Here is a 72,089-nt window from a genome sequence, read left to right as displayed (position 1 = left end):
AGGAAGCATTTATAGGTGGGTTGAAGACTCGAGAGTTTCAAGATCCCTCTCCTATCTCAATCTTCCACTGGGGGTGTGACTAAGAAGGTGGCTGGGTCACTGGCTAATGTAGACAGGTGCTTACAACTTTTTGATAATACTTTGGGTGGTATTACGGCTGAATTGTGTCCTCCCTAGATTCCTGTTTTGAAGCCCTAATCCCCAGCGTGAGTGTATTTAGAGGCAGGGTCTCTAAAGTTAAAGGGGATCGTAAGGATGAAGCCCTAATTCAATATGATGGGTGTCCTTATGATAACAAGAGGAAGAGACAGCAGGGACGTGCATGCAGAGGAAAGACCTTGTGAGGAAATGGACAGACGGCCGCTGCCTCCAAGTCCAATGCTACCAGAACCTTGGCCTTGGGCTTCAGCCTCCAGAACCATGAGAAAATCAATTTCTGTTGTTGAAGCCACTCAGTCTGTGGTATTTTTTATGGCAGCCCTCAAAACCTAATAAAGGTGGCAAAAGAAAAAAATGCAGGTGACTGTGCTCTCATAAAGAAGCGTTTTTAAATAATAAAATTACTGAAACCTGGAAAATAACAGGGTATAAAAACATTCACCTACCCCTCAGATTTTCACAAATGTGGACATCTTGTCTTATTCGCTTTAGATTTTTTTTTTAACTGTAAGAAATATGTTTCTTTTTTTGTTTTGTTTTTTGTTTGAGATGGAGTCTCACTGTGTTGCCCTGGCTGGAGTGCAGGCTGTGATCCTGGCTCACTCCCCTCTCCACCTACCAGTTCAAAAGATTCTCCTGTCTCAGCCTCCTGAGTAGCTGCGATTACAGGCGTGTGCCACTACACCTGGCTAATTTTTGCGTTTTTAGTAGGAATGGGGCTTTACCATGTTGGCCAGGCAGGAATTTTTCTTTTTCTTTTCTGAGAAGGGGTCTTGCTGTGTCACCCAGGCTGGAGTACAGTGGCACAGTTACAGCTCACTGAAACCTCTGCCGCTGCCTCCCAGGCTCAGGTGATCCTCCCATATCAACCTCCTGAGTAGCTCAGACCACAGGTGCATGCCACCATGCCCAGATACTTTTTGTATTTTTGTTAGAAATGGGGTTTCACCATGTTGCCCAAGCTGGTCTCGAACTCCTGGGCTCAAGCAATCTGCTCACCTCCCTACCAAAGCGCTGGGGTTACAGCCCAGAAATAAATTTTATACTTTTATACATAAAACTTAACATTTTGGTACCCTTTGGGTCTGCCTCCATACTGTCCTAGCCCAGAGGAAGCCCCAATTCTGAAGAAGGAGACCATTCCTGTCCACATATTCATAGGCTTACATATATGCACGTGAAAAAGCAACATACGGCGCTGCTTTGTAGCTTGCATTTACATAAGTGATACGGTTAAATACTTGCGTAACTTTCTTCCATCAACATCGTTTTGAGGTTTATGCACACAATTTTTTTTTTTTTTTTTTTTTTGTCTGTTTTTGAGATGGAGTTTCACTCTTGTTGCCCAGGCTGGAGTGCAATGGTACAATGTCAGCTCACTGCAACCTCCACCTCCCAGGTTTAAGCAATTCTCCTGCTCCAGCCTCTTGAGTAGCTGGCATTACAGGCATGCGCCAACACGTCCAGCTAATTTTGTATTTTTTAGTAGAGACCTGGTTTCTCCATGTTAGTCAGGCTGGCCTCAAACTACCGATCTCTGGTGATCCACCTGCCTCAGCCTCTCAAAGTTCTGGGATTACACACGTGAGACACCACACCTGGCCATACACAGTTTGATACATGTAGCTATAGTCAATTTATTTTTGTTGTTCTATAGACTTCCATTGTACGAGCATGCCATCAGTTACTTGTCCCTTTTCCTGCTGGCAGATATTTAGGTCGTTTTCAATTTTTCAGTGTTATAAACACCACAGCATTGAACAGTCTTGTATATGTCTGCTTGTGTGCATTACTACCACAGGGTATTTGCTCCTTCAATTGCACCAGATATTGCTCTCCAGAGTGAGGCTGAGGTGGGTGGCTCACTTGAGTTCAAGAGTCTGAGAACAGCCTGGGCAACATGGTGAAACCCCGTCTCTAACAAAAATACAAAAAATTTAGCCAGGTGTGCTGGTGTGTGCCTTTAGTCCTAGCTACTCTGGGGGCTGAGGCAGGAGGATCACTTGAACCTTGGATGTCGAGGCTGCAGTGAGCCGAGATCGCACCACTGCACTCCAGCTTGGGTGACAAAGTGAGACCCTGCCTCAAGACAAAAACAAAAACAAAATGACTGTACCAATTGTCAGGGTTTAAATTTTTCCCAAATCGGATCCATTTGAAATGGTGAATCATTTTTTATTATTGATGGTCTTTCACAGATGTCTTCACTTGTGAAACCAGAACTATGATCGAGATAAAAAATATTTCCAGGGGCCAAGATTGCCGACTAAAAACAGCTGCAGTCAGAGGCTCCCACTGAGAAGAACAAAAATGGCAACTGAGGTATCCAGGTTCTCTCACTGGCACTGGCTAGGAGGTTGGTGCGACCCATGAAGAGTGAGTAAAAACAGGGTGGTGTGACAGCCCACCTGGGAGCCACACAGGGGTAAGAATGAATTTGCCCCATCTAAACCCAAAGAATGAACTTAGAGGCATGAGGAACATCAAAAGTGAGACTTGCAGTAACAGCCTTGCAAGACTGGGTGTCTGGTGAGCAGGCATATCCAGGGAAGTCGCAACAGGTAATTTAACTCCTAGCATGCAAGTCCCTCCCGGAATTCCTCGTTGGTCCAGTACTATGGGGTTACAATCTTCCCAGACATCGCCTAAGTTTCATTATCCCTCTCACAAGGTTACACCCGTCCCCTTCCCCGCTAAAGTTTTGATTTCTCAATAATGAAACTTTTTTCCCTCTTATGGGTTGACCCGTCCTCTACATTTTGTTTGCTTATTGTGACCTTCTAGGTTCAGGAGCCATGAGGTTTGTCACATTTGCAGACTGGCTGCCATATGTAGATTTATCATGCCTTGAAAATGGACCATTTAAAATATTTTCTCACAGAAAACCGCATTTTTTCCATGGATCTGTGCAACCTGCAGATCAAGAGGTCCCCCTTGTGAGCCCATGCCACCAGGGTCTTGGGTCGCAAGCACAGAGCTGTGAAGAGTTTCAGCAACCACTCCACTGGAGATTGCCAAGGCTATTGAGTGACTGAATTCCAGGCTGGGGGGAGGGAGGCAGCCACCATGACTGCTGCTGCCTTTTGCCTAAGACTGCTGAGCTTCCGGAGGGGAGGGGCGGCAGTCAGCCCTGCAGCTCTAGCCTGCAGTTTGGATTCAGGAGGAATTTTCCACAGTGCAGCACATTGGCTGTGGCAGATTGTGGCTAGGCTGCCTCTTTATGCCAGACCCCCTGACCCTTCCCTCCTCACTAGGCGGGGCCTCCCTGTGGGAATTTCAGCAACTCCAGCCAGGGGTTTGTGGACAAAACTCTGATCTCCCTGGGACGAAGCCCCTTTGGGTTCTCTGTGGATCCGCAGACTTAGTCTTTCTCCCTGCTGGCTCTGAGGAATCCAGGCAGTCCGGATGAGTGGGATTCCACACAGTCCCTGCTGAGGGGCAGCTGGAGTGCTTCGTTAAGCAGGTCGCTGATCCTGTGCCTCCTGATTTGGTGAGACCTCCCAACAGAGGTCACCAGACACCTTATACAAGAGTGTTCCCACTAGCATCAAGTTGGTGCCCCTCTGGGATGGAGCTCAGAGAAAGGAGCAGGCAGCCATCTTTGATGTTCTTCAGCCTCCACAGGTGACACCTCCAGGTACAGGAGGGACTCAGAAAAACAGGGTCTGGAGTGGATCCCCAGCAAACTGCAGCAGCCCTGCGGAAGAAGGGCCTGACTGTTAACAGAGAAACAAGCAAACAGAAAGCAACAGCAACAACAACAGCATCGACAAAAAAGTCTCCACAAAAACCCCATCCAAAGGCCAGCAGCCTCAAAGATCGAAGCTAGATAAGCACACAAACATGAGAAAGAATCAGTGAAAAACTGCTGAAAACTCAAAAAGCCAGAGTGCCTCTTCTCCAAATGATTGCAACACCTCTCCACCAAGGGCACAGACCTGGGCAGAGGCTGAGACGGATCAATTTGACATAAGGAGCCTTCAGAAGGTGGCTAATAACGAACTTTGCTGCGCTAAAGAAGGGTGTTCTAACTCAGGGCAAAGAAGCTAAGGACCATGATAAAACAATACAGGAGTTGTCACCAGAATAACCAGTTTAGAGAGGAACATAAATGACCTGATAGAGCTGAAAAACGTAACATGAGAACTTCACAGTGCAACCACAAATATCAATAACCAAATAGACCACGTGGAGGAAAGAATTTCAGAGCTTGAAGACTATCTTGCTAAAATAAGATAGGCTGACAAGATGAGAGAAAAAAGAATAAGAAGGAGCAAACAAAACCTCCAAGAACTATGGGATTATGTAAAAAGACCAGACCTACGGCTGATTTGGGGCACCTGAAAGAGACAGGGAGAATGGAACTAAGTTGGAAACCATGCTTCAGGATATCATCCAAGAGAATTTCCCCAACCCAGCAAGACAGGTGAACATTCAAATTCAGGAAATCCAGAGATTTCCTGTAATATACGCCATGAGAAGATTGAGACACATATTTATTTACCTTCAAGGTCAAAATAAAGGAAAAAGTGTTAAGGGCAGCCAGAGAGAAAGGCCAGTTCACCCACAAAAAGAAGGTGACCTGGCCTTTCAGCAGAAACCCCATGAGCCAGAAGAGATTGGGGGTCAATATTCCACATTCTTAAAGAAAAATTTTCCAACCCAGAATTTCATAGCTGCCCAAATTAAGCTTCTCAAGTGGAGGAGAAATAAAATCCTCTCGGACAGCCAAAGCCTGAGGCAATTTGTCACCTCCAGGCCTGCCTTGCAAGAGCTCTTGAAGGAAGCACTGAATATGGAAAGGAAAAACCATTACCAGCCACTATAAAAACACACTGAAGTACAAAAACCAATAACACCATGAAGCAACTACTTCAATAATTACGCAAAATAGCCAGGTAGCATCATGATGACAGGATCAAATTCACACATAACAATAGTCACCTTAAATGTAAATGGGCTAAATGCCCCAATTAAGACACAAAATAGCAAGCTGGATAGAGTCAAGACCCATCAGTGTGTTGTATTCGAGAGACCCATCTCACATGCAAAGACACATATAGGCTCAAAATAAAGGGATGAAGGAAAAATTACCAAGAAAATGGAAAGCAGAAAAAAGCAGGAATTGCAATCCTAGTTTAACAAAACGACTTTAAACCAACAAAAAGCAAAAAAGACAAAGAAGGGCATTACATATGGCAAAGAGTTCAATTCGACAAGACGAGCTAACAATCCTGAATATATATTCACCCAACACAGGAGCATCCAGATTCATAAAGCTAGTTCATAGAGAACTACAAAGAGACTTAGACTCCCACATAATAATAATGGGAAACTTTAATACCCCCGGGATCATTGAGACAGAAAATTAACTAAGATATTCAGGATTTGAATTCAGCTATAGATTAAGTGGACCTGATAGATATCTACAGAACTCTCTACCCAAAACAACAGAATACACATGCTTCTCAGTACCACATGGCACTTACTCTAAAATCAATCACATAATTGGGAAGCAAAACACTCAGCAAATGCGAAAGAATGGAAATCATAATGAACAGTCTCTTAGACCACAGCGCAATTAAATTAGAACTCAAGATTAAGAAACTCACCCCAAACCACACAACTACATGGTAACTAAACAATCTGCTCCTGGATGTGTCCTGGGTAAATAATGAAATTAGGGCAGAAATCAAGAAGTTCTTTGAAACCAATGAGAACCAAAAGGCAAGGTACCAGAATCTCTGGGATGCAGCTAAAGCAGTGTTAAGAGAGAAACTTACAGCACTAAATGCCCACAACAAAAAGCTGGAAGGGTCTCAAATTGACACTGTGACATCACAACTAAAATAACTAGAGAACCAAGAGCAAACAAACCCTAAAGCTAGTAGAAGACAAGAAATAACCAATATCAGACTGGAACTGAACAAGATGGGGACACGAAAAGTCCTTCAAAAAAAATCAATGAATCCAAGACCTGCTTTTTTTGAAAAAAAAAAAAAATTAATAAAATAGACTGCTAGCTAGACTAATAAACAAGACACACATAGGCTCAAAATAAAGAGATGATGGAAAATTTGCCAAGCAAATGGAAAGCAGAAAAAAGCAGGAATTGCAATTATTTTTTCTCTGGCCTGATTGCCTCGACCAGAAATTCCAATACTATGTTGAATAGGAGTGGTGAGAGAGGGCATCCTTGACTTGTGCTGGTTTTCAAGGGGAATGCTTCTAGCTTTTGCCCATTCAGTATGATATTGCTGTGGGTTTGTCATAAATAACTGTTATTATTTTGAGGTATGTTCCATCGATATTTAGTTTCTTGAGAGTTTTAAACATGAAGGGATGCTGAATTGTATTGAAGGCCTTTTCTGCATCTATTGAGATAATCATGTGGCTTTTGTCTTTAGTTCTGTTATGTGATGAATTATGTTTGTTGATTTGCATATGTTGAACCAGCCTTGCATCCCAGGGATAAAACCAGCTTGATTGTGGTGGATAAGCTTTTGGATTTGCTGCCAGATTCAGTTTACCAGTATTTTATTGGGGATTTTTGTATTGATGTTCATCAGGGATATTGACTTGAAGTTTTCTTTTATTGCCGTATCTCTGCCAGGTTTTCGTATCAGAATGATGCTGGCCTCATAAAATGAGTTAGGAAGGATATTCTCCATCTGGAATAATTTCAGAAGAAATAGTACCAGCTTCTCTTTATACCTCTGGTAGAATTTAGCTGTAAATTCATCTGGTCTTGGGCTCTTTTTGGTTGGTAGGCAATTACTTACTGCCTCAATTTCAGAACTTGTTATTGGCCTATTCAGGAATTCAGCTTCTTATTGGTTCAGTTTTAGGAGGCTGCATCTTTGCAGGTATTTCTTCATTTCTTCTAGATTTTTTAGTTTATTTGCATAGAGGTGTTTATAGTATTCTCTGATGTTTTTTTCTTTTTTTTGTAGGTCAGTGGTAATACCCCCTTTATCAGTATTTATAATTTATTAAAAAGTCAAGAAACAACAGATGCTGGCAAGGATGTGGAGAAATATGAACATTTTTACACTGTTGGTGAGAACGTAAATTAGTTCAACCACTGTGGAAAACAATGTGGGGATTCCTCAAAGATCTAGAACCAGAAATACCATTTGACCCAGCAATCCCATTACCAGGTGTATACCCAGGGAATATAAATTATTCTATTATAAAGATACATGCACGTGTATGTTCATTGCAACACTATTCACAATAACAAAGACATGGAATTAACGTGAATGTCCATCAGTGATAGACTGGTTAAAGAAAGTGTGGTACATGTACACCATGAAATTATATGCAGCCTTAAAAAGGGATGAAATCAGCCTGGTGCAGTGGCTCATGCCTGTAATCCCAGCACTCTGGGAGGCCAAGGCAGTTGGATCACAGGGTTAGGAGATCGAGATCATCCTGGCTAACACCATGAAACCCTGTCTCCACTAAAAATACAAAAAATTAGCCAGGTGTGGTGGCATGTGCCTGTAGTCCCAGCTTCTCAAGAGGCTGAGGCAGGAGAATTACTTGAACCCGGGAGGTTGATGCTGCAGTAAGCTGACATCATGCCATTGCATTCCAGCCTGGGTAACAGAGTGAGACTCCATTTCAAAAAAAAAAAAAAAAAAAAGGAATGAAATCATATCCTTTGCAGGGACATGGATGGAGCTTGAAGCCATTATCCTCAGCAAACTATGCAGAAACAGAAAAGCAAGCACTTCATGTTCTCACAAGTGGGAGTTGAACAGTGAGAACAAAGGGACCCAGGGAGGGGAACAACACACACTGGGGCCTGTTGGGGGGATGGGATGAGGGAAGGGACAGCATCTGGATAAATAGCTAATGCATATGAGGCTTAATACCTAGGTGACGGGTTGATAGATGCAGCAAACCATAATGGCACGCTTTTACCTATGTAACAAACCTGCGTGTCTTGCACATATATCCTGAAACTTAAAATAAACAAGTAAATAAATAAAAATAAAAATATTTTGATCATCTCCCAAAGCTTCCTTACGCCTCTGTGCAATCTAGCCCTCCTCCAATGTCTGTAACCAAGCAACCACTGGACTGTTTTCTTTAACAATAGATTAGTTTTCATTTTAGAGAATTTTACATAAATGGAATTCATACAGTATGTTCTGTGTCTGGCTTCTCCTTACTGTAATGATTTTGAAATTCATCTGTGTCACTGTGTATTAGCATTTCATATCTCTTTATTGCATGAATATGCAGCATTTTGTTTATCCATTCATCTGCTGGTGGACATTTGGGTTATTTTCAGTTCAGGGTGTTACAAAACAGGCTGCTATGAACACTTTCATGTGGACGTTTGCCTTTATTTATCTTGGGCAAGTACGAAGCAGTGGAATGACTAGGTGGTGTGATAAGTGTATGTTTGCTTACTCATGATTTTTATTTGCATTTCCCTAATGACTAACATGTTGAGTATCTTTCATGTGCTTATTGGACATTCCTACATTTTCTTTTGTGAAGTGTCTGTTTAAATGTTTTGTTTCTTAATTGGGAATATTCTTTTATTATTATTAATTATTTAATGTTTTTGAGACAGAATCTTGCTCTGTCATCCAGGCTGGAGTGCAGTGATACAAACTTAGCTCACTGCAACCTCCACTTCCCAGCTTCAAGGGATTCTCATGCCTCAGCCTCCCGAGTAGCTAGGATTACATGCCTGTGCCACCAGCCTAATTGTAATTTTAGTAGAGATGGGGTTTCACCATGTTGGCCAGGCTGGTCTTGAACTCCTGGCCTCAAGTAATTTGCTTGCCTTGGCCTCTCAAAATGTTGGGATTATAGGCATGAGCCACCATGACCTGTAATATTCTTGAGTTGCAAGATCACTTCATACATTCTGGAATTCTGGATACAGGTATATTACCAGATATGTTTGGCAAACACTTTTTCCCAGTTTGTAGCTAGAAATGTCAGTTTCTTAAAAGTGTTTTTTGAAGAGAAGTTTTTAATTTTCATGAAGCCCAACTTTCTTTCTTTTTTTTTTTTTTAAAGTGGTTTGTGCCATTTGTAGTCTGTCTAAGAAATCTTTGCAAACCCAAAGCCGTTAGATTTTCTGCTGTTTTCTTTTGGAAGTTTAGCTTTCATTAACTCTTTTTTTAAATTAAAAAAAATTTTTTAAAGCTTTTATTAACTCTTTTATCTATGAGGAAGGTGATGACTCATCTTTGATTTTTTTGCCTGTCTCCATCTACTTTACAGCACCATTTGTTGAAGTGACAATCCTTTTCCATTGAATTGTCTTGGCACCTTTGTTAAAAATCAGTTTACTACAAACCCGGAAGAAATGGATAAATTTCTGGACACTTGCACCCTCCCAAGCCTAAACCAAAAAGAAGTTGAAACCTTGAATAGATCAATAAGAAGGGTTGATTGAGGCAGTAATTAATAGCCTACCAACCAAAAAAAGTCCAGGTCCAGATGGGTTCACAGCTGAATTCTACCAGACATATAAAGAGGAGCTGGTACCATTCCTTCTGAAACTATTCCAAACAATCCAAAAAGAGGGAATCCTTCCCAAATCATTTTATGAGACCAACATCATCCTGATACCAAAACCTGGCAGAGACTCAACAAAAAAAAGAAAACTTCAGGCCAATATCCATGATGAACATAGATGCAAAAATCTTTAATAAAATACTAGCAAACCGATTGTAACAGCACATCAAAAAGCTCATCCATCACAATCAAGTAGGCTTCATCCCAGGGATGCAAGGCTGGTTCAACATACGCAAGTCTATAAATGTAATCCACCACATAAACAGAACCAAAGACAAAAACCACATTATTATCTCAACAGATGCAGAGAAGGCTTTTGACAAAATTCAACAGCCCTTTATGCTAAAAACTCTCAATAAACTAGATATTGATGGAATCTATCACAAAATAATAAAAGCTATTTATGACAAACCCACTGCCAATATTATACTGAATGGGCAAAAACTGGAAGCATTCCCTTTGAAATCTGGCACTAGAAAGGATGCTCTCTCTCACCACTCCTATTCAATATAGTATTGGAAGTTCCAGCCAGAGCAATCAGGCAAGAAAAAGAAAGGGGGGGTGGGTAGTCAATTAGGAAAACAGGAAGTCAAATTGTCTATTTGCAGATGACATGATTGTATATTTAGTAGACCCCATCATGGCAGCCCCAAATCTCCTTAAACTAATAAGCAACTTCAGCAAAGTCTCAGGATACAAATCAATGTGCAGAAATCACAAGCATTTCTATACACCAATAACAGACTAATAACAGAGAGCCAGATCATAAGCAAACTCCCGTTCACAATTGCTACAAAGAGAATATAACACCTAGGAATACAACTAACAAAAGATGTAAAGGACCTCTTCAAGGAGAACTACAAACCACTGCTCAAGGAAATAAGAGAGGACACAAACAGATGGAGAAACATTCTGTGCTCATGGTTAGGAAGAATCAATATTATAAAAATGGCCATACTGCCCAAAGTAATTTATAGATTCAACGCTATCCCCATCAAGCTACCAATGACTTTCTTCACAGAACTGGAAAAAACCACCTTAAACTTCATATGAAACCAAAAGAGAGCCTGCATAGCCAAGTCAAGTCTAAGCAAAAAGAACAAAGCTGGAGGCATCATGCTACCTGACTTCACACTATACTACAAGGCTACAGTAATCAAAACAGCATGGTGCTGGTACCAAAACAGAGATATAGACCAATGGAACAGGACAGAGGCCTCGGAGGCAACACCACACATCTACAACCATCTGATCTTTGACAGACCTCACAAAGACAAGCAATGGGGAAAGGATTCCCTGTTTAACAAATGGTGTTGGGAAAACTGGCTAGCCATGTGCAGAAAGCAGAAACTGGACCCCTTCCTTACACCTTACACTAAAATTAACTCCAGATGGATTAAATACTTAAACATAAGACCTAACACCATAAAAACCCTAAAAGAAAACCCAGGCAAAACCATCCAGGACATAGGCATAGGCAAAGACTTCATGACTGAAACACCAAAAGCAATGGCAACAAAAGCCAAAATAGACAAATAGGACCTAATTAAACTCCAGAGCTTCTGTACAGTAAAAGAAACAATGGTTAGAGTGAACTGGCAACCAACAGAATGGGAAAAAATCTTTTTGCAATCTACCCATCTGACAAAGGGCTAATATCCAGAATCTACAAAGAACTAAAACAGATTTACAAGAAAACAAACAAACGAACCTATCCAAAAGTGGGCAAAGGATATGAACAGACATTTTTCAAAAGAAGACATATATGAGGCCAACTAACATATAAAAAAATGCTCATCATCACTGATTATTAGAGAAATGCAAATCAAAACCGCATTGAGATACCACGTCATGCCAGTTAGAATGGCGATTATTAAAAAATCTGGAGACAACAGATGCTGGAGAGGATGTGGAGAAATAGGAACACTTTTACACTGTTGGTGGGAGTGTAAACTAGTTCAGCCATTGTGGAAGTCAGTGTGATGCTTCCTCAAGGACCTAGAAATAGAAATTCCATTTGACCCAGCAATCCCACTACTGAGTATATATCCAAAGGATTATAAATCATTCTATTATAAAGACATATATGCACAGGTATGTTCAGAGTGGCACTATTTACAATAGCAAAGACCTAGAACCAACTCAAATGTCCATTGATGATAGACTGGACAAGAAAAATGTTGCAAGTATACACTATGGAATACTATGCAGCCATAAAAAATGATGAGTTTGTGTCCTTTGCAGGGACATAGATGAATCTGGAAACCATCATTCTCAGCAAACTGGCACAAGAACAGAAAATCAAACACCACATGTTCTCACTCCTAGAAGGGTGCTGAACAATGAGAACATATAGACACAGGAAGGGGAGCATCACACACTGGGATCTGTTGGGGGGGCCAAGGGAGGGACAGTGGGGGGATAGGGAGGTCAGGGAGGGATAACATGGGGAGATATGCCAGATGTAGGTGACGGGGGGATGGAGGCAGCAAATCACATTGCCATGTGTGTACCTATGCAACAATCCTGCATGATCTGCACATGTACCCCAGAACCTAAAGTACAATAAAAAAAAATCTGTTTACTACATGTGTAAGGTTTACTTCTGGATTTTCTGTACTGTTTCATTGATCTGTGTGTCCATCATGTAATACCACAATGTCTGATTATTGTAGCTCTATGAGTTTTGAGATCAGGTAGGGTAAGTCCTCTAACTTTGTTCTTCTTGTCCAGTTGTTTTGGGCAAAAAATTTCCTTATACGTTATAGAATTACCTGTCAAGTTTTACAAAAAACTCAGATACAATTTTGAGTTGAATCTATAAATTTGGGAGAATCAATGTCTTAATATTATCAATACCTAAGCATTGTATACCCTTTTGCTTATCAGAATCTTTCATTTTCTTCCAATGCTCTCTTATAGTTTAATATAGAGATCTTGAACATCTTCAGTGGGGCTTATTTCTAGGAATCTAATGTATTTTGATGCTGTTGTAAATAATACCTTTTAAAATTTTCAGACTAACATTGCTCATATATAAACCTTGCAAAGTTCACTTATTAATGCAAATAGGTTTCTGTAGATATTTCTGAATTTCCTACATGCATAATTGTCCCATCTGTAAATAATGACAATTTTATTTCTTCCTGACTTCTCTTTCTTGCCTTCCTGCACTGGTTAGACTCTCGAGTATCACTTGAGTGAAAATAGTAAGAGCAGGTGTCCTCGTCACATTACTAATCTCAGCGGGAAAGTGGAAAGGCAGACGAATAGTTCCCAAAGATGTCTCTGGGGAAACAAAAAGTCGCAGTTGGAATTAAGGTTGTATATCCACAGACCTTAAAATGGGTAGATTATTCTAAATTATCTGTGAGGGCCCAATGTAATCATAAAGGCCCTTAAAAGTGCGAGAGGAAGGCAGAAGAGTACATTTAAGAGCAATGCAAAAATGATTCAACCCACTGCCTCTGACTTGGAAGATGGAGGAGGAGAAACAGAGCCAAGAAATGTGAGAGGTCTCAAGAAGCTGGAAAGGGGTAGAAAACGGATTCTCCCTGAAGGCCTCCAAAAAGGAATGCAGCCCTACTGGCACCTTGATTTTAGCCCAACAAAACCTGCATCAAGACGTCTATCTATGGACTGTAAGATAATAAATCTGTGTTGTTTTGAGCCAGTAAGTTTGTTGTAACTTATTAATTAAAGCAGCAATAGAGAATGAACACCCAAAGCTTCAGATTCTTCAACACTAAGTACAATGTTTGCTGTTGGGTGGTTGTGGATACGTTGTCTATTTGCTCTTGTGTTCCTTCTAGTTTACTTATTTTGTAGAGATGGGGGTCTTCCTATGTTGCCCAGGCTGGTCTTGAACTCCTGGGCTCAAGGGATCCTCCTGCCTTGGCATCCCAAAGTGCTAGGATTACAGGTGTGAGCCACCACACCTGGTCTTATTTTTATTTTTTGAGACAGAATCTCACTCTGTTGCCTGGGCCGAAGTGCAGTGGTGTGATCACAGCTCACTGCAGCCTCAAACTTCTGAGCTCAAGTGATCCTCCTGCCTCAGCCTCCTTGGTAGCTGGGACTATGCACATGCACAACCACTCCTAGGTAATTTTTACACTTTATTTGTCGAGATGGGGGTTTGCCATGTTGCCCAGGCTGTTCTCCAACTCCTGACCTCAAGGGAAAATCACACCTTGACCTCCCAAAGTGCTGAAGTTACAGGCATGAACTACCATGCCCGATTGGAGTTTTTCCAATTTTTGTTCTTCTTTCTTTGCTTCCATGGCTTCTTAAATTCCTTCAGCATGTTTTAAAACATTCGATTACTGTTTCCTCTGCTTTAGAGATACCTTTCTGGGATATCTTCATTTTCTGTGGTACGTTATGCAGATTGTAAACCTCTTTTTTTTCCTTAGGACATATTGTAAGATGTAGTCTTACATCTGGTAAGATGTTTAAATCAGATGGGTTTTCCTGAGTCTTTCCTCCTGGATTTTTAGAAGATTCCTGTGTAGGAGTGAGGGAGGGCCAGGACAGTTTCTGAGCTTCATGGCTCTAGGGCTCTGTCCTATGTTGTTACCACAGAGTATTAGGGAAGACGGTTTTGTGTGTTGCTACCTTTTTAGTACTTGCTGAATTCTGTCTCGATTGGTCCCCTCTTCTCTCATTATCTGAACCCCTCTCCTTTACCCCTGGGGTCCTTCCCTTGTCAGTGTGTGTTCTATTCCCAGTAGTTTTTCTCAGTAGAGCCCTCTGTCTGCTTACCGGCTATTTTTGAGAACTATGAAGACTAGATTGCCTTAGCACCCTCATACCTTTCTGCAGGCCCTTTTATTAGCTACCAGGTGAATGGTGGGCAGCCTTCTCCTAATTTTGATTGTGTTTTTTGATTCTGCCAATTGAAACTCCATTGCTAGTGGGGATCCTTCTTCTGGGGGCTGGGTACATAGTGGAAAATTCTCGGTTCTTTAGCTCTTAGGACCATCACAAATCCCCCTTCCCTTCTCTCTGCTTGATCCTCTAACGCTGCTATTAGCACATGATCTTGTTGGTATTGATTTTATTATTTTTAAGAGATGAGGTCTCACTGTGTTGCTTAGACTAGTTGCAAACTCCTGAGCTCAAGGGATCCTTCCGCTTCGGCCCCCCCAGAATGCTGGGATTACGGGCATGAGCTGCCATGCCTGGCTAAGTATTGATGGTTTTAACCCAAACTATTCATATTCTGGAATTCAAAAAAATAATCTTTCACCCAGCTTTAGTGAAGAAATGTCACGGTTGGTTTTTGAATTTGTATTTAAAACTGATTGGTATTTTTCTATTCACATCATAATGTCTGGGATAGGACAGATTAAGCTAGAGTAGTAATTAAATTTAAAAGTGTAGTGACTCAACACAGCACTTCTTTCTTGCTCATGTCACATTTCAGTGCAGTCAGGAGGCTCTCCTGGTAGCTTTCCCCAGCAGTGCCTCCTGTGCCCTAGCTGCTTCCATTTTGCAAATTCTTTACTCATAGCCGAATGGAAAGACAAGAGAGTGGTCAATCGTGACAGTTTTCCTGCCAGGTCTGGAAGCTGCATATATCGGTCACAAGGCCCCAAACTAATTGCATGAGAGATTTAGAAACACAGCACCATACTAAGAATCTCTGCTACAACTCTGTACAGTTGCCCAAGCAAGTTGGTGAAAGAAGGTAGACTATAACACCTAGGCTGCTGCCTGTCTCTTCAAACAGCTCTACAAGGATTTAAGATGTAATCTGATCAAAGAACATGGCACCATCGTTTTAAAAAAAGGTTTTAATTCCATATAGTACAGTATTTCTTTTTTTTTTTTTTTTTTTTGAGACAGAGTCTCACTCTGTCACCCAGGCTGGAAGGCAGTGGTGCAATTTCAGCTCACTGCAACCTCCACCCTCCTAGGTTCAAGCAATTCTCATGCCTCAGCCTCCTGAGTAGCTGGGATCATAGGCGTGCGTCACCATGCCTGACTAATTTTTGTATTTTTATTAGAGATGGGGTTTCACCATGTTGGCCAGGCTCATCTTAAACTCCTGTCCTCAGGTGATTCGCTTGACTCAGCTGTCTAAAGTATTTCAAATTTTTGAAAAGTTTTGTGAGTCAAATTATCTTCAAGTATGAAAAAAACCATGTTTCCACAAAGAGTCTTCAATTGCTGATAAATTTGGGGGATGATAAGGTGGCATATTTAATTAAGTAAAATTAAAATGTCTCCAATTATAAAGGTTTCAGTTATATATCTTTTGGAATTATAAAGAATTAAACCATACCCTGAATATATTTTAAAAAATGGTGGTTTGGCATCATTTATAGTAAATGTATTTACAAACATTCTAAATATTCAAAATACATACAAACAGAAGAATAGAATCTTAAGACAATGATTTTTATTACCTATAGTCTACCATGTTTGACACTATAAATATACTTATTGAAAAAAACCACAATATTTAAATAAGAATTCAGTTCATGAAAGTTTACAAAATACAACCAATGTACTCTGACTTGTGATTATATCTTAACTATCTCAACTTTACTTTTCTGGTATGGTCAGACCTTTCACAAGAATTTCCATAATATTTTAATTTTATGATATAAAACAGTAACAATTTATTAAGTTTCCATTATAAAAATTAATATGGCAATTCTCAAAATACTGAAAAAACTGTTTATGAAAGCAGTACCTACATCACTGCAACTTATTTCTTTTCTCTTAGAAAACATCTTCAAAAGGCACATTTTAATTACTAGTATTTATCTAAAGATAGTAGTTTGAGTTTTGAATTTCCAGTAACTTTTCCATTATCTCAAAATTGAGCTAATGGAGGGTTGGAAGAGGTCGGAGAACCCAGGTTTCCAGTGAACTCCCTCAAGGAAAGGCAGCAGAATCCTCATTCATCTCATCCATGAAGACCAAAAGAAAGATGCAATGGAAGAGGGAATGGCAGATTTGTTTTGCATCCTAATTTAACCATCAGGAAATACCTTCTACACAAAATACTTCATTAAAACCAAAACAAACCCAAGACAGTAAGCTTAGAAAACAAAAGGCCAAGACCACAAATTGCCTGGTTAAGCCTGAGTGGTGAGATTGGTTTTAAGCTTCAAGAAAATGAAACTTCTGCTTCTGTAAAGTCACACCTTCATCAGTTCAATTTCAATCACTTACTGCATTAACAGTGTTACAAATTTCAAGAATGTCAGACATACTGATGATATTCAAAACAAAGTACAAAAATAAATTTCAAAATCAAATATAAATAGCTTTGATTATCTGCCATGCTCCCCTTTAATTTGACCCTACAGTCTACAGTTGACTATAATTATAATAACATCTGCAATTTCAAGTACAATAGTACAATAATAATAATGATTCTTTTGAAGAACTTATGACCTAGGACCCTAAAATGCAATTCAATATACAGTTCGGAGTATGGCTTACTTTTCAGGGAAGTTTAATATTAATTGAAGCACTAAATTGAACAAGGCCAGTACTCTGAACTACTAATCTCAAGTACTTGATCTCATGTAAGAAACAAAAGGGAATTGTTAAGGCAATTTTGGTATTCCAAAATATTGGGGATCTACCTTAACTTTCTATTATTCCCCTCAAGTCTCAATTGAGTGTTTCCATTTTTTTTTTTTTTTTTTTTTTTAGATTTTTTTCCCTCACTACAACAAAGTAATTCACCAAAGATACTCTGAAGTACAAAAACCAAAATGGTCCTCTATTAATTAGTCAAGATAGAATTTTCTGTTCCCTAATCATGGTCACTTTAGGAGTACTTATTCAAATTCTAAAATAGCAGCTTTTAAAATTAAGGCAACATTGCTTTATTCTTACCTGTTTTTCTATTAGCTAACTATTTTATTAAAGTTCATAAGAGCAATTTCAGACTTAGGCATCCTCAAAGGCCTTTGTAATGTAAGAAGAATTAACATGAACATTCTTCTCAATATTAAAAGTTATTGTATTCTACTTGGAATTCTAGAGCAATTACAGTCATTCCAGCATGTGTAAAATTACCTTTTAAACCAACAACAACATAAAATACAAGTTTTCTACAAAAATGCAATATAGGAGATATAGCACTTCTTCCCTGAAACAGAAATTAATATTTGGACAAAAAACTGTAAACTTTTGGTTACATCTAAAATATAACCTTTTAAAGACTTAAATTATTTGAGGTTTTAGCAACTGGAGTTCCTAATAGCAGATTTACATTACTATAATGTTTTAACAACACAATAATTCTAAACAGTTTGTTTATCTTACTCTTATATTTACTACCAGGAGGAAAAAAATGGCTTCCTGCAATGGAAAGTCTGGGTAAAGGAATTGCTCAGGTGGACAATCCGACCCTGACTTCCACCTTGACTGCGTTCCACAATCACACAAGGCATCTGTACTAGCTGGAAAGGACTCTTCCCGTCTCTCAATGCCTGAGTAAGATTTAAGATCTGTGGAAAGAAGAGAAATTTTCACCAATTTAAAAAAGATAAAAAGCTTCACTTCACTGACATTTTATAAACCATTTATTCATTGTAATTTTTATTTCATCCATTTATGTACAACAGAGACTGTGATGATGAATACTTGCTATAAATATATTATTGTATGTATGTTTATACACACACACACACACACACACACACACACACACACATACACACACACACACACACACAATTAGCATTAAGTAACTTTTGCCAGAAGGTAAGTTTAAAATATTCTGGAATGTGCCTATGTCCAGGAGCAATGGAATCAAAGAATAAGTGAAAAGGTCTACATACATATTCACTTTGACATTAAACCTCAATAAATATTGGCTTAAACAGTCTGGTTTTAACTACTTACTAGCCTTATCCATTCATTCAAAAATTTGGTTGCATGCCTACTATGTGCAAGGTTCTGCTCTAAGCGCTAGGGGTACAACGATTAAAAAAACAAGCAAAATTGCTGCCTTCATAGAGCTTATACTTTGGCAGGGTGAGGAGTCAATAAACATAAATATGTAAATTATACCATGTATTAGAACGTGAAATTGCTATAGGAAAGCATGAAGCAGGGCAAATCGGTTAGATAATTTGAGAAAGCAGCCTTTCAAATAAAGGTGCATTTAAGACTTTGCTCTTAATAAGAAAAATAAAATTAGGGAAAGTAAAATATATTACATATCGTGTTCAAAGATACTCTGGGAATTTCTACTTGAGCATGCAAATAAGGTTATGAAACACAATACATACATTATAGCTTATTCCATTCTCTGTTCAAGTAAAATAAAATTATAGCAATTCATTTTCTTTTTTCCCCGTATATTAGGAAAAATTTCCTTTATTGTATATTTTAGAAATTCTAATATATATATATCCTATGTATTTCACTGGTTCTTGTAAAGACAAGTCAATAGTGATAAGCATAAACATTTCAAAATAAAGTCATACTAATAAATAAACTTCACAATATTTTAAATAGTATAAACTACATGGTATATTATTTATTGTAGAGACGGGGTCTTGCTATTTTGCCAGGGCTGATCTTGAGCTCCTGGGCTCATGCGATCTTCCCACCTTGGCCTCTTAAAGTGCTGGGATTACAGGCATGAGCCACCACACCTGGCCAAACTAGATGGCTTTAGTTTATAGAATATTTGGAGTGTTTACCACATCAGGAAAAGAGATCTTTACTAGTAACAGTGTTACAGATTATATTTATGTTTTAGGATCACTTTTAAGATCTTCCTTTAAATTTTTTTTTTTTTTTTTTTTTTTTAAGACAGGGTCTTGCTGTGTCGGCCAGGCTGAAGTGCAATGCGTGATCATAGTTCACTGCTGCTTCCATCTCATGGGCTCAAGCGACCCTCCCACCCCAGACTCCAGAGTAGCTGGGACTACAGGCACATGCCACCTCAGCTAATTTTTGTTCTTTCTGTAGAGACAGGGTTTCGCCTTGTTGCCCAGACTGGTCTTGAACTTGTAGACTCGAGAGATCCACCCACCTCAGCCTCCCAAAGTGCTGGGATTACAGGCATGAGCCACCACACTCAGCCTCCCCTTAAAATTTTCTAAATTGGCTTTATTTGGATAACAAGAAAAAAATAATTTATGAAAATGGACTTTATTGTCAGCATTGCTCCTCCCATGAAAATAAAAGTGTGCTGCAGCACGGTTAAGGAAGGAGATGTTTTGGTTCGTTTCTTCCTTGGGTTTTAAAAATTCTATTGGAAAAATGTTAGTCTAAACATACTAATTTATGTAACATCTAGTATTTTCCTGACTCTAAGAACAATATGCGACTCTTGCAGAGAACATGGAAAGCAGAAACCCTGGCCACGTGTGGTGATTCATGCCCATAATCCCAGCACTTTGGGAGGCCAAGGTGGGTGGATCACTAGAGACCAGGAGTTTAAGACCAGCCTGACCAACACAGTGAAACCCCATCTCTACAAAAAAATACAAAAAATAAAAATTAGTCAGGTGTGGTGGCACACCCCTGTACTCCCTGCTCTCCAGGAGGCTGAGGCATGAGGATCACTTGAACCTGGTGGCAGAGGTTGCAGTGAGCTGAGATTGCACCACTGCATTCCAGCCTGGGTGACAGAGGGAAACTGTCTCCAAAAAAAAAAAAAAAAAAAAAGGTATAGGAAAACGAAAGTAGCTCTACAAATTATCAATTTTCAAATAGTTACATAATTTGCAAAAATTAAATCCTGAAATTAACCTGTTAATATTTCTCTGGGAATTCAGAAGACACTTGATCATCCTGCATTTATTTACTAAGGAAAAACTTACTGAGCACTCCCTGTGTTGGGGTGAAGAAGGGACCAAATGAGGGAAAAGCCAGGTAAGCCCCTTAAAGAACTCAAATTCTAGAAGCAGCCACATGAACAAATAATTGCAATACAGTGTGATGAACACTCTAACTACAAAGGACCTCTGCCCTGACTTTAAAATCTGATCCCCTCCCCCACGTACCACCTATTTTTTCATTTCTCAAACAATAACAAATCTATTACTATATGTTTAAAATCAGAGAGGATTATTTAAAAAAATGAATGCAGCAAATTCTGCTGGCCAGGGGAGACCCTAGACGTCTCCACCCATGCCATATTGACAGCTTGATAGGGATGTGACGCCTGTGGTCAAGGCAGATGGTATCAACTTGTGGGCTTCTACATGTCGACTTTGCTTTCCTTTAGATTAGCTTGCTGTTCTTAAATTCCAGTGGGCCTGAGAATTACTGCACTACAGACATCAAACCACATATATTCTACTTCATCACAGATTTTAAGCTATCTTTCCATAGCAAGGTACCCCATATGCTGATTTAAAAACCAAATTTCTGAGTAAAATGTTGACACCAGCATATTCCCAGAGAGTGCTGCAAAAATCAGAACAACTCCCTGTTGGCAGGAGGAATTTCGGAAGACTGACATGGAGGTTGAAAGAAAAACTGTTCTCTGGATGAAGAAGGAAAGGCATCGAGGATGGAGAATCGCATGCACAAGGGCACCACTGGGAAAGGGGAAGGAAGCGCAATTCTGATTTGCCAAGCCCAGGGGAAGGGGCACAATGGCAAGAAATAAAGACAGAGGCACTGTTTGGGGCCCGACTGTGAAAGGTGTTGTCAACTGTGCTGAAAGCCTGGACTTGAGCCAGTACACACTGACAAGTCATAGGAGTTTTAAAGAACAGAAGACATGCTCAGATTTGTTTTTAGAGATTGTTCTTGTTCCAGTGCGGAAGAGGAATGGGAGAAGAGGTAAGGTCAACTTAGAATGTTAATAAATCCAGAGAAGAGATGATAAGGGCCCCAGGCAGAAACAATGCCTAACTGTTGCCAGTTGGCCAGGCTGGCAGTCCCCCTTCTTTCACAGATACAGGTTACTAAAGCCCTTTGAGCCAAAGTCATTCCACCTCAAATGTAGACTACTCTGTGGAGGTGTTGTGAGTATAAACAATAATAAGCATCATCAAAGTCTCCAGGAAGGGGTCAAGTACCAGGAGGCACTAAAGGGTTAGTTTCACTTTCTTTAACGTCAATTATTATTGAACCTGTAAATGAGATTCTGGTATATAAATCACTGAATATAAGTTCACTGTATTTTCAGAAAAAGTTTTAGTTATTATTTCTACATTTTTTATATTGTAAGTTTCAGTGTTCCAACTCAGAATATAAGATGAATTTTACTTACCCTGATTATGACCTATTGCTATTTAATATACAATTCAAAACATGGTTTATCTTTAACTTTCATAAACATTATTACCAGCTCTGATTTTTTTTTTAAAAAAAAACCTCTTCATATTTGTTTCAGTCCACATTTTTATGTGAAGAATGAGAGCATGTCATTGATTACATGTGTAAAATTAAACGCTTACTACAAACTAGGGCAAAAGGCTTGGTTGTAGAAAGCACAATCCATTAAGTTAATAAGCAAAACTGGAAGGGAGAGGGATTTAAATGATATTTATAAATGACGGAAATAACACAAGTATTTTGACTCAAGGAATCCGCTGAAGTAACTATTCTGTCCTTTGGAATATACGTTACTGCTATTTGTTTTTGTATGTTAAGCCTCATTTCATAAGTGCTGATTTAATTTAGAATACAGAATACTTTTTTTTTTTTCTTTTTAGAGACAAGGTCTTGCTCTGTTGCTCAGGCTGGAGTATAGTGGTGCAATCACAGCTCATTACAACCTCAAACTCCTGGGCTCAAGCAGTCCTCCTACTTTGGCCTCCCAAAGTGGGATTGCAGTTGTGAGCAACCATGCCTGGCTGAATACCTGATTTTTTTTTATATCTTTGCTTTTTTTTTTTTCTTAAGAGATGAAGTCTTGATCTGTTGCCCAGGCTGCAGTGTGTCATCACGGTGTACTACAGCCTCTAACTCTTCAGCTTAAACAATCCTCCTGCTTCAGCCTCCCAAGCAGCTTAGAATACGGCTGTGAGCCATCACACGTGGCCTTAGACCAACTTTTTTAAAAAAGCAAAAAATAGTCAAAACCAGAGAGCTACATAATCATGTACATGGTCAGGGCATATTATCTTTTTGGCTATCAGAAAGCTCAAAATCAAATTAAAATTAAAAACAAACAAAAAACAAATGAAAACAAGTAATAACCAAAGTATCATCATTTCATTTCTTTCTCTCCTAAGTTCCTGACCCCATCATCTTAATATTTTATCCCTTTCATTTTTATAACAACTTAATCTTTTGTGCATGAGATACTTCTTTGTAACAGACCTCAGAACTGGAACATTTCCATACTTTCTTAGACAGGCTTTTTTTTTTTTTTTTTTTGAGACAGGGTCTTCCTGTGCTGCCGAGGCTGGTGTGCAGTGGCACAATCTCAGCTCACTGCAACCTCCACCTCTGGGCTCAAATGATCCTCCTGCCTCAGACTCCCAGCAGCTGGAACTACATGCCACCTCGCCTAGCTAATTTTTGTATTTTTTTGTAGAGATGGGGTTTCACCATGTTGCCCAGGCTAATCTTGAACTGGTGAGCTCAAGCAATCTGCCCTCCTCTGCCTCTCAAAGCACTGGGATTATAGGGATGAGCCACTGCGCCCAGGCAGGCTTTTAAAAAAAATTAAGTTTAAATTCCTCAGGTGCTAACTTTAAAACACAATTAAAGCTTACAAAATTATTTACAGCTTTTATTTACTTCTTTATTTTAAATCAGATTCCTAAAATAAAAATAAACCTTTAGGGATAAGAAAGTTCCAGAAGATAAAGCACATTGATATGTCAAGTCAACCTGTTTCAAGCAGAAAGGTCAAATCAAGACATAATTATCTTTGCCTAAAAATTTAGCTCAAATAAGTTTTGGGATGGCAAAACTTTGAAACATGATTACAATCATTGATCACTGAATCCTTTGATTATTGCCTGAATTACCAGAGAAAGCCTCATAGTGAAGCTCCTTGGCTGTCATCTCCTCATCTACTAAGCAAAGCTGCACCCCACCGTCAGCCCAGCCTTCTGCAGTAGTCCTTAACCTTTTGGGGGGACATAAATATTTTTGCAAATCCGATCTTCTCCCACACCCAAAATGTACATATTAACAAAATTTTACACACAATTTCAAGGAGTTCATAGAAGAAACCCAGAATAAGATCTCATTTTCAAAAATTTCTGTCTTATCACAGCCCTTCTTTAATGCCTAATTTCTAACTGCTCCAATCCCTTCCTTGTGGAATGTACACTCTGGTGTTTAAGGCCCTCTATTCTCTGGCTCCAATCTATTTCTCCAGGCTTTGCTTACTACTTAAACCGCACGGCTGAGTAAAGCAGTGCATAAATGTGACGGAGCAGAGAGATGCATGAGTTAATCACGACCTGTCCCTTTTCACTGAGCCCTGGCCTCCTCTGCAGAGCAACACTGCATGAGAGCAGAAACGTGGTTCTGCTTACTGCTTTATCTCCAGGCCTAGTCCTTTCAATAAATATTTGGTGAATGAAAGAATGAGTCTCTGACTTAATTATATGTACTTGTTAAAGTTATATAATCATCAGTGCAAAAACTTGATCCATCTTCTCTGCTACAGGTATTGTGGCAAACAGTTACCTTAAATTAAATGTATATTTTAGGAAGAGAATGTTAATTTATAGGACACTAACAGACAATGTTTACAGTATAATTTATTTGTTTCAAGCTTTCCTTTTGGAATACAAATACTATTCATAGAGTCCAAGAAGCAGAAGTCAGCTGAGAGTGAGCCCAGCCTGCAGCCCCACATCAGCAGACTTTATGCCTTGCACTTCTAATCTTTAACTAAAGGTGAGGAGGAGGCAGGTCAGAGAGAGGACTGAGTTACAATTCGTTTTTTCATGTCACAATTGACACTCAGTCTTAGTGACACGGTTATTTACTAATTGCTCTAGCAAAGGGCAAACATGTTCTGCAAAAATAATCATAATAATAATCTATTGGCAACAGAACTTGGTACTAAAATATCTAAGTCAGTGGATCTGAGGAAGAAAAAGGTAGTGTTACCCAAGAAAACAGCTATCAGAATGAGGACAAACAATTCACAGCGGGGGAAACAATGGGCTAAATACACAGTATAGAACAAGGTCAGAAATACCTAATTTATAAAATTTATAAGATAATAGAGGGAAGAAACTATTTCAATCAACTTCATTTCTTTTTTTTTTGTTTTTTGTTTTTTGTTTTTTTGAGACGGAGTTTCACTCTCGTTGCCCAGGCTGGAGTCCAATGGTGTGATCTCAGCTCAATGCAACCTCCACTTTCTGAGCTCAAGTGATTCTCCTGCCTCAGCTTCTCAAGTAGCTGGGATTATAGGTGGCCGCCACCACGTCCAGCTAATTTTTTTTTTTTTGTAGTTTTAGTAGAGATGGGGTTTCACCATGTTGGCCAGGCTGGTCTCAAACTCCTGACCTCAGATGATCTGCCTGCCTTGGCCTCCCAAAGTGCTGGGATTACAGGTGTGAGCCACTGTTCCCGGCCGAATCAACTTCATTTCTGATCATCTGACCTATTTTCGTTCAGCCTAAGAAGTAGTATTAAAAATTCCACCTCTAGGACACAGTGGAGAAAACAGTTGACTATTGTTTCAAAGAGATGTTTTTCATTATGAACAAATAAAAAGGTAACTTACCTGACCCCTCATCACAGACATCTGACTTTCAAAAGTGGCTTTGTCAAATCCTTTGTCAGTCTATGACAGCAAGAAAAAAACATTAGAATTCCCAAAATAAAGACTTCAATATACATATTTGAAAACAAATGAACTCTTCAACCTAGCAAATAAGGCCATTAAAAAGCTTTCCTAATTGATAAAATAAAACAAAAAGAGTATTTTTACCTGATGTTTTTGTATACTCCCAGAATGACACAAATAGACTTATTTACTTGTACCCCAACTTGTTCCAGAAAGGATTTAAGATGACTTTCCAGCCAATGAATTTAGGCTTTTAAAGAGAATTAAATCATAGCAAGTCACCAAATATGTATTAGAATTTATAGAGTTTTCTTGTAAAAATTCAACTTTTGAATAAAATAGCTAATAAAGTTTTAATGTAGTCTCACTTCAAAGAATGCTCATACTAAGTACGGCATTATGAATTTATGCTCCTGGAAAGTAAAACTGCCAATTCCTCTCTGGCATGTCAGGTTCTATGGCAAGCAACAATACAAGAAGCAGTAAACTGCAAATTAGCTCTATTAAGCAAAGTCTCTTCTATTTTAAGGTTTCATTTTTTTTTTTGCAATAATCAAACTAAGCATGAACTTACCTTAAAAAGTTCATAGAGATCTTCACATAAATCTTGCACAAAGTTCATGTCAGAAATATATGGTAGAATTAAGTTTCTTATCTCTTCAGAAAAAGGAACTTTTGCTTGAGGAAGCCAAGCCCAGTGAAATGGATCTAACAGAGAAAAGCATTCTCCTGATCAGCGGGAGGAAATGGTTTATTTAGACTCACATTTATCCTGGTTCCTTCCTACAACTCCTAGGTTCTCCCCCCGCCCCCCTCAAAAAACAGACAGGAGAAAGAACTTAATCAGAGTAAAACTACCCACTGCAATCCAAATTACTCAGATTTGGACAGCCAATTCAGATAGTAAACTAGTAATGTCTCTGAGTTTTAAAGAGTAAAGAGTAAGAGTTTGGATAATGAATCTACTTCAAGTAGCTCTAAATAGCTCTATCTCAAAAGTCTACCTGATTCCTGAGTTCAGAAACCGATGAATACCTATACTTTATACACAGCCTTGTATTTTTTTTATTATATATATTACTCTGTTGCTCAAGCTGGAGTGCAATGGTAGGATCTCAGTTCATTGCAATCTCCATCTCCCAAATTCAAGCGATTCTCCTGCTTCAGCCTCCCGAGTAGCTGGGATTATAGACACGTGCCTCCATTCCTGGCTAATTTTTGTATTTTTAGTAGAGATGGGGTTTCAACATGGTGGCCAGGCTGGTCTCAAACTCCTGACCTCAAGTGATCTACCCACCTCAGCCTCCCAAAGGGCTGAGATAATACGCGTGAGCCACTGGGCCTGGCCTTATTATATTTCTTTAAAAGATTGAGTCTTGCTGTGTCACCCAGGCTGGAGTGCAGTGCCATGATTATAGCTCACTGCAGCCTCGAACTTCTGGGCTCAAGGGATTCTCCCATGTCAGCTTCAGAAGTAGCTGGAAATACAGCTGCATATCACCACACTCAGGCACAGATTGAATACCACGGCTGAGGTTTCCCTGCCCTGCACAGCTACAAATCCTCAGGAATGACCATTAGAATGATCACTTGTAGACAGAAGGTGTTCTGAACTTTAAAATCATTAGTAGGTAAACAGGTGAGTCACTTTAAGAGATAAAGAATTGCATGACTCTGAGCTAACTCTAGTTCTCCCCCAAAAAGACCATTAAAATTTACACCACGCCAGGACTAGAAAGATTTGTACAGGTCTAATCTTCTAGAGAAGGTGCATACGCAGATTCCTACAAGAGTGGAAGGTTTTTGACATTGTGATCGTCCATAGAGCTACTGTGAGCATATCCAATGAGAATCTCCAGCTTTGGTGGATCCTACCACTTTGAAAGCCCTGAAGAAGAAATCTGCCTTTGGAGTCATTCTTCCTCAGTCATCCAGGCTGGGGTTCAGTGGTGCAATCACAGTTCGCTATAACCTCAATCTCCTGGGCTCAAGCAATTCTCTCGCCTCAGCCTCCCACGTAGCTAGGACTACAGGAGCGCGCCTCAATGCCTGGCTCTCACTTCTTGATCTATCTCACTGCACACAGTAGGAGGTTCACTTTTCATTCTAAAGAAAGCCTTTCCCCTGGCTCACCTCTCTTTCTAGATATGTCCAATTTTCTTTTTAGTTTTCCCTGAATAATTTCACAGAAGAAAGGCCCTTATTTTTCACCTGCCTCCACATTTAATCCCTACACTCAACTTCTAGCACTACCATCTAAACTCCCTCTCCTAAGATCACCAATCACCAGACCTAAGGGTCTGTCCAAAGGCTCACTTGCAGTTGTCATGCTACTTAATCTCTCTATAGCAAGTAGCCCTGTCTTCTGTCGTCTCCTTTATGAAATTCTCTCCTCTGTGGCGTTGGAGATGCTGCTCTAAGTTTACTTTCTGTCTTGCAAGCTACTCCTTCTCTTTTTTTGCTAGTTTTCCCTCCCCTCTTTCAATGTTGTTGTTACCCTGATTCCATACTTAGTCCTTTCTATTCTCTATTTATTTAAGCATTCATAAAACATTTATTGAATATTTATGTGCCTGGCATTGTACTAGGCAATAGTGTTTGTTCTCTGTGATTTTCCTGGGTGATAGCAAAGACTACCTTGGCTTCCACCAACAAGATAACAGTTTAAAAGCTATTTACCCTCTCTCATATCCCAGGAATCCAAAAAAAAGAAAAGGAAAAGAAAAGAAATAAAAACTATATACCCTACCTATATACACTACCAATTCCTTTTCAAGCCCCAACCTTTAATCCCCAACTGCATGTTTGATAAAATTTCCTAGATGTACCCTTTAAAAATGCCATTTGCATAAAGGTTCCAAACCATTAGGAGGAAATAATAAAATGGAACAAAGACATTTCAGATCAGTTCTACAAAAGACAGGACAAGCAAAAAACAACAAATTGCAATTCATGCTTAATAGGAAAAAAAAATAAGATGGCAGGAAAAGCTTAAGCATATCAGTAGTTTGTTGAGAATTAAACTACAAAGTGTACCTACTAAAACACTCAGACTGGGTTAAAAAAAACAGTGAAGTATTCTTCATAAGTCATGTATCTAAAACCAAATGATAAAAGTTAAAAATAAAAGATTAGCTAAGTGTGATGGCGTGTGCCTGTAGTCTCCGCTACTTGAGAGGCTGAGGCAGGAGGACTGCTTGAGCCTAGGAGTTTGAGGCTGCAGTGAGCTATGAGCATGGTATTGCAATCTACCCTAGGTGACAGAGGGGGGCCTTGCCATTCATTCATAAACTCATACATACATATATGTAGAGAATAATACCAGGTATATGCTAACAAAATGAAAGGAGGTTTAACAATGCTACAGAATGTCAAATAAGAAAAGCAAAAACCACTGAGGTGTACACAAAGTGGGATATATTTCACATTAAAAAAAAAAACCAGGATGATAAACCACTGGACCTCTACGTATGTTAAATACAAAGCAAAAAATGCATAGAAATGGAAGAAGAAACTGACAAAATCACAATCACAGTGATCACTAATTTCCTCTGAAAGTTAACAGATTAAACAGAAAATAAGTCAAAGATATGATATGACCAACAGCCTTTAGGTTAGCAGACAGAATTTTGTGCTCAAACATTCTTTTCAAATACAGTCCTCTAAATAGGCCATATACAGGATCATAGAGAAATTGCTAACAAATTTCAAAACAGAATTTACACAGGCCATATTCATAGATCACAATGCACTAATACTGCAAAAATAACAACGATGAACAGTTTCTTAGAAATAGCAATAATGGAAAGTTAAAATAAACTGACATAGAAATATTAAGATCAAACAAAATACTTCTAAATTATTCCAATCAAAAAGAAAATCGGAAAATACGTGTATGTAAAGCAGAGCAACAGAGCAGCTCCTGTGCCATCCGTGGTTTAGCAAAAATGACATCCAGAGGACAATAGGAGGCCTAATACGCATTTACAGGAAAGCAATCTAGCATGAACGTAATAGAAGAAAAGAACAAACATAAATCTGTAAAAGAAAAAGCAAACTAACTAAAAGCCTGATTTATAAAATAAAAAGGCAATTATCTGGGGAAAAAAGCATAAAAAATAAACTAAATAGAAGGGTCAATGCTTAATAACAGACAAGTCTTTGGCAAACCTAATGAGTAAAAGGCTCATTAATAAATGGGAGGAATTTAAAGAGATACATTATGGATACAATGATTTTTAAACTTTTATTTTATTTTATTTTATTTTATTTTATTTTGGAGACAGGGCCTTAGTCTAGTGGTGTAATCTTGGCTCACTGCGACCTCCACCACCTCCCAGGCCCAAGCAATCCTCTCACCTCCGCCTCCCAAGTAGCTAAGACTACAGGCATGGGCCACCATAACCAGCTCATTTTTGCATCTTTTGTAGAGATGGGGTTTCACCATGTTTCCCAGGCTGGTCTTGAACTCCCGAGCTCAAGGGATCTGCCAGCCTCAATCCCCAGAGTACTGGGATTACAGGCATGAGCCGCCATGCCTGGCCCATATATTTTAAACACATACAAATATCAGAAAACTACTATAATAAACTCCCATATTAATTCAATTTTTTTTTCTTTACAAAATTGGCTTTTTTATTCCTCCTATTCCACAATACCACAAGTATTTTAAGGCAAATTACAGCCATCATTTCATTTCACTCCCTAAATACTTAATATGCACAGAGGAAATTTTTTTTAATTATAAGAGAATTATAATAAAATGCTATACCAATAAATTTAAAACTCAAGAAATTATGGACAATTTTAAGCAAAATAAAGGTGTCTAAAACTGGTTCAAGAAGATGCAGAAAATGTAATCATTTACCACAAGAGAGACTGGGAAGGCAATTAAAGTACTCACTAAAAATGAGGTCAGGTGGAGGGCAGGCCTAAATTGTTTTAAAAGTTAATACAACCAAAAATTTAAAATATAGTTCTAACAAAATATTAAAATAATTTGAATGTATATATATTTTGAAAACTGGAACACTACTAAACTCATTTTCCAAGGATAACACAAAGCCTAAAAATCAAAACCCAGTCATCTAAAAATAAGCAAATAATTCATAGCAAGACCCTGTAGTATATATTTGCATCTCTAACACCTAGAACTGAGCCTTAATGAATAATCATATTTCATACAGTTTTTCTTCTGCTATGGTATCTGCAAATTTTTTTTCCCTTCTCATTCTGGAAAAAAAGGTAATTATAGAATCTACAGAATGTTCTAAATACTCACATGCTCTCCATTCATCAGGATGTTTAAAAGGAAATGCGAGACCATTATCAATTGCAGCTATTTTAATAAGGAATTCTTTATCATTGATCCATTTTGATTCCTGTAGAAGAGAAAAATGATACGTTGATAAAAAAAACCTTTATAAATATTCCCAAAAGAAAAATTATTTGTAATAATTATTGAGGTTTAAGAACATATTCTCTCTGAAGAGCCTATAAAAATTAAATGTTACCAGAAAAAAATACAAATTCACACAAGTATGGAAGAGACTGTCTGAAAAAAGTGTATTTCCTAACCACTATTTTTAAAAATTTGATATTATACATTTACTCAGTAATGGTTTCAATTTTTTTCTCTTTAAAGAGCTTGAAAATATCGAGACTTTAAAAAGTGATGTTCTAGATAATTTACTGCTAGATTCATTGCTTAAATGTATGACGTAAAATATTACTGATTTTTTTAAACACCTTAATAAAATCACCTTATTAATACCTCGTCTTTCTTAGGGTCCCAAAGAAATAAGTCCAATATAAAATGCTTCTAAATGAAACTCCTTCAAAGACTGTAACTAAATACAATAAGATGTAGTAGAAAGAACCTCAAGATATTCTTGAATGTTGGTGATACTGTTTGGTTGTGTCCCTACTGAAAATCTCATCTGGAATTGTAATCCCTGTAATCCCCATGTGTCAAAGGTGGGACCAGGTAGAGGTAATCGGATCATGAAGGCAATTTTCCCCATGCTGTTCTCATGATAGTGAGTGAGTTCTCATGAGATTTGATGGTTTTATAAGTGTCTGGCATTTCCCCTACTGGTACTCATTCTCTTGCCATCCTGTGAAGAGGTGCCTTCTGCCATGATTATAAATTTCCTGCTAATTTAAAAGTACTACAGCAAAGTTTGATGTGATGTATGCCAACTTTATTTTTTTTTAGCTTATATTAAATGTCTTACACCTTAGTGAAAGTACACAAAATACTCAGAGCAAAAGAATTTTCAGCAAAATCTAACTGCTCAAGATAGACAAATAAAATAAATTCGAGAGCTTATGTTTATTTATTTATCTTTAATTTTTTTATTTTTTTGAGACAAGGTCTTGCTCTGTCACCCAAGCTGGAGTGCAGAGGCACAATCACAACTCACTGCAGTCTTGACTTCCTGTGCTCAATAAATCCTCCCACCTCAGCCTCCCAAGTAGCTGGGACCACAGGAGTGTGCCACCATGCCCAGCTAATTTATTTCATTTTACTTCTTCTACTACCTTGAAGTCTTTTATCCCTAAATGATACCCTTTTTTTTTTTTTTTTTTTGAGACAGAGTCTTTTTTTGAGACAGTCTGTCACCAGGCTGTAGTGCAGTGGTGCGATCTTGGCTCACTGCAACCTCTGCCTCCTAGGTTCAAGCGATTCTCCTGCCTCAGCCTCCCAAGTAGCTGGGATTACAGGCACCCACTACCATGCCCAGCTAATTTTTGTAGTTTTAGTAGAGACAGGGTTTCACCGTGTTGACCAGGGTGATCTCAATCTCCTGACCTCGTGATCCACCTGCCTCAGCCTCCCAAAGTGCTGGGATTACAGGCATGAACCACCACATCTGGCCTAAATAATGCTTTAAAAAAATTCTTTTTCTAATTCTTTGTAGACATAGGGTTTCAAACTCTTGGGCTCAAGCAATCCTCTCACCTTGGCCTCCCAAAGTGCTGTGATTACAGGCATGAGCCACTGTGCTTGGCCCAGGAGCTTATACATACGTACATTTATGTGTGTATTTTAAGCCCATTTCTGCTATAACTGCCATTTATTTTTATTTCTACCATTCTTTCCTATTTACAACTTTATTGGCATATAATTTACACACAATTAACTTCCTGTATTAACAAATACAATTTGATGAGCCTTGACATATGTAAAATTTTCAAAGTTTCCTTGTGTCCCTTTGCAGGCCAGCCTTCCCTCTGCCCCAAGCCCAGGCAATTATTGGTCTATTTTCTGTCATGAGAAACTAGTTTGCATTTTCTAATTTTTAGATATAAATGTAATCATACAATGTTTCCTTTATATGTAACTTCTTTTCTCAGCATAATGTTAAGTTTTATCCATGCTATTGTATGTATCAAGTTTGTTTCTTTTTATTGCGAAGGACTATGAATATGTATTTTTAAATATCCTTGATAAACATTTAAAAGTACAAACTTTTAAAAATGATGCAACAGCTTTAAGTCATTACTTGAGAAAACAAATTATAAATATTGAAGAAATATTTTTAATCACTTAAAATTTTCCCAAATGTACAAACTGTTTTAAACTTGTAAAAGTATTTCAAAAAAAATCTCTTATGTACATATCTAAAATTTGAACTTGGTACTCAAAGTCGATAGTAATTAATCTAAAATCTGTAACTCTGATGCAGTCTGTTACATATGTTAAAACCAGTTTCTTACAAGTAGTAGAAGTATTTAATACTTTTTAAGTTCAGTGGACATGATTCACAGGTTAAACATACATGTTCCATTTATTAGGTAATACTGTATTGTCTAATACTGAATGAAAGGACTCAGAAGAAAGTGAATTAGTAAAATACAAACACGGTGAACAAAAATCCCAAAAGCCTTTACTCATAAAAGCAAAATAAGTTTGAGGATTCTATAAATTTCTCAAATTCTAAAAAGGTACTAAGTGGGTATTATTCTTCTATTCTAATATGAAGTAAAAAAATAAAGCTGCCCAACAATGATAAAAGAAAAAACAGAACCAGCTGGGTGTGGTGGCATACGACTGTAATCCCAGCACCTGGGGAGGCCGAGGCAGCTGGATTGCTTGAGGCCTGGAGTTGAAGACCAGCGTGGTCAACATGGAAAAATCCTGTCTCTATTAAATAAATAAATAAATAAATGCAATGTAAACAAGTGACAAAAATAAAAAGTGTGAGAAAAACAGAGTAAGTAGATTTGAAAACCAAGGATTAAGTGAAAGAAGGAAGAAATGGTGAAGAGTAACTTAACTTCAAGCAATCTTTTACAGAAATTGAATATATATATTCTCAAGTTACACATAATTATAGATATTCTATCTATCTATCTATAAATACATAAAATTTTAAATTTCCTTACCTTATGGTCAATTTCCTTTTCGTATTTCTGCTTTTCGTATCTGACTAACCAATTATCATTGCCCCTATCTTTCAAAACAAACAAGAAAATCTGTTACTTCATTTCTGTGGACATCATGGTTTAATACCTATGAGAAACATCTAGTGCTCTCCTGATTTTTGAGACTTTCACTGATTATTGTAGCATATTAAAGGTCTAACTTAACACAGAGAAACTAAAAAAAAAAAACCAAAAAACCCATAAATGTGAGCTAACATTTACTGAAAATTTTATCTAAGCTGACATTGTTATAAGTGTTTAACATGTAATAATTCAGGTAATCCTCAAAACTACCCTGTGAGGTGATACAATTATTAAAACAAGGTTATTAAAATCAAATAGCTTTTCTTCACTTTAGGAAGAAAAAGCATTAACCCCTATTGTTAGGCAAATTTCTAAGCAGGCTCACTTCATGCCAGCATACAAGTGGTCTAGACTGCAAAAATGTATGTGTGTTTGTGTATATATATTCTTACTATATATATATATACTTACATATATAATATTCTTACCATATATATATATACACACACATGTATATATAGTAAGAAGGTAAATCTGGAAAATTATTTGATGCTTTTCCAAAAACTAATATAAATAAGAAAACACTTTGAACTGGTATTTCTCAAACTTTAGAATGCATCCAAATTACCTGGAAGGTACCTTAAAACACAACCTGCCAGCACCCCCTTGCAGTTTCTGTTCTAGAAGGTCTGGTGTGGTGTCTGAGAAGATGCATGTTTAACAAATTCTCATGTCATGCTGACCCTGACAGTCCAGGGACCCACATTATTCAAACTGACCCATGCTTTGGATAATGTACATCAAGCTTATCCAACCCTTGGCCTGCAGGCTGCATGGCGCCCAGGATGGCTTTTAATGTGGCCCAGAAAAATTTGTAAACTTTCTTAAAACATTATGAGATTTCTTTTACAATTTTTTTAAAGCTAATCAGCTGTTGTTAGAGTTACTGTATTTTATGTGTGGCCTACAATTCTTCTTCCAATGGCCCCAGGAAGTCAAAATATTGGACACCCCTGGTCTACATCATTGCTCCTTGACAGCACAGGAAAAAGTAAGAGTTTAGTGTATTTATAGACTATACTAAACAGTTACATAATGTCAAAATAAGCACCTAATGTAATTTATACAACGAAGCTAAATTATTCACAATATGCAAATAACGTTCCTAATATCTGACTTTGCCCTACCCCTAGGAAACTCCTCCCTAGGGGACAGGAACTGATCTAGGAGCCTGCTGTGAGTCAGACTCTCCCACACAGGATGAATTCTGCCCAGGAGAGTCTATTCTACATCTGTTTCCCAAGGCAGACAGAGGAAGTGGCTTCAAGACTTCTGCAACAAAAGTCTACCGCTTTAATTTGGGTAACAAGAATATACTTTGAAAGTGAACAAGATTTGAGTGAACAATGAGAGAACTTCAATACCTGTATTTCTGATGATGTAATCCAAAATAACTAATCTTTCAAATTGTGACTGAAATTGTTTTCTAATATTCTCAGGCAAAGGGTCAGCTTCAAATTTCCTAAGCCAATATTCAGCCTCCTTGTAACCTTCAACAAATAACTGAAAGGAACCAATCTATAATTTTAAGAACTATAGTTAGAAAAGAAAGTACAAGAACAAAGGGATTAATATTTATATTTCTCAGCAGTACTGTCAAAAATATGTAAATACAATATGAAAGAAGATTTAACACTAATTTAGATAAGCCACATTTATCAAGAAAACTATCTTTATACACTAATTTTAAATAATCACATGAAGAGTATATAGCAAATAAAAAATGCTTAACCCTAGACTTTCAAGGAGCATAGCAGTTATTTTGGGAAACTTTAAAAAAAGAGTAACATGTGCCTTCAAGTTTACACTCTAAAAAAGAAATGCCATTTTCTAAAAATATTTATTAAAATGAATTTAATTATGGAGGTGAAATTTTAAACCTATCCTGCTTATTTAATAATAGTGCAATTTTGTTCTTACTGAAGAAACTTTCCCGGATTCTTTTTATGACATAAAATACAGTAAATAACGTTTTTTTTTTTTTTTACTTTTTTTCACTTTTTTAACTGTTAAGCTCTTTCTTTGAATTCTAAATAAATAATTTTATTTTAAAAACATGATGAAGCCAGGCATGGTGGCTCATATCTGTAATCCCAGCACTTTCAGAGGCTGAGGCAGGTAGATCACTTGAGGCCAGGAGTTCAAGACCAGCCTGGCCAATGGTGAAACCCCTTCTCTACTAAAAATACAAAAAATTAGCCATGAGTGGTGGTGCACACCTGTAGTCCCAGCTACTCAGATGACTGAGGCAGGAGAATCACTTGACCCAGGAGGTGGAGGTTGCAGTGAGCCAAGATTGTGCCATTGCACTCTAGCCTGAGCAACAGAGAGAGACTCTTTCTCAAAAAAAAAAAAAAAAAAAAAAAAAAAGGACAGATTCCTTAATCACACAGTAAATACCCTGTCTTAAACTTTAAAGAACAAATCTACTAATCATAATCTTGATAGTGGTTTTTTAAAAAGTCCTTTCCTTGAAGATATGACCTTTTAAAAAGGTGTTTCAGTTACTAAGATTACTAGTTAACAGTAAACAATTTGTTGGAGAAGGAAATACAAATTTAAGTAGCATGTGATACACAGGTAATAGGTAACCCCAGTTTGCCTCAAAAATACAAACAAATCGCCATAAAGAAAATCTACTTTTTATCCTAACACTTTATGTTTTTGTTGTTGGCATGAAATTTTAATGATTTCCTAAAGGTGTTCTTTAAAATACTTATAACTAAGTCCTAGGAGTCACAAATATGGAAATAACATCCTCCTTTATTCATACTTATTTCAGCATGTCCAAGGAGGAGCAGGCCTTTAAAAACTTTCAAACTTCCTGCCCACTTAGAGTAAAATTTATCTTAAAAGTTAGGTTAACAACTGATTCCTACTCAAATTCTTTTTATCTAGATAAATGTACAGAAGCAAGAAAATCACAAGACCAATATATTTCTAAAAAATAACTCTTAAAGCTTTTTCTAGAATGTCTTTCCCATTAACCCTCTCTACCCTTATTTAGCTGGCTGCTTATCATGCCTCAGATTTACAGGTGATGATAAGAAAAAACTAAATCTAATGTGTAGTAAGTAAACACAGATGCTACCATTTACTTAACCTTTACTTTATACTGACTACTTGACATGGATTTCTTACTTTTATCCTCACAACCACCTAAGAGGTAGTTTTTGTCATTCTCATTTTAATAGAAACTGGGGCTTAGAGAGTAAGGAACTTGGCCAGGCATGGTGGCGAACACCTATAATCCCAGCACTTTGGAGGCCAAGGTGAGAAGACTGATTCAGCAGGAATTGAAGACCAGCCTGGGCAATATGATGAGACTCTCTCTCTACAAAAAAATTATAAAACTAGCCAGGTGTGGTGGTATGCACCTGTGGTCCCAGCTACTCAGGAGGCTGAGGTAGGAAGATTATTTGAGCCCACGAGGTTGAGGCTGCAGTAAGCCCTTTTCACACTACAGTTCTCCAGCCTGGGCAACAGAGCAAGATCCTCTATCAAAAAAAAAAAAAAAAAAAAAAAGAGAAAAAGAGAGAGAAAAAGGAACTTGCCCAAAGTCTCAGAGCAAATTAGCAGAGGCTGGAATTAAGTCTGATTCCAGACCTGTGCTTTTGTCCATTACTTTATAAGCCTTTCATGCAACCTCTTCCTGGAAATGCTTCCCATCCCTCTAAACTGGGTTAGGCATACCTCTTCTATCATCTTAGAGCTTCCTGAACTTACCATCATCTAAACAGCTTTATCATATTACACTGAAATTACCTATTTACTATAAGCTCCTGGAAGATGAAAAATCTGCGCTATTATTATATCCACAGCTAACAGCACAATGCCTAACTCCTAGAGCTCAGGATGTATGAACCCAATGGCCCCCTAAATAAAGCTAATCAGAGAAACTTACCTTAGGAGGGAGTCCTATCCTATGAAACTTTCTACCCACTTTTGGCACTTTTTCTAAAGCATATTTTTTGCCTCTTGATTTTGCACGGTCAATTGCATTGTAGTTAAATGTCTCACTGACAAGCCAAACCACCTAGAAACATACAGTTTAGAAAAATGGTTACAATTTACATTATAGTATCTCTATTCATATACACCGTGAAACTCACTCTAATGATGAAAATTAGCAAAGTTTAACCCTGTAAGAAAGGCTCTGGAGAATCAAAAACAGAAAACACGGGGAATTTTGCAAAGCTTTGTTAAATGAATGGCACATTATTTCTTCCTGAGAGTGGTATAAAAGCCTTTTAGAGGCCTAAAATTTGCCAGTGGTCAAATTAACAACATTGAAACGCAGACTTAGGAATAAACATCTTAAGGATGAAGGCGTCAAGTTAAAATTTAGAAAGGATGCTAGGTTAGCTGGGTGCAGGGGCTCACACCTGTAATCCCAGCACTTTGGGAGGCCATGGCAGGTAGACTGCTTGAGCTAAGGAGTGAGACCAGCCTGGGCAACATGAAGAAATTCCACCTCTACTAAAAAATACAAAAACTAGCTGGGCGTGGTGGTGCACACCTGTATTACCAGCTACTCAGGAGGCTGAGGTGGGAGGACCACCTGAGCCAGCAGGACGAGACTGCAGTGAGCCACGATTCATGATTGTATCACTGTACTCCAGCCTGGGCACAAGACCCTGTCTCAAAAAAAAAAAAAAAAAAAAGAAAGAAAGAAAGAAAGAAAAAACAGAGAAAGAAAGAAAAGAAAGGATGTGGATGCCAGGCACATGATGGCATGTGCCTGTTGTCCCACCTACTTAGGAGGCTGAGGCAGAAGGACTGCTTGAGCACAGGAATTCAAGGCCAGTATGGGCAATACAGCAAGACCCTGTCTCTTAAAAAAAAAAAAAAAAAAGGAACAGAAAAACATTTTTTATAAAGGCTGAAAGAACAACAATAATAGTCTTAAAGCACATTGGTTATCTCTGCCTTCAGTAGGCTCTCTGGATCCCTGATGTTTTCCTGCCTTCTGAATGCTAGTTCTTTATCCTCTTTCTGTTAGCATCGTCAGATCGCACAGGAACAAGACATATTCCCTTAAATACTTTGTGGGTCTACACTAGAATCAATTTACTAGTCACTCATGATGCTTGGATTACTATCAAAAAAGGGGCTCCACTTTAGGTTCTACCATTAGGAATCATTACTGAAATATTCAGATACAGGCAGGTTGTAAATTAAAAGTCCATGGTTAAAAATAAAGCGTTGTTTACCTTTGTTTTAGGTACGATACCCAGATGAAGCTTGTTGTCCACAAGATAGGCACCCGCTTCAGAAAGGTACCCCTGATTAGGAATCAGGCAGCCTCGGCCAAAGCAGCAAGGGCAGCAGACCTTATGGACATATTTGGTCCATTTTGGATTGAGTTGACCATAAGGCTCTTCTGATTTGGGTTTAAACACACCAATAATTTTCTACAGCAAAAGAGTAATCATCTTATTAGACTTTTTATATATATTGATAACCAGCCAATAAATGTTTTCTAATACATAGTTTTCTACTGCTTCCCACCACAGATGTAGGCTTAAATCCTCAAACTATTAAGAGGATTTATAAACCTCAAATATTAAGAGATTTAGTTCCAGTCACATTTTCATATTCATTCTCAATCAACAATCTAAAATCAAGACCAGTAGTTTTCAAACTGTGCTCTGACAAACCCTGGGAAGGTGAGGGTAAGGCTCCAAGACCCCATGCCACTTAACCAGATTAATTCTAATTTCGCCTGTTTTATACTGCTGGACATCCAAGTTATGAAAGGGTTTCACTGATTTTTAAATGTTTGAAAACCACTATCCCAGGTCAAACAGTGGTATTATTCAATATCTATTAAATATCCACATTATATGTTTGCTGTTTACTTTCCCCACATTAATGCACATTCCAAAAATGCAGGAACTTTGTTAGGGCTGCATTTCCAGTACTCAGAACAGTACCTGATGCACAGCAGACATCCAAGTATTTGTTAAATTAACTAATCCAATGACAAAAACCACCTCTAAAATACAAAGTTAATGATAAGATATAGTGAATATCCATGCTGTCAGATTCTCCTACGCTAATTTTTTTCCAGTTATTTTTCAGAAACCAATTTAAAGTAAACTCTTGGCCAGGTAAGGTGGCTCACGCCTGTAATCCCAGCACTTTGGGAGGTGAGCAGATCACCGGAGGTCAGGAGTTCAAGACCAGCCTGGCCAACATGGGGCAATCCCATCCCTACTAAAAATACAAAAATTAGCCGGGGGTGGTAGGCATGCATTTGTAATCCCAGCCACTGAGGAGGCTGAGGCAGGAGAATCACTTGAACGTGGGAGGTGGAGGTTGCAATGACCTGAGATTGCACCACTGCACTCCAGTCTGGGGCGACAGAGTGAGAACCCATCTTAATAAATAAATACATTAAATAAAGTCTCTCCTATTAAAAAATATTTTTTGCTCATGAATGTCTAAAAGTCTCAACACTCTAATTGTTTGATATAATATATTCGTATTAAATTTAGAAGCTGAATTATCCTTAGACAAGAACAAATCTTATAATTTGAAGTATATAATTGCTTTATAACACAATAAATACAATGCAATAAGGTCTCAGTCACTAGTAAAAAAGTCAACAAGATCAACTTAAGAAATAAAGCTTAGAATAAAGATTGAGAGACTGGTAATACCTACAAATACATTTTAATCTCAAAAAAGGGACTATGCTTTAAAATAATTTTAAAACTGTAACTTCAATCTTTGCCCAAAAAATGAGTGACATTATAAACATTCTTCCCCCCGAGAAAAGAACTGCTCCTTATGCATCATTCAGAAAGCTATTAGAAGAAATAACATATTTTTGAAAAATTCTAGATTAAGTAGAACAAAGTGCCACATCAATTTCTCTTTTCTGGTCTAGAATCATCCTGTGGTTCATTTCACTTTCACATTCCAATACTTTCAAACTTCAGATGGCTGAGCCCTCTTCCCCTGGTAAAATGCCAGAAAAGGTATTCATATACCTTTGAAAAAAAATCAAGTATGTTGGAAATGACATTAAGCAAGTTTTGAAGGTTTAAATTTCCACTGTGTTTGACTAATAACGTTATAGACTTCTATAAGATAAGGACTTGTGAATATACACACTCAATAAGGCTACAGCTGAATGTATACATTCAATAAATGCTTGAAACCAAATATAAAATAACAGAATAGCAAACTGTGACTTGAAATTATTAGCTCTGTTTCCAAATACTAAGGTGCTTTACTAAAAGCAAAAAACTGAGGCCGAGCACAGTGGCTCACATCTGTAATCTCAATAGTGCAGGAGGATCGCTTGAGCCCAGGAGTTCAAGACAAGCCAGGGCAATATGGGGAGACCCCTATCTCTACAAATAATTTAAAACATTAGCCCAGTATGGTGGCATGCACCTGTGATCCCACCTAGTTGGGAGGCTGAGATGGGAAGATTACCTAAGCCCAGAAGGTCAAGGCTACAGTGAACTATGATTGCACCACTGTACTCCAGCCTGGGCAAGAGAGAAGAGAGAGAGAGAGAGAGAGAGAGAGAGAGAGAGAGAGAGAGAGAGAGAGAGAGAGAGAGAGAGAGAGAGAGAGACACCCTGTCTCAAAAAAAAAAAACCAAACAAACAAAAACTATAAAAACTGACCTTTATTTTGTAAAAGAGGTTACAGTCAGACTTAATAGGAAAATATGTTTAGAAACTCATGATGATTTCATATTTAAACTCATATTTACTGAAGATTCTACTAAATATAGTAGGTCTGTGAAATTCTCACCCTCTTGGGATCCTTCACAAAGTAACTTCCACTTGAACCTTGAGAGATTCTTTCTGGAAAAATTCCAGCTTCTATTGCTTGCTCTGCTCTCAATATAATCTCAGCAAATTCTGGGTCATCCAAGTGTGCATTCATTTCCGAAGTACCAGTAGTTACTGCATTAAGAAGAAAAACCAGCTATGAGAATGCTCATGATATGTTCCTGTAATATGGATTAGGTTGCTGGCATTAGGATATAAGGTACATAAAATGTAATCAAGGTTTGTATAGACTGCTCTAATCCTCCTTCCTCCCCACTGCCTAACAACCCCCACTTCTCTTAAATTCCCAAATAATAACATGGGGTGGGGGCTGGGCACAGTGGCTCAAGCCTGTAATCCCAGCACTTTGGGAGGCTCAGGCAGGTGGATCACCTGAGGTCAGGAGTTCAAGACCAGCCTGGCCAACATAGCAAAACACCGTCTCTACTAAAAATACAAAAAATTAGCCAGGCTTGGTGGTGCACGCTTGCAATTCGTATTGGCTCTACCTTAAATAAATACCCAGAATCCAACCACCTCTTGCCATCTCCATTCCTTCCACATGATTCAGGTTAGTATCAGCTCTCACCTCGATTATTCTAAGAGCCTCCTAAGTGGTCTCCCTCTCTCACCCATGGCCTCTCTATACCTAACGGAGAAGCTAGTCATCCTTTTTCTTTGTAACTTTTAAGTTCAGGGGTGCAAGTTCAGATTACATAGGTAAACTTGTGTCTTGGGGGTTTGTTGTATAGATTATTTCATCACCCAGGTATTAAAGTGATAAGAACAGGTACTACACTTGATCTTAGCCAAAAGACCGAGAAGCTAGTCACCCAGGTATTAAGCCTAGTACCCATTAGTTATTGTTCCTGACCCTCTCCCTCCTCCTACCCTCCACCTTCTGAAAGGCGTTGTACGTTGTTCCCCTCTATGTGTCCATGTGTTCTCATCATTTAGCTCCCATTTATTAGTGAGAACATGTGGCATTTGGTTTTCTGTTCCTGTGTTAGTTTGCTAAGGAAAATGGCCTCCTACTCCATTCAAGTCCTTGCAAAGAACATGATCTCGTTCTTTCTTATGGCTCTTAAAACATCTCATGTCATTCTTTTGGACCAAGCAGCCCAATTATTTCCCATCTCACAATTAGTCCAAGTCATTATGACCCCCAAGACCCTCACCCAATCTCTAACTTCCACTTTGTTTTTCCATTTAGCATTTATCACCTGATCTGTGTATTTATTCTGGATGCTCCAGAAACTCCGGAAACACCAAGACAAGGATTTCACTGATGTATCCCCAGAACTTACACAGTTCCTGGAATATAAAAGCACTTAATAAAAACTTGCTGGATGAATTAATAACTAATCATTTAAGGTGGCAGCCAAATCAAAGGCTATTCACATTTTAATTTAGAAGTCATTTTAATGGTATACATGTTATTGAGAATATTCAAGATCAATGATCCACTTTCTTTAATTTAAAATCTGTCTTAATTCAGACAGAAATAAAAGCATTATTTATTACTTTTAAAAAATTTGTGCTAAGAGGTTGGGCATGGTGGCTCATGCCTGTAATCCCAGCACTTTGGAAGGCCTAGGTGGGAGGATCGTAAGAGCCCAGGAGTTCAAGACCAGTCTAAGCAACATAGCAAGAACCTGTCTCTAGTCTAAGAAAAGTTCCATTTATAATTTAAAAATTAAATCACTGTTTAAAGTTTGTGATAAGAAAAATACTATAAAAAAGGCTAGTGGGCATATTTAACCCATTCAAAAGAATTTAAAAATCCAATTATTTTAGTCATGTCTACAGTTGACAAATATTTCAAATCATTTTATCTTTCCCTTGAAAATACTTAAGAATGAAGGGAGGAACTCTGTCTTTCTTGTTTACTTGGAAGAGGGATCAGTATTTACTGGGCACTTGTATTTATTTGAGAAAATGAATGTGCCAGTAATCATTATAATTAGTGGTTGCAAAGGACATGCATAGGTAAACTTGTGTTTGGGAGGTTTGTTGTACAGATTATTTCATCACCCAGGTATTAAACTGATAAGAGATACTATACTTGATCATAGCCAAAAGACTGAGAAGTAATCACCCAGGTATTAAGCCTAGTACGCATTAGTTATTTTTCCTTATCCTCTCCCTCCTCTTACCCTCCACCTTCCGAAAGGCTCTAGGTATTACTTCTAGGTCAGGGTTTCATAGGTTCTTAACAAAAATGAACTTGAAGTTACTTATTTCAACCTTGCTCAGGTCTCCTGCAGTTTTACTCTCTGTCTTAGACTTGCCATTTGGAGCGAAACAAATCTACTTATTCCTTTATTCCCAGTAATAAGCCCTCCAAAAAGTTGAAAATCAATTCACGTTCCATTAAATCTTCTCTGTTCTCCACCTCCTTTCATATGGGAGTTTTTTCAGGTTTTCAGCATCCTAGTTGCCCTCCCGTTTCATGCCTCAGTATTTCAATGCGCCTCCTTAAAACAGGATGCCGAAACCACATAAACCACTGCAGAGAATAGGGATACCTCCCGGTCTTGATACTATCTCAAAATAAGAAGCCCTGCAATAAAGCATTCGTTATTTAGGAGTCCTATCATACTAGTAATTCATATGGAAGGAGCTAAACTGTTGGACCGCTCTTGGTCTCTTCAATCTGTACTTGAGTTCTTTTGGACGCAACATGCAGACCTTGACATTATTGCTATTAAATGTTGCCAAATTGGTTTATGGGTTATGTTTTATGAGTTCATCATAGACTCTGCCATTTTTGCTCTCATGGAGCCCAGAGTCATTCTCAGAATACTTAATAATTCAGTTTCAACCAAAATGAGCTCCATCAGAAACATTCCTGTGAAAAAAGCCAGGAACTTCTCATTTCCTTCTCTTTATTTTTGTCTTGTTGAGCACCTCTTTTGGATAAATGAGATAATATCTTCCCCACAGGAAAATAGGCATTCTGTTACCTGAAAATGGCCTAGATTTACCACCACAATCTAGAAAGGCACTTTAAAAATAGCTGGTCCTACTAATTTCTGCCCGAAAAAAAGGTCACATATCAAATATTCTAAATTCAAAGAAACTCAGTTTTAGTAGATAATTTTTCCTTAACTGATTCATAACTGACAATTACATTCTATGATTAAAAAAAAAAAAATTTGACACAGGGTCTCACTGTCACCCAGGCTAGAGTGCAGTGGCATGATCACAGCTTACTACGGTCCCAATCTCCCAGTTCAAGAAATCCTCCCACCTCAGCTCCTGAGTAGCCAGGATCACAAGTGTGCATCACTATGCCCAGTTAATTTTTTTAAAGTTTTTTGTAGAGACAGTGCCTCACTAGGTTGCCCAGGTTGATCTCAAACTCCTGGGCTCAGGTGATCCTCCCACTTCAGCCTCCCAAAGTGCTAGGATTGCAGGCAGAAGCCACAGTTCCTGGCTTTCACTCTAATTACTTAAATGTATGTTGGTAATAAGTTCACCTTGAAGCACCCTCTCCAAAGCACCAGGCGTTACACTGCTTCAAGCAGGATGGGCTGTGGATGATCTGGTCTGAAGGTCTGTTTTCATTTGGTTTGATTTTTTAGTAGCTGAGGGCATGATTAGCTACATTTTCTTTATTTTTTTTTCAATTAAAATTACTGTCATCCCTTTAAGGAATAAAGTATGGCATTTCGATTTTTCTGTGTTAGAAAATACTCAAAATCATGTTCTGAGGAGAATCTCAATTTTACCTCTATGTACCCACTTTGGGTCACCTCTAAGAAGAGGTGGTGACCACCTAGTCAAGTCCCAGTCCTGTTCAAGCTCCGAGCTTTTTACGTCTGTGCAGCTCACCCTCTGAACTTTCACCCATGCGGTTCTCATAAATCTGCCGCACTTCCTTCCCGTCACTCATTCTTATTCACACTCATGATGCTGAAACAAAATGACCTACGTTTCAAGAAGGAAGAGATCTTTTTTGTTGGATCTCTTCTGGGATACATTTTCTGACGTATCCCAAGTGCCTAGAACAGGGCCTGGCACATAGTAAGCCTTCAATAAATTCCTCTGAAAAATTAACAAACTATCCCCTTGGCCACACTTTAAAGGACCAGGCTATTACTGGTTCTTTAAAATGCAGAAACTAAAAATAGGTTAAGAGAGCTTGTTGTATAACCTTTTTTATTTAGCACAATTGAAGTATATATGAAGTATGCAAGTAACTCATCAGGTTTCTATTTCAAATAAATAAATCCAAATGAACTCTTTCACTCTTGAGGATTAAAACTATAAACCTAAACCTACCCATCTTTACCACACCTTATCCACCAACCAGAATATTTTCTAGAAAAATGTAGATGTTCACTGGCAGGGTGCAGCGGCTAATGCCTGTAATCCCAGCACTTTGGGAGACCGAGGCAGGAGGATCACTTGAATCCAGGAGTTCAAGACCAGCCTGGGCAACATAGTGAGACCCCATCTCTACAAAAAATAAAAATTAACTGGGTATAGTGGCTTGCACCTGTAGTCCCAGCTACACAGGAGGCTGAGGTGGGAAGATCATTTGTGCCCAGGAGTTCGAGGCTTCAGTGAGCTGTGATCGTGCCACTGCACTCAGCCTGGGTGTCAGAATAAGACACTGTTTCAAAAAACAAACAAATAGAAAACTTTAGGTGTTCACAAATTTGGTGAACTGAACCCAGCCTCAGGGCTTTTGGAGCTATTCATCCTTCAGGTCTTGAATTGGATGCTGCCTCCTCTAAGTGTTCCCTGGCCCCCATATCTAGGGCATGGCTCCATGCCTCAATGCATAGCTTTCCCCATCCAAGCACATATACACAGTCTGTTAGGACTGTTAGACTGTGTCCTCCATAGGCTATAGCTGTGAGGGGACAGGGCAGGTGAACAGGCATCCATCTAGTACAAGTCCCTATTGTTTCCCCAAAGCCTTGATTTCCACTGGTAGCCAGTAGGCACTCAAAATATTTGATGAATGATGCATGTCTGCAATGGATTGAAAATGATACCTGTATTTTATGCATTGGTTGAAAAATACTCTCCAACACACCGCCACTCACTGTCTTTAAAAAGTTCACTTATGGAAAATGGTCAAAACACATGGAACATCTCCTCTGCTAAAACCTTCCTCTAAATTAAACCAGATTATCAGTATCTTGAACCTACATGAGACAATACAGATAGCACCCATAGTTAAAACTATTTCTACTGAAATGGGCTTCAGAAAAGTTATAAGAACTCTCTCTATGAAACTAATCATTTTTATCACAGATATTGTTCAGCATACAGCATGCACCAAGAGACTATGTGACAGGCTAGCCTTTGTCCATTCTGTTTTGGTTCAAATAATCAGTTTATTTTAACTTTATAGACCCCGTGATTATGTTTTCTCTTAAGTTAGCTGCTCAGTAATCTTAAAAATCAAATTTTTGGGCCAGGTGTGGTGGCTCACGCCTGTAATCCCAGCACTTTGGGAGGCCAAGGTGGGCAGATCACCTGAGGTCAGGAGTTCAAAACCCGCTTTGCTAACATGGTGAAACCCTATCTCTACTAAATATACAAAAATTAGCCAGGCATGGTGGTGGGCACTAGTAATACCAGCTACTTGGGAGGCTGAGGCATGAGAATTGCTTGAACCAGGGGGACTGAGGTTGCAGTGAGCCAAGATCATATTACTGCACTCCAGCCTGGGTGGCAGAGCGAAACTCCATCTTAAAAAAAAAAAAAAAAAGGTCAAATTTGTGAATTGCCTACATTAAGCATCTGAGGTGCATTTTGTATACTCATTCCAGGCTCCATCTTCTTCTCATCTTTCTTCCTTTAATGTGATTTTCTTATTCTGTTCACATATTTATAAGCCACCATGAATCATTAAATGACTTACAAATTCACATTTTCTTTTACTTTGGCAGCTCTCTGTGAATTCTAACACTGTTTTCTGTTACATTAACAGAAGCTAAGTGCTCCTGGTTTGTATTAACTGGGACCTTGGAGAAGTCACTTCACTTCTTTGTGTTTCTTTTTTTCTTTTGAGACAGGGTCTTGCTTGCTTTGTAACCCAGGCTGGAGTACAGGGGTGCAATTATATAGCTCACTGTAACCTGAAACTCATGGGCTCAGGCAATCCCACCTCGGTCTCCTGAGTAGCTTGGACTACAGGTGTTCATCAAAGAGGTCTCCCAAAGTCCTGGGATTACAGGCCTAAGACATCATGCTCAGCCTCTCTCTGTACTTTCTTAAAATGAGAACAAGGTCAGCTGTGGTGGCTCACATCTATAATCCCAGCACTTTGGGAGGCTGAGGCAGGTGGATCACCCGAGGTCAAGAGTTTGAGACCAGCCTGGCCAATATGGTGAAACCTAGTTTCTACTAAAAATACAAAATTAGCAGGGCATGGTGGTGCATGCCTGTAATCCCAGCTATTTGAGAGGCTGAGGCAGGAGAATTGCTTGAACCCAGAAAGTAAAGGTTGCAGTGAGCCAAGATCATGCCATTGCACTCCAGCCTGGGTAGCAACAAGAGTGAAACTCTGTCCCCCTGCTGCCCTCTCCAACTGCGAAAAAAAAAAAATAGTACTCCTTTCACAGGGTTGGTTATGAACATATATGAAGCATATAGAACTATGCCTAGCACATATTAACTGCTATGGAGGCATTTGCTATCATCATTACTACCCAACTCACTGATTAAAATAACCAGAACAAGGAATGCACTAATCCTTCTACTTTGACACTGATCCAACAACTAACACTATGGTTTATGTTGTTTGTAGACTTTGTTAAATGCCTTGTTAAAGGTAACAGACACATGACATTCTTCCACTGACTAAAGTACATAAACTTCTTGTTTATGTAAGCAAAAGAGTTAAGCACCATAAATGATGTTTATATTAATCCAAAGGCAAAAACTTCTTGGAAGTAGAGAAGTAATTTCATGGAAATCAGATGGTAAAGGACAAATGAAGTTAATGGAGTCATTTAAAAAATAACTAAACTTAAAAACTGAGTTAAATTACTCAATCATGAACATTTTAGTCTTTAAAAATTTTTTAAACAGTTTTCACAGAAATTATTTTAAAGTCCCATTAAAGGTAAAACCTCCAAAATAACCAAAGACACAATTATTTTCTAACACTTATGGACCCATGGCAAATACGAAAAAAGGGCAGGCTTCCTCCTGATTTACCACTTCCTGGATATTTGACTTCAGGCAAACCATATATCTCTGAAGCCCTACGAGCTACCAGTCATTACCAGTTTATTAATTTTGAATCCTTGTAACAAGGATAAGGGCAAATAACAACTAACTTGCTGTGCTGTTGTGGGAATAAAAAAAATTTTGTTTCTGAGACAAGGTCTCACTCTGTCACCCAGGCTAAAGTGCAGTGGAGCGATCTCTGCTCACTACAGCCTCTGCCTCTCCGGTTCAAGCGATTCTCCTGCCTCAGCTTCCTGAGTAGCTGGAACTACAGCTAGCTGCCAACATGCTCAGCTAATTTTTGTATTTTTAGCAGAGGAAGGGTTTTACCATGTTGACCAGGCTGGTCTCAAACTCCTGACCTCAAATGCTCCACCCACCTAGGCCTCCCAAAGTACTCACAGGCATGAGCCACAGCACCCACACGAGAATAAAATATATTTTTAAAAAGGTCTTAACAAATTGTAATCCGTGATATAGGTAAGATACTACTTTTTTAAAAAGGTAGGAATTCTAAGAATCCATTTGTATTCTAACACTATATCCTCACTTTGACTTTGTCTGGTTGTGTTCTTTTCTATTTATTTTTTATAGAGATGGGGGTCTTGCTTTGTTGCCCAGGCGGCTCTCGAACTCCTGGCCTCAAGCTATTCACCTGCCTACACCTCCCAAAATGCTGGGATGGGATTACAGGCCTGCCACTTCGTTGGTCTCTCACTTTTGACTTTTTTCTAGCCTTAATACTATTTGTTTACAAAATACCTCACTTTCACAGAACAAGAGCATTCTGAAGGCTTTAGGCTCTTTAAGAATTTACTAGCTACACAAGGTAATGGGAAGGAAAAGGCAAGCTAGCTATTTTACAGACTAAATTCTAAGTAATATACGCCCAAATTGCCAATGTAACTAGGCGAATGCAGGCCCGTTTGTCACCTGGTTCCAGCTTCACGTTGTTTAGTTAAACATCAATGTATCCATCAGCTAATATTATAATGGAACAGAAATGCACGTCAGAGACGCTGGTTAAAGCTTAAACAATCAGACAAATGGCTCTCCTTGGACTTCTCCCATTTATTTACTCTAGAATATGTCTGAATGTAACTTCAACTAGAACTTGAATGACCGATTCTATCTAAAATTCTTTAAACTGTACAGGACACATTAGTGTACCACTAACAGTACATTTAACTTCTAACAACTCCAGAAAAACTAAGCAATGTTAATGAAACTTCCATTTTCTGTGGCTTTTAAGTTGTCATGTGTGAAGTGACAAACCAAACGGGGTGCACACCATCTCATTTAATCCATCCTCACAACCAGCAGAGAGGTGTTACCATCTCCCTTTACGAACATGTCTGTCTCACCTCTAGCAGGGAGTACAAGTCTCTGCCATGTCCATCACGTTAGTCTAACTCCACTCAAGACGCCAGAAAACCTCCCTTTATCTACAAATATCCAGACCTGCACAGCATACCTAAATTTAACTAACTTTCAACATCGTTTCAATTGTCTTGTTTCACCCGAGGGCATCAGTCCGCTTAATAGTGAAGAGAGGTTTTTCGTTTGGTTTTCTTACGTATCAGAAGCAAATCAAGAAAGAGAAACTGTTAGCAGGAACAGACTTTCAACTGCTTTTGCCCCCTGTGGCTAACGTCACAATAACAACATTTAACAGGAAAAGGTTTTGAAACGTGCCCCAGTGGCAACTGGATATTCTTGCTGTTTCTCTCTCTCCTGTCATCCACTTGCAAGTTCACCACTCCGGGAACTTTCCCGAGAGTTCAAGGTTCTTAATTCCCAAGTCAGGTCCAAACTTGAGCAGAGACTGACGACATGTTACAGCGTTAAGCTCTCCCCAGTGTCTGGTTCTAAAAGTTTAGACTCACTTTGCAGGGAGCACTAAAGAATGGGTTTAAGGACAGTCGCTGGCCTTAGGAAAGGGAGCTCCTGGAGAAGGAGCGAGCAGGCGAGGTGCCCGCGGTCTCCCCAGGAAGCGGGGAAAGCCCGTGCACCTCGGCCAGCGCGCGCGGGAGGCAGGACCGAGCCGGGCAGCCGGGGCAGCCACCCGGGGGCGCGGGGAGTGGGGCAGGGCCGCTTCGCACCTGAACCCGCGGGGTGGCTCCGGTCCAGGTCGGCGGGCGAACTCCGGGAGACCCCCATGTCCCGTGGCGGGAGCGGTAGCTCCTCATCACCGGCCTCGCCCTCCTCCCCGGCGGCGTCCAGCAGCCTCACGGCGCTGCCCGGGGCGCCTCTCCGCGGGTGGGCCCAGGCGATCCGCCGCAGCAGCGGCTCCCGCTCCCCGTCCTCCTCCGGGCTCCCGTCGCCCGCGGACGCCAGCCGGCCGGGCTCGGAGGGATCCGCCATGGACTCCCTCTGCTCCCTCTGCAGCGAGACCAGATCAGGGCAGCCAGGTGCCCGAGTCTGGGCTCTGCATGGCCGGGAACGGGAGCGACCGGGTAGGACGGACGCCACCTCACCAGCGCTCCAGCGCGCTCGCTGCCTGCCCAGCGGTTGCCCCGCCCCGCTCCGCGGCCGCTGGGCCCCACCTCGTGCCTCCGCCGGGCGCCGCCCCCGCGCCTGCGTAGAAGGGACCTGGCGCCGGCGGGGCCGTGTGGGGGTGAACAGGGGGCGGGGCTTTTGATGGGCCAGGTGGGGCGGGGCCGCCACCTGCCTCCGGGAGCGCTAGGCGAAGCTGGGCAGAGCTCGCCGTACTGTAGTCAGTGGAGGGCGGGAAGCTTACTAATTTCCAAAGAGGTGCCCTCCTGCAACCAAAAGCGGCCTCTCGCTCCGCGACAGACTCCTCTCTTAGAGTTTACCATAATCTGTAACTATAGATTTAATTGTATGACATTTCTTTCCTCCACTAGACGTCTAGGAGGGCAGGGACCTTGTCTTTGTTAAGATATTTTTGATAGTGGCAGTTTGTATGTTCTCTTTTTTTCCTGACTAATCTAGCTATAAGTTTAACAATTTTTAAATCTTTTCAAAATGTCGTGTTTTGTTTTCTGTTCTCTAGTTCATTAATTTTCTGTTTTCTAGTTCATTGCTTTATTTTGCTCTTTATTGCTCACTTGAGGTTTGATTTCCTCTTCTTTTTCTAATTGCTTAGAGTTGAAGACGATTGATTCTGGATGTTTCTGCCTTTCCAATGCAAGTCTTTAAGGCTATAAATTGCCCTCTAAGCACTGCTTTAGCTGCAGTCTACTTTTTTTTTTTTCCTTTAGAGACAGCGTCTTGCTGTGTTATCCAGGCTGGAGTGCTGTGACATAGTCATAGGTAGCTCACTACAGCCTCAGCCTCCTGAGCTTAAGGGATTCTCCCACCTTTAAACTGTAGAAGACAGTAGCTCGAACTACAGGTGTGCACTACTACACCCTGCTAATTTTTAAATTTAAAAATTTTGTAGAGACAGGGTCTCACTGTTGCCCAGATTGGTCTTGAACTCCTGGTCTCAGACAGTCGTCCTGCTTTGGCATCCCAAAGCGCTGGAATTACAAGCATAAGCCACCTTGCCCGGCCTGCTAATTTTTGTATACTGTGCTTTCATTTTCCTTCAGCTGAAAATAGTTTTTAATTTATGATTTCCTCTTTGACCCTGTAAAGGAAAATAAAAATCTCAGAACCACCCCCACCCCAACTTATTATGTCAAAGGGAGAGTAAAGCCTGGAGACTGAAGTCATCCAACACTACAATTCTTTTTACAAAGGAATACCTGTTACTTCCATCATTGTATAAAAATTTTGTACATTAGCCAGACCCTACCCTAAATGCAAAAAAAAAAAAAAAAAAAAGCCTCATGCATCTCAGCCTGCAGATGACTATATTCAACAAATTGATCATAAATAAATTATTTATTGTCCCTTAAACCTTTCAAGATGTATATCCTTCCATAAAACAAGGACATATCAATTGTAACTAAGTCTGCAACCTAAATCAAATAACTAAAGTCTGTTAAATTTCACACTGATGATTTCAATTACAAGCTTATCTTCCCAGATGCAGAACAAGGATAAGATAAATCATTCCTTTACCTGAGATATCTGCATAATTCTTTTACTTCATTTTCTTTGAATGTTCACCTTATCTTATGTATAGCATAGAGTTACTGGGCAGTAATTAAAATCTAGCAAAAATGTAACCGTTTGCCTCACCACCAACAACCCTCTTCTTTGATGCCTTCTCCCCTTTAAAGAAATGTGTAAATACTGAGCCTCCAGAAAACCTCTTTGGGAGAGCACAGGCCACAGTGTGCTTTTCCTGGGCGTGCTCTCAAACTCTGGCTCAACAAACCTCAGCTCACTGAGACTTTTACCTCAGTCTCTCATTTTGGTTGACAAACCACTTGTTGAAGTGTGTTGTTTCATTTCCAAATATTTAGGAGCTTTCTTAGATATTTGTTTTTTTTTAATAAGTATTTTTTTTTTTTTTTGGAGAGATGTGGTCTTACTATGTTACCCAGCCTGGTCCCAAACTCCTGGGCTCAAGCGATGCTCCTACGTTGGCCTTCAAAAGTGCTGGGGTTACAGGTGTGAGCCATTGCACCCAGCCTAAGATTTCAGTCTTTGGAAATTGACTGAAACTCATTTCTTAGCCTGTCTTCTTATCTACCTTGGTAAATATTTCATGTGCACTTTAAGAAGAATATATTTCTGATTCAAATAGTAGAGACTGAAAAAATACATACATACATATAATAAAAAGAATGTGTATTTTGCTATTGAATGGTTCTGTAACTGTCCATTGATTCTATTAATATAAATATCAATTCAGTTAAATATTGATAGTGCTGTTCAGATTAGTTATATCCTTATGAATTTTTTTGTTTAGTTCTATTATTTACAAAAAGGAGTATTACAATCTATGACTGTGAATTTGTCTATTCTTTTAATTTGGCGAATTTTTTGCTTCATGTATTTTGAAGTTGTGTTATTAGGTGCGTGCATAGGATTTTCAAATCTTCAGTTAGGCTTTTATGTCACAATTATTTCACCATTTTTAAAAATAGGATTATGAACTGTTCCTCCTAATCTCTATTAATATTCCTGGGTTGAGATATATTTTGTCTGATATTAATATAACTACCCTATCCTTCTTGGGCTGCTTGCTGTATAAATCAGTTTCCACTCTTTTCAATTAACTTGTGTCTTTATACATCTTTTCTTTTTTTTAAACACCAACTCGACCCAGATATGTCTTTATATTTGAGGTATATGTATCTCATCAATGTTGTGTGTGGAAAAACACACAAAAAAAGTGTATGTATCTCTTATAGATAGCTTATAGTTGGTTCTTGATTTTCTAAAACCCAGTCTGATAATACCTGACTTTTATTTATTTATTTATTTATTTATTTATTTATTTATTTATTTATTTTGAGATGCCGTTTCACTCTTGTTGCACAGGCTGGAGTGCAATGGTGTGATCTCAGCTCACTGCAATCTCTGCTTCCTGGGTTCAAGTGATTCTCCTGCCTCAGCCTCCCAAGTAGCTGGAATTATAGGCATCCACCACCATGCCTAGCTAATTTTTGCATTTTTCAGTAGAGACAGGGTTTCACCACACTGGCCAAGCTGGTCTTGAACTCCTGACCTCGGATGATCCACCCACCTCAACCTCCCAAAGTGCTGTGATTACAGGCATGAGCCACTGCACCTAGCCTATACCTGCCTTTTAATTGGAATTTTGGGTCGATTTACATTTAATGTAATAATGATATGGTTGGATTGATATCTGTTATTTTGCAATTTGTGTTTCATTTGCTTTAACCTTTTTTGTTCCTCTATCCCTTCTTTCCTGCTTTTTTTTGGATTAATTCAATAATTCTGATTATTTCATTTTCATTCCACTGTTGGCTTTCTGTTATACTTCTTTATATTAATTTTTAGTGCTTACATTAGGGTTTTCAATATACATCTTTAAATTATCTCAATGTACTAAGAGCCCACATTGTACTATTTGACATAAGAGGTAAGAACTTAGCAAAAGTATCATTCCACTTATGCCTCACCCTTTATGTTATTGCTGTCATGTATACTAGACCTATATATTTAAATACAGTGAATAATTTTTGCCTTAATTGCTTTTTTAGAGAAATTAAGAAAACAATTTAAAGTCATTTATATTTACCCACATAGTTACAAATTCCAGTGTTCTTCCTTTTTGTAGATTGGAATTGCTATCTAGTATCATTTCCATTCCCTCTAAAGAATTTTTCAAAAAATTCTATAAAGCAGATTTGCTGGTTGATATGGTTTGGTTGTGTCCCCACCCAAATCTCATCTTGAATATCCATGTGTTGTGGGAGGTTGGAGGTGATTGAGTCATGGGGGCAGGTCTTTCCAGTGCTGTTCTTGTGATGGTAAGTGAGTCTCACAAGATCTGATGGTTTTTAAAATGGTAGCTTCCCTGCGCAAGCTCTTTTTGCCTGCTGTCATCCATGTAAGGTGTGACTTGCTCCTCCTTGCCTTCCACCATGATTGAGAGGCCTCCCCAGCCATGTGAAACTGTAAGTCCAATAAACTGCTTTCTTTTGTTAATTGCCCAGTCTCAGGTATGTCCTTACCCGCAGCATGAAAATGGACTAATACACTGCTAATAAATTTAAGTTTTAATTTATCAGAAATTATCTTTATTTTGCCATCATTTTCAAATACTATGTCCTCTGGATACAGACTTCTGGGTTGATATTCCTATCCTTACCCATCCAAGTTCAACTGTAAACATGTCATTCCATTGTCTTCTGGCCTTCATTGTTTCTGAATCATAGCCCTTCACTTACACACCCAATTTGTCATTTTCTCTAGCTGCCTTTAAGATTTTCTCTGGTTCTTTGGTTCTTTGATTTTCTTTCATTTTCAATAGTTTAACCATGAAGTTTTTGGTATAATTTTCTTTACAAATATCTTGATTAGGTTTTGCTTTACTTCTTGGATCTGTGGATTTATGTTTTCCACAAAATTTGGAGAAATGCCATTCTTTCTTTTTTTTTCTAGAAGCAGTTTATTACCTTAAAGCATTTAGCTAATCTGATATCTGACTTGCCTCATTTAGACCAAATGTCTTTATTTTACCAATAATCTTTAGAATTCTTCATTTCCCAAAGCTTACTAAAGTCACATTGTTACAGGCAGTTAGACAGCATGAGCAGGGCAGGAGAGAGCTCTTCTCCCACCTACCAGGAATGTTGGGTGATGGTTAAGCAATTATTACATTGCCTCTCCAAAAGTTATACATTGGCCAAGCTTGGTGGTTAACACCTATAATCCCAGCACTTTGAGAGGGTAAGGTGGGCAGATCAGTTGAGGTCAGGAGTTCGAGACCAGCCAGGCCAACATGGTAAAACCCTGTCTCTACTAAAAATACCAAAAAGAAAGAGAAAAAGAAAAAGAAAATTAGCTGGCATGGTGGCAGGTGCCTGTAATCCCAGCTACTCAGTAGGCTGGGGCAGGAGAATCACTTAAACCTGGGAGACAGAGTTTGCTGTGAACAGAGATGGCACAACTGCACTCCAGCCTGGGCAACAGAGCCAGATTCCATCTCCAAAAAGAAAACCTCCTTTCTTTATAAATAACTCGTCTCCAAATATAAAAACAAACAAACAAACAAAAAAAAAACAAAAAAACAAACAAAAAAAAACCTCCTTTTTTTTAAAAAATAAATTACTTGTGCCGGGCGCGGTGGCTCAAGCCTGTAATCCCAGCACTTTGGGAGGCCGAGGCGGGTGGATCACGAGGTCAAGAGATCGAGACTGTCCTGGTCAACATGGTGAAACCCTGTCTCTACTAAAAATACAAAGAATAAGCTGGGCATGGTGGCGCGTGCCTGTAGTCCTAGCTACTAGGGAGGCTGAGGCAGGAGAATTGCCTGAACCCAGGAGGCGGAGGTTGCGGTGAGCCGAGATCGCGCCATTGCACTCCAGCCTGGGTAACAAGAGCGAAACTCCGTCTCAAAAAAAAAATAAAATAAAATAAATTACTTGTGATATGGTAAAAGCCCCATAAAACTGCATACCTCAACCATACCTCAGCTTTCTGTTGAAACTCCTCTCTATAACCCAAATGTGACAGGCAAGCAGTCCAAACCCACACCACCTTGGCCCCTGCAACTTGTAATAAGTAATTAAGGACTGTAATTTCCACCCTACCCAGACAATGTGTAAACAAATGCTTATCTTGACTTTTGTGAACCACTTAAGTAATAGAATGTCAAAAATCCCCTGGCCCTCAGAATGTCCAGGAGCCTCTCACCCTCATCTCTGCCCAGGAGCTGACTTACAGAATCCAGCCCTCAGAATGTCTGAAGCCCCTCACCCACACCTCCACCCCTCACCCTCACTCCTGAGGTGGTTTTACGGGTATAAAAGGTCTTGACACCCTCCTTTTGGGGCCACGGGTTGGAGAGACGTGAGTCCTCCATGGCCACCGGCAATAACGACCCTGCGATCTGGCATACTTTTGTCTGATGTTGACTTTTTATGCTCACTCCACTACAACATACCCAGTCTCAGGGTGTATCATTATAGCAGTGTGAGAATAAACTAATGCAGAAAATTGGTACCAGGATAGTAGGGTACTGCTATAAAGATAATCCAAAAATATGGAAGCAACTTTGGAACTAGGTAACTGGCAGAGGTTGGAACAGTTTGGAGGGCCCAGAAGAAGATAGGACGATGAGGGATGAGGGAATATCTGGAACTTCCTAAAGATTTGTTGAATGGTTTTGACCAAAATGCTGACAGTGATATGGACAATGAAGTCCAGGCTGAGGTCTTAGATGAAGATTAGAAACTCTTTGGGAAGTGAAGTAATGATCTTCCTTGCTGTGCTTTAGCAAAGAGACTGGTGGCATTTTGCCCCCACACTATAGATCTGTGGAAATTTGAATTAAACTTGAAAGAGTTGATTTAGGGTATCTGGAGGAAGAAATTTCTAAGCAGCAAACATGTTCAAGAGATAACCTGGCTTTTTCTAAAAAGCATACAGTCATATGGGTTTACAAACAGATGGTTTGAAACTGGAACTTAGGTTTAAAAGGGAAGCAGAGCATCAAGGTTTGGAAAATTTGCAGCCTGATCTTGTGGTAGAAAAGAAAAATCCATTTTTGGGGGAGGAATTCAAGCTGTCTGAAGAAATTTGCATAAGTAATGAGGAACCAAATGTTAATCTCCAAGACTATGGGGAAAATGTCTCCAGAGCATTTCAGATCTCTTAGGAGCAGCCCCTCCCATCATAGGCTCAGAGAAAAGATAGTTTCACAGGCCAGGCCCAGGGCCCTGCTCTGTACAGCCTCAGGACTTGGTACTCAGTGTCCCAGCCACTCCAGTTCCAGCTGTGCCTAAAACAGGCCAAAGTACAGCTCAAGCCATGGCTTCAGAGAATCCAAGTACCAAACTTTGGCAGTTTCCACATAGTGTTGGGCCTGCAGGTGCACAGAAGACAAGAGCTAAGGTTTAGGAACCTCTGCCTAGATTACAGAGGATGTATGGAAACACCTGAATGCCCAGGCAGAAGTCTGTTGGAGAAATGGAGCTCCCATGGAGACTCTCTCCTAGGGCAATGCAGAAGAGAAATATGGGATTGGAACCCCCATGCAGAGTCCCCATTAGGGCACTGTGTAGTGAAGCTGTGAGAAGAGGACCACCATCCTTCAGACCCCAGAATGGTAGATCCACTGTCAGCTTGTACCATGTGACTATATAAAGCTGCAGGCACTCAATATCAGCCCATGAAAGAAGCCTCAGGGGCTCTATCCTGCAGAGCCACAGAGACGGAGCTGCCTAACACCTTGGGAGCCCATCTCTTATATCCACATGCCCTTGATGTGAGACATAGAGTCAAGGGAGATAGTTTTGGAGCTTTAGGATTTAATGAGTACCTTGCCAGGTTTTGGACTTGTATGGAACCTGTAGCCCCTTTGTTTTAGCTAATTTCTCCCATTTGGAATGGGGACATTTACCCAATGTCTGTACCCCATTGTATCTTGGAAGTAATCAACTTGCTTTTAATTTTACTGGCTCCTAGGTGGAAGGGACTTGCCTTAAGTCAAATAAACCTTTGGGCTTGGACTTTTGCATTAATGCTGGAATGAGTTAAGTCTTTAGGGGACTGTTGGGGCATGATTATGTTTTGAAATGTGACAAGGACATGAGATTTGGGAGGGGCCAGGGGAAGAATGATATGGTTTGGCTCTGTGTCTCCACTCAAATCTCATCTCAAATTGTTATTCCATGGCCGGGCGCGGTGGCTCAAGCCTGTAATCCCAGCACTTTGGGAGGCCAAGGCGGGTGGATCACGAGGTCGAGAGTTCGAGACCATCCTGGTCGACATGGTGAAACCCCGTCTCTACTAAAAATACAAAAAAATCAGCTGGGCATGGTGGCGTGTGCCTGTAATCCCAGCTACTCAGGAGGCTGAGGCAGGAGAATTGCCTGAACCCAGGAGGCGGAGGTTGCGGTGAGCCGAGATGGCGCCATTGCACTCCAGCCTGGGTAATGAGCGAAACTCCGTCTCAAAAAAAAAAAAAAAAAAAAAAAAAAAAAAAAAAAAATTGTTATTCCCATGGTTGACGGACGGACCTGCTAAGATGTGATTGGATCATGGGGACGATTTCCCCATGCTGTTCTCATGATACTGAATGAATTCTCATGAGATATGATGGTTTAAAGTGTTTGACAGATTTCTTCTACCTCCTGCTGCCCTGTGAAGAAGGTGCTTGATTCCCCTTCACGTTCCATCATGATTCTAAGTTTCCTGCGATCTCCTAGCCATGCAGAACTGTGAGTCAATTAAACCTCCTTTGTTTATAAATTACCCAGTCTCAAGTAGTGTCTTTATAGCAGCATGAAAATGGACTAATACATTGCCTCTTCCCAGCTTCTGGTGGCTCCCAGTAATCCTTGGTGTTCCCTGGTTTGTAGACAATCCCTCCAATCTCTGTTCTGTTGTTACATGGTCTTCTCCTCTCTGTGTATTTCTGTGTGTCTTCTCCTCTTCTTATATGGAAATCAGTCACTGGATTTAGCTCCTGCCTTAGTCCAGTATAGGACCGCATCTTAAGTAATTACATCTGCACAGACTCTATTTCCAAATAAAGTCAAGTTCTTAGGTTTCCAGTGGACATGAATTTCAGGGGGAAGCTATTCAACCCATTATAAAAACTTATTGCAGTAACTTACACCTGTTATTATCAGCTAGATGGTCTCATCAAAAAAAGCTTCAGTGTGTTACTAGTATAACTTTCCTAGAATCTGTAACTATCAAAGAAAGAGAACTACTGAGCAAACCTAAGAAGTGGTCGCAACAAAGAGAGTGAGCACAAGAAAAACCACGTCCTGAATGTGATGGGGGATGAAAAGACCATGATTCCAAATTCTGACAACAAAAGCTCTTTGTCATAGGAAACCTGCCATTAAATCTGCCTCTGAAGCACTGGATACTGAACATAGTTCCACGAACTCTGCAGAACATCTTGGATGTGCTCAGAGCTTTATCATCAGGGTCCCTTCCTCATGTGGTGTGTGACAGGCCCACTCCGAGACAGGGTAGGGAGAGAACAAGGTGTACAAATTTGTAAACATCCCAGACCCATGGTAGTGCCCCAGCTACACTAATGAGATGACAATTTTCTTCTCCTAAGCTTTCTTATGAAGTTGGCTTCAGAATAAAAGAAAACTTAATTTGTCCAAGGAAGCTCTGGCAATGGAAACTGTCACTCATGACTTTGAGGAAACACTCCATAGTGACTGCAGAGTAGTTTCTGCTCCTTGAATTAGACTTTTGGACTCTGACATTGGATCTTACATGATGATACTATTTTTAACTTCTAATCTCAGAGTTGGTATTATTGGGCAATGAATTAGATTAGATGCAAAAGAACATCAGAAGTATAGTCATAATCATTCCTGTTTGATAAGAAACTTTCAAATGGTATATTAATCTATTAATTGTCAACATGTACAGAACTTTGCTAATGACTTCATCTACAGGTCCATACATTGCCCCCCCTTACCCTGTTGATTCTACTTCTGAAATATCTACTGAATCATCCACTTTTCTTTCTCCCCACCACTACCATCATAGTCCAAACCATCGTCATATCTGTCTTGATCACCACAACTGTCTTTGAACTAAACTCTCACTTCTGCTCTAGTCCTGCAAATAGTCAGGCTGTCATGGGCAGCAAAAGCAGAAATCTTGATTTCAGTTGGCTTAAAGAAAATTCATTATATTGCATAGAAGGGTAGCCAGCAGTAGGGCAAGTTTGGGAGCCGGGTGACTCAGCAGTTAATTATTGTCACCAGATTCCCAGGTTCTTTCTGTCTTTTAGCTCATCTATGCCTAGTTTATCAACTTTACTCTCAGGCTGCTACCCATATGGGTGAAAGATGGCTGCAGCTCTTGTCGGTAGCTTCACACCCAGACATATTCAGGTGCAGAAAGAGACTGTCTCCTAGTGCGTTCCTACAAATGAGGATACTTTTCCCAGAAGTCTCCCACAGTAGATATCCCCCTCAAAGCTCACTGACCAAAGCAGGTTCACATGCTCACTACTAAACCAATCAATTACTAACAAAGAGAATAAAACCATCTGTCCTGATTAGGACCAATCAGGATTTATTGCCAGAGTTGGGAATACAATCTTATTTCTCTGAGTTATCTGGAGGAGAGTTGAGCACCTGAACAAAACTACAATTCTGCCTGTGAGAGCTTAGGGAGGAAAAGATATTGGACAAGAAACTAAAGGTGTCATCACAACCCTCTGTCACAAATCTCTTTTCTGTTGAGCAAGCTTGTCCAACCTGCAGCCTGCATGCATCCCAGAATGGCTTTGAATGCAACCCAAAACAAATTCATAAACTTTCTTAAAACATTGTGAGGTTTTCCTGTGACTTTATTATTATTATTATTATTATTATTATTATTAATTTTAGCTCATCAGCTATTGTTAGTGTATTTTATATGTGGCCCAAGACAGTTCTTCCAGTGTGGCCCAGAGAGGCCAAAAGATTGAACACCCCGCTACAGAGCAGCCAGAATAATTTTCTCAACTTGCATTTCCAATTATGTTCTTTCTCTGCTGAAGCTTCGGTGTCTTCCTATGGTGCATAGAATGTAATCCTGAAATCTTATTTGGGTTTACAAGGCCTTGTGGGCTCTGGACACTGCTCTCCTCACTAATTATAAGCCAGTCCTTCTGGTTTCCTCTCCATCTTAGGGCTTGTGGGTATGCCTGAATTTGGACTGTACAGAAACAGAACCAATAGGATATATTAGGTTGGTGCAAAAGTAAATGCAAAAGCCTTAATTACTTTTACACCAACCTATAAAAAGTTTATTTTAAGGAACTGGCTCCTGTGATTATAGGGGCTGGCAAATTCAAAATTTGTAGGGCAGGCATGCAGGCTGGAAACTTGGGCAGGAGTTGATGCTGCAGTCTTGAGGCAGAATGCCTTTCCTGAGAAACCTGTTTTTGCTCTTTTGGTCTTTCAATAGAGTAGATGAGGCCCACCTACATTGTGGAAGGTAGTACCCGTACTTAAACTTAGCTGATTGTAGATGCTACCACCTTCACAGCAACGCTTGGATTAGTGTTTGATTAGACTGGATGCTATAGACTAACCAAGCTGTGATGTTATTTTACACATATGTATATATTCATCCATGGATTCTGGCTTATCCCTCCCATAGCCATTGTACCAGTCTTTTGCTATAATGTTGGTGTGTTGGTGTGTTAGGCCTCAGATCAGGTCTCAGAAAATAGAATTTGTCTCTCTGATCTTCTTGCCCATCTTTCACCTTCCCCAAGGCAGGATTCGAATCATTCCCCTCCTTCCTCTGCCCTATATCCCCAACTTCTTCCAGCCCTATAACCTGGAGGAAGGAGTGCTGCCATCATGTAGCTTCCATAATAACTGAAGAGGACTGGTTTTGGAGAGCTTCTGGATAGCTAAACAATGAGGGTTCCTGGAGAGTGGGGGTTCCAAGGCATGGAAGCCCCGTGCTCCTTCCCCATACTTCACTCTATATGTCTCTTTATCTGTATCCTTTGAGAAATCCTTTATAATTAGCTGATAAATGTGTTACCCTGAATTCTGTGAGCTTTACCAGCAACATAATAGAACCTAAAAGGAGGGTTGTGGTAAGCCCAAGTTGAAGCTGGTCATCAGACATTCCAGAGACCCAGACTTACTACTGGTGGGGGAGAGGCAGTTTTGGGAACTGAGCCCCGAACCTTGGGATCTGATGCTATCTCTTGGGAGATAGTGCTAGAATTGAATTAAAGGACCCCCAGCTGGTGTCTGCTGCTTGATATGTAGGCAAAACTCTCCACATTTGGTCACAGAATTCTTCTGTGTTGAATGTTGTCATGTTGGTGTGAGAGTAGAGGATAATCATGGTTTTCAAGATATCCTCCCTAAGAGATACCACCCTCAAAGTTCACTGGCCAAAACAGGTTCACATGCCCATTGCTAAACCAATCAGTTACTAACAAGAGAATGAGACCATCTGTATTGACTTGGACCAATCAGGATTTATCCCCAGAGTTGAAAATAAGATTCCATTTCTCTGAATTATTTGAAGGAGACATAAACACCTTAACAAAATTGATTTTGCCTGTAAGAGCTAAGTGAGGAAAAGATACTGGACAAGCAACTTAAAGTGTCAATAATTCTTTGCCACAAGTTTCTTTTCTTTAGACCAAGCTTGTCCAACCCTAAACACAAATTGACACATAAAGCTGTTAGATATAGCGAACCCCAACTTTCTCTTCAAAGAATCAGCGTGTCAGTATGTTCAGCTCTCTTATTCTTTAATTCTACATTTTAAAGTTTAACTTCCTTGGAGCAACCTTTTCTGCCAGTTCTAACTAGTAGTTCACATCTGTTCCCCTGGTTCCCTGCTCCATCCTGACTCAACCCAGTCACCTGCTCCAGTCACCTGTTCTGGTCACCTGCTTTGACCCCTGGCTACCTGCTGTGACCTGTCCATAACCACCCTTCCTGCCAAGCCACCTACCCCACCACTCCGGCTCGAACCCCTACTCCCTTTAAAAATAGCCAGTAGGGATTAGTATAGACTGCGAGGTCTAACCCTAGCTAATAGGGGAATGACAGAGCAGTAGGGGTGACCTCTGTCAGGCATAAGTCCCCTTTCCCTCCCTTGTCCTGGTGTGCACTCACCATTGTTCCATCTGTGAGCTGCACCCTTCTATAGAAGTAAACTGCCTTGCTGAGGAAATTTATATTCCAGTGCTACTTCTTTTGTGGCACCGAAAATTCTACTTATAACAAAGCTAATGAAGGAAATAAAAAGATTTCATCTGAAAAAAAATGGCTCCCTGGCATGAGTATTTTAAAGTAAAAATCCTTAAAGATCAATAAGCTCTGGAAGAAACTTTCCCATATCTACATAAAGATAGGACTGACCCACCAAGGAGATCAGCTGCTCCTGTTCGCCTCCTTATTATCTTAGGATCCATTACAGGGAAGAAGACCAAGAATGTAACCACACCTGAACAGATCTTATTCAAGGTATTGACTGTCTCAAAGAATCATTTACATTCCAAAGAGAACTATTTATGAGTTAATTCTCTTCTCCCATTAAGTCATTCTCCCTAGTAATCATTTATTGCCTCTCAATGAAATTCCTCTTCTTCCCATCCCATAATCCATTTCACCAGGATCCAGGCCCCTATTCTTTCTGTAAACTCAAGTTGGTGCATAAGCTTCTATACCTCACTGGGAGGTTGAGTCTTCATTCTGAAGGCTCCTGTGTATATGCATTAAATAGATTTGCATTTCTTTTCTCCTATTAATCAATCTACCACATGTCAGTTGATTTTTCAGCTAACCTTTAGGAGGCCAAAGGCTTTGGCCCTGTAAACCAAAAATAAAAGCACCTCCAGCAGACTGAGTGAACCCCATCTCTTGACCAGCAGGCCCATCTGACCAGCATTAATATTAAGGGAATTCAAGGGAATTCCAAAGAAACCTGAAAAACTAGTTCATGCCATGATGGGAAGAGGAGGTCGAAGGTGCCTCATTATCCTCTCCTCCCTTTGGCATCCAGGCCTATATGACTAGCATTAATATTAAAACAGAGATCTTAAGACTGACAAAACAGATGCTTTTTAGCAATAAAACATCAAATTCCAACCTGACTCTAGTATAGCATCACGTCACTGATGGTAGGCCTTGAAAGAAATTCTTTTACCTCAATATGTTGTAGTGGAGCGAGCATAGAAAGTCAACACCAAGACAAAAGTATGCCAAATTGCAAGGTCTTTATTGCCGGTGGTCATGGAGGACTCTCCAACTCATGGCCCCGAAAGGAGGGTGTAAAGACCTTTTATACCCTTAAAAGTCAGCTTGGGAGTGAGGGTGAGGGGCGGTGGCAGGGGGAGGGTGAGGAGCGGTGGCAGGGGGAAGGGGAGGGGCTTCAGACATTCGGAGGGCTAGTGGATTCTGTAAATCACCTCCTGGGCGGAGATGAGGGTGAGTGGCTCTGGACATTCCGAGGGCCAGGGGACTTTTGGACATTCTGAATGTTACTTAAGTGGTTTACAAAAGTCAAGATTAGCATTTGTTTACACATTGTCTGGGTGGGGTAGCAATTACAGTCCTTCATTACTTATTCACATTTGGGTTACAGAGAGCAGTTTCAACAGAAAGCTGAGGTATGGTTGAGGCATGCAGGTTTATGGGATTTTTTCACCATGTCACAAATATATATATATATATATATATATATATATATATATATATATATTTTTTTTTTTTTTTTTTTCTCCTTCCTTCCTTCCTTCTTTCCTTCCTTCCTTCCCTCCCTCTTTCCTTCTGTCCTTTCTGTTTTTCTTTTTTTGTCTTTTTCTTTTTTTGAGAAAAGTTCTCACTCTGTCACCCAGGCTGAAGTGCAGTGGCATAGATCATGGCTCACAGCAGCCTCGGGGCTCAAGTGATCCTCCCGCCTCAGCTTCCCAAGTAGCTGGGACTACAGGTGTGTACACTACCATGCCTGGTTAATTTTTTTGTTTTTGTTTTTTTCTGTAGAGACAGGGTATCACCATATTGCCCAGGCTGGTCTCCAACTCCTGGGCTCAAGCAATCTGCCCAGCTCAGCCTCCCAAAGTGCTGGGATTACAGGTGTGAGTCACTGTAACAAGCTCCAAAATCTATTTCTTTGACATATTTTGAAACAGCCCTGGAAAGCTGTCTCTTGTGGGGGAAATTTACATTCTGTAGAGAATCCTCTTCCCTTTCCAGGTCTTTTTCTGATCCTGAAGAGATTAGCTGAGAGTCTAGCACCTTTCAAATGTCTGAGTAGGAAACATTTGCCATCTATTGCTTCTAAGGGCAGCCACTGAAGAGACGTCATCTACATTATAAGAACCTTGGTCTCCACAACCCCTTGTCTTAACTCAGACACCCATTTATATTTATTATAGGTCTTTAGATAACTTAAATCTTTCAACTAACTGTCAATCAGATAACTTTTGAATCCACATGTAGCCTGTGAGCCCCACCGGAGTTGTCCCACCCTTCTGAACTGAACCAGCATATACCTTACACGTAGGGACTGAAGTCTTCTGTCTCCTTGAAACATGTAAAACCAAGCTGAACCACAGCCACCTTGGGCACATGTTCTCAGGATCCTGAGGCTTTGTCATTGGTCATGGGCCTCACATTTGGCTCAGAAAAAAATCTCTTCAAATATTTTATAGAGTTTGGCTTTTTCATCAACAGCCTCACACTATCACATGGATTCTTCTTCTTTTCTTCTGTCCAGCCAGAATGAAAGAGGCAGTGGGTGTCCAGAAGACGCTCCCAGCTCCCTCCAGGTTCCAAAGACGTTCTTGGCCGTGCTAACTCTGAAGAATGGGGAAAGGGGCCCTGGAGGCGTGGTGAGTTTGCCATTGGAATAACTATTATGGACCCAAAGAGTTTTGCAGAAAAGCGATTTATTAGACAGAGAGAGAGAGAGACAGAAAGAAAACAGTTCCCACACTGCCTCCCATGGGAGGGGGCCCAGAAAAGGAATCTATATAGGTCAGGAGTAGGTGAAGTTTAACCCTTGAGTTATTCCTGCCCCGTTCAGGTTCTCATCCAATGAGAGGAGTTCTTTCAAACTTCCTCTGGAGTGATTGGTCTTTGAGTCTCATACCAAATTGGCTACTTGGTCCACAACTCTTGAGTTATAGAGCTCCCTCTTCCCAGAGCTTTCCGAGGACTTTTTGGACAAAGAAGCCCACCTGGATGTCTCTACCTAGCCCGTGCACAGGAAACCCAGACAAAAAAGTTTGCATTTGAAACCACTCTGGTTCCCAGATGCAGGCATGGAGCCGGAAACTCCTGCCTTTGAAACCATGCCCCATGCAGATCTAGGAAGAGAAGTTTTTCTTTAATACAGTACCTCAAAAGCAGGCGTCCCCAAACTATGGCCCGCGGGCCACATGCAGCCCCCTGAGGCCATTTATTCGCCCCCCCCCCGCCGCACTTCAGGAAGGGGCACCTCTTTCATTGGTGGTCAGTGAGAGGAGCACAGTATGTGGCGGCCCTCCAACGGTCTGAGGGACAGTGAACTGGCCCCCTGTGTAAAAAGTTTGGGGACGCCTGCTCAAAAGGATGCCCACACCCTCAATGTGGTGGACCAACTTTTCCTCTTCCAGGTCTTAATGTCCGCTAGGAAGACCTCTGTGAGGGTCTCCTGTCCTATCCAGATTAGGTACCTTCTTCTGGCTCCAAAGGAAACTCTATACCTCTAGCGTATGCCAACATTACACAATTTTGTAATAACCTGTTTACCTATCTGTACTGCCAACTACAACATTAAGTCTGAAGAGCCAAAAAACCGTGGTTACTTCACTGTTATGCTCCCATTAGCCAGCACAGAACTAGTCTCATAGTAGACACTCAGTAAATATTTACCAAATGAATGCATCTCATCCAACTCCATTTTCTGATTGAAGTAATTGATTTAGAGATGATAAGCCTATTATCCGTGACTACATAAACAACAGTAGTTGAGCTGAGTTAGTACTCACAATTCCCGCCTGTAAACGTGGGCTCTTCTCCACTTTGCTACTCCTCTTTGTGCTGGAAGGTTAAGATTCTCCAGATCTGGTAAGGTTTATTTTTTAGAGGTGTGTGTGTGTGTGTGTGTGTGTGTGTGCACGCATGCGTGCTCAGCTCTCTTTTGTATTAAAAAAAGAGAGGCACACTCAGGTTCCTGCAAGTAATAGGATTTTGAGGGGGAGTTTCCTTGTTTTCTTTTCAGGCACAACCATGATAAGGGTGATAGAAAGCTCAAGTCACGTGAATTGCCATCCAGCCAAGCCCGAAGGAAACCTGACCAGGAGCTAGTTTTCTCCTTGTTCCTGAGCAGCAAAATGTCACCAGTTCCTGCCATCCTGTGGACTCAGCTCGGGCCTATTGCTTCTGTTCTTCTTGCTGCTGTCTACCAGTGACCAACCTTCCGTGCAGGCCTTCCTGATGGCTGCTGCTGAACAGGAAGATGAGCTTGCACATGCCTTCTCTTTGCAAGTATTATCATCTCTTATTGCTACTCAACTGATTTTCTCTTCTATATTTTCTAATTCTTGACTACGCTAGTCCGGTTGGCTCCTTTGGTTACAGTCTTTTCTGTTTGGGTGTGGTTTGCCCGGCCACTCCATAGGTTAGCCCGTGGGCGGACTGCTTTTGCCATCAATTGGCTGTGATGTGGGAGGACAAAAGGCTGCAGGTCACCTGGAATATAACATGTTTTTTTCCATGGAAATTGCAGAGGAGGCATTTTTTTCTTTCCTTGTGACTGAGAGTGAGGCAGATAACATTACTGACCTGTCTAGTACAGCAAAAAACAACCAAAAAAAACTCAAACCACAGTTTTTGGATGACAGTCCAACGCGTTCTCTCACGGCAAGGTATAGTAGTATCTTTAAAAGAGTCGAATGCTTTCATTTCAGGCATGGGGTGGGTCCCAGTTTTCTTTTTCAGGTTAAGAGACTGGGGGAAAAAATATGCCAGGGGAGGTGTGAAGAAAATGGAAAGTAAGTAACTCGGGCTGTAACATCATTTGACTAAGACAATAACAGGCAAATTTCAATGAAGCTGGATCTCAAAGTGATTTCTATGATAACAGACAACTAAGTTTTATTTTTCTTTCTTTCTTTTTTTAAAAAATATTTTAATCTAATCTGGTAGAGTAGGAGAAAATAACTCAATTTTATTTTTCTTTCTTTCTTTTTTAAAAAATATTTTAATCTAATCTGGTAGAGTAGGAGAAAAGAACTCAATGTTCTGAAAATAAATTTCCCAGCGGAGGCCATTAAGGCAGCCCTTTTGTTTGCTGTCATACTCTGAATCAGTTACAAGGACAAACTCTATTTGTTTGGGTACATTAATTTTGCTCAACGGCCTTTCTATAAAATGAGCATCAAATTGATGGGACTGGACCTCAGTCGAGAAGTTCCAATTTTCTCTGGATGGATTGTTCTGGACGTGCAATGGAAAATTATTATTAATAGCAATTCATGTTTACTATCCAGTGAGCACAAGAGAAAGATGGAGTTTAGAAACACAGCTGTATCTGACACAGCACTGAGCACCATAGGACAAATCACTAGGACATGACGAGCTGATCTTTGTCTTCTGTGTGGCTAGTCTATGTGGGCCATATTTGGTATTTTGGAACACAGATTTTCTCTGACTGTGTCTTGGTTCAGTAACTTCGGGAAAGCAAGATAGGTTTTTTAATATGATGTAATCATTTGGGTTGTCTTGTTGCAGGTACCATATGGTGTTGATGTGTTGGATGCCTCCAGGTGTTAATTTCAATCATTCAACTGGACACATGATGAGAGGTTGAACAGCCATGCTTCCTTTCCTCGTGGAGTTTATATTGTGATTAAATCTGGTTCCCAGACCTTCCTGATTCTGATTCAGCCTTCAAAGTTCAAACCAAAATAGAGGTATTTAATGGCTCTTGGTTTTCCTTCTCAGGTTAAGGAGTTGGGAGTAAAGCATGCTGGAAGAGTATATGAAGAAGGAAATTGAAAGAAGCAAAATAGGCCTGGCACGGTGGCTCGTGCTTGTAATCCCAGCACTTCAGGAGGCCAAGGCAGGAGGATAATTTAAGGTTGGGAGGTCAAGACCAACCTGGCCAACATGGTGTCTCTACTAAAAATACAAAAATTAGCCAGGTGTGGTGGTGCACACCTGTGTTCCCAGCTACTCAGGAGGCTGAGGGAGGAGAATCACTTGAACCCTTGAGGCAGAGGTTGCAGGGAGCCAAGATCATACCATTGCACTCCAGCCTGGGTGACAGAATGAGACTCTGTTTCAAAAAAGAAAGAAAGAGAGAGAGAGAGAGAGAGAGAGAGAGAGAGAGAGAGAGAAAGGGAGGGAGGGAGGGAGGAAGGAAGGAAAGAAGGAAGGCGGGAGGGAGGAAGGGAGGGAAGGAAGAAAAAAAGAGCAAAATAACTTCATCTTCCTGGGGCTCAGTCAGAACCCAGCAATTTCCTGGAGATAGTGGGGTATGGAGAGTTGCTATAATCCATATTTCTCATAAATGTATAAGACTTTGTCATTTGCATTCTATGTGCTAAGCTCATTTCTGATTCTATTTCTCTTCTCTACCTTGGAAATAAACAAAGACCTACTCACATGAGAGCAGGTAAAAGCTCCTTATTTACAGCTTGTTATAGCAAGGGAGTCAGCCATCATAACTTGTGTTTGGCAGAGACTCAAAGGCAGGTAGAAGAGTGGGAAGGTTTCATAGTAACAAAAAGGGAAGACTTCAGGTACACCCTAACAGGAGGCCGTTGGCGTGGAGAAGTTGGAGGCAGCCAACCAGAAACAGGGCGTCCTATGTGACTGATTTGGGTATAATTTTTGGATTTCTCTGGTTAGCCTTGAGTTGGAATCAGGGATTAAAACTAGGGAAGCTGGCAGTTATTAATCAAGTCTTGGCCATTTTGGGCCATTGGGTACAGGGATTATTGTTTGCTAGAGATAATGGGTTGGTTACTACAGATTGTGGGTCAGGGAGGTCTACTTAAAAAAAATTATACATATATATATACACACACATATATGCACACACACAAGTACATATGTAAAGAGAAAGACAGGGAGGGTCTCACTCTGTCACCCAGGCTGGAGTGCAGTAGCACAATCACAGCTCACTCCAGCCTAGACCTCCTGGGCTCGGGTGATCCTCCCACCTCAACCTCCCGAGTAGCTGGGACTATAGGCATGCACCACCATGCACGATCAATTTTTTTTTTTTTTTTTGTATTTTATATAGAGACGGTGTCTCACTATGTTGTCCAGGCTGTTCTTGAACTCTTGGGCTCAAGCGATTTGCCCACTTCAGCCTCCCATAGTGCTGTGATTACAAGCATGAGCCACCATGCCCAGCCTCAGAATTCTACTCTGATAGATGGTCTGGCCATTGTCTTCTATATTCAATATCTCACTTATCATTTTACCTAGGTTGCTTCATGTATTTTAACTTTTAAATCCTTTGTCTTACACATATCTATGAACAGCCATCAATTCTGCAACCTCCGTAGTACATTTTCTAAAAATCTTTAATTACAAAAAGAATACATGTTCATCAAATTGAAAGTTTTAAAAATAGAGTAAACAAAAGGAAAAATAGTTTCATGAACTCCCACCAACCACATTTCTGCTGACAATTTGCTCTATGTTCTTTCTATGCGTATATGTCAGTATAATCTGACAGCACTTGTACATTTGCAACTCTTATAAATAGTTGTCAGTGTGTGCTCCCTGCGCCCCACCCCGGCCTTCTCCCCCAGTTGGGGATTTGCAGAGATAGAGAGTGTTTTTCATTTAACCCTTACTCTCCAAACCTTACATGATATGTCACACCTGGAAGCGTGTTTAATAAGCATTTAGCACAATTGGGAAACTGGGAAATTTCATGTGGTTAAACCCAGTGGGTGGATGGATAAATGGATGAATGGATGGATGGATAAATTGTAATACCTTTAACCATTGTCAATTCTATTTCCCGTAACTAATGATTTAAACATCAAGCTTTTGAACGAACATGTTGTGGCCTCTTGACAGCAGTGGAAACAATTCTGACTTCTGCTCTCAGCTTAGTTATTTCTCCCATTTGTCTGTGACTGATAGCCA

The 72,089-nt window shown here is 39.8% G+C and overlaps 1 protein-coding gene and 2 pseudogenes across 3 annotated transcripts; all 3 read right to left on the bottom strand.

Annotated features, from left to right (window-relative positions):
• Positions 1 to 16,099: 16,099 nt before the first annotated feature.
• Positions 16,100 to 51,463, bottom strand: PI4K2B (phosphatidylinositol 4-kinase type 2 beta). 3 transcript variants are annotated; one of them, XM_039468551.2, is made up of 10 exons: positions 51,030 to 51,463; positions 41,711 to 41,865; positions 39,148 to 39,348; positions 37,839 to 37,970; positions 35,299 to 35,437; positions 33,812 to 33,879; positions 30,702 to 30,801; positions 25,995 to 26,128; positions 25,358 to 25,417; positions 16,100 to 18,188 (listed from the first exon to the last, which is right to left on the bottom strand). In XM_039468551.2, the coding sequence occupies exons 1-10, from the start codon at positions 51,289 to 51,291 to the stop codon at positions 18,015 to 18,017; spliced, it is 1,425 nt and encodes a 474-aa protein (XP_039324485.2). In that variant the 5' UTR covers positions 51,292 to 51,463; the 3' UTR covers positions 16,100 to 18,014. The 3 variants fall into 3 exon arrangements, with proteins under 3 accessions (XP_039324485.2, XP_039324484.2, XP_039324486.2); XM_039468550.2 differs by having other exon boundaries at positions 35,299 to 35,452; positions 51,030 to 51,461; XM_039468552.2 differs by lacking the exons at positions 33,812 to 33,879; positions 35,299 to 35,437 and having other exon boundaries at positions 51,030 to 51,462.
• Positions 42,465 to 42,559, bottom strand: LOC120363878 (U2 spliceosomal RNA; annotated as a pseudogene).
• Positions 43,735 to 43,825, bottom strand: LOC120363882 (U2 spliceosomal RNA; annotated as a pseudogene).
• Positions 51,464 to 72,089: the final 20,626 nt, after the last annotated feature.

This window comes from Saimiri boliviensis, chromosome 3, assembly GCF_048565385.1.
Source record: "Saimiri boliviensis isolate mSaiBol1 chromosome 3, mSaiBol1.pri, whole genome shotgun sequence".
Classification (NCBI taxonomy): Eukaryota; Metazoa; Chordata; class Mammalia; order Primates; family Cebidae; genus Saimiri; species Saimiri boliviensis.
The sequence above is the reverse complement of the archived record's forward strand: the minus strand, read 5'-3'. Positions and strand labels throughout refer to the sequence as shown.

Coding starts and splice junctions, on each gene's coding strand:
- PI4K2B (XM_039468550.2), bottom strand. CDS start 51,291: ATGGCGGATCCCTCCGAGCCCGGCCGGCTGGCGTCCGCGGGCGACGGG. Junction 41,866..51,029: donor GAGCCACCCCGCGGGTTCAG/GTGCGAAGCGGC, acceptor TTCTTAATGCAG/TAACTACTGGTACTTCGGAA. Junction 18,189..25,357: donor TGTCTGTGATGAGGGGTCAG/GTAAGTTACCTT, acceptor TTCTTTCCACAG/ATCTTAAATCTTACTCAGGC.